Here is a 72,089-nt window from a genome sequence, read left to right as displayed (position 1 = left end):
TAGGAAATCAGCCATTTTGCTTGGCCTTCACTTCAAGGCTGGGGAATGGCCTCAGTGTCTCTCAAATTTTCCACTGGAGGTCTCTTCCAGGCCTCTTAAAAGAAAAGACTTTATTTCTAATGAAGATCTAAAATGCCTGCAGTTTTAACTTAAATCTATTACTGTACTTCTGTCTTCTGAGAAAATAAAGAAAAATGACCCAATTCATCCCCATGAAAATCCTATTATATTTCAAGATAGTAACGATCCCTTTGGCTCCTCTTGGCCTCCTCTACCTTCCTTAATTAGTTTTTTTGGCATTCTTTGATCCTGATCATAATCATATCTGTCCTCATCTTTAGACATTCCTTCTTTATAAGGACCAGACTGACAATCATTATTCCACTTCGTAAGAGATGAGTCTTTGAACTTTATCATGTGAAGCAATAAAAAGCAAGAGCTTGAGAGTTAAATATTCTAGGTTCAAGCTTAGAAATTATTAGCTACAGGGATGCCTGGGTGGCTCAGCGGTTGAATGGCTGCCTTTGGCTCAGGGCGTGATCCCGGAGTCCCGGGATCGAGTCCCACATCGGGCTCCCTGCGTGGAGCCTGCTTCACCCTCTGTCTCTGCCTCTCTCTGTCTCTCATGAATAAATAAAATCTTAAAAAAATTATTAGCCACAAATTATTAGCTTATCTACCTCTGAGCTACAATTTCCTCCTCCATCTTGCATTTTATTTGTATTTTCTTTTGGGGGAGGATATACTTTGAAACTTAGGAAGTTTTATGTTTTTATTGGAACCTAAGTATTGTGATAGGCAGAATAAGGGCCCCCCAAAGGTGCTCATGTCCTAATTCCTAGAACCTATGAATACACTTTATTATAGAGCAAAGGAGAATTAAGGTTGCAGATGGAATTAGGATTGTTAATCAGCTGATCCTAAGATAAGGAGATCAGGCTGGATTATCTGCATGGGCCTGATATCATCACAAGGATCCTTAAAAGTGGAGGGAGAGGGAAGACAGAAAAGAAGGAGACAGAAAAGTCAGAGTGAGAAGGATATTTGATAAAGGAACCAAGGTCCGAGTGATATGATGTGAAAGGCACTTGACTCCCTTTGTTGGCTTTAAAAATGCAGGAAGGGAGCCATGAGGCAAAGAATGCTGCGTTCTCTAGAATCTGGAAAGGCAAGAAAAATGAATTCTCCTCCAGCACCTCCAAAAATAATGCAGTCCTACCAACACCTAAATTTTACCCTGGTGAGACCCATTTCATACTTTGGACCTCCAGAAGTATAAGATAATAAATCTGTATTGTTTAAGCCATGATATTTGTGATAATTTCTTACAGAAGCAATAGGAAACTCATTTAGTTACCTATATACTAATGCCTCTGAACATACCTTAGTCCCTTTGTTTATACTGTCTACCATGAGCAATGTTGAAATTAGCTTGTAAACACTTGCTATTCCCCATCTCTTCCCTACTGCATAATTTTTAAGTAATATCCTTTTGATCCCAACATACGTAAGGCAGTGAGCAAATTTATCCTGCTTGGTATGTACCCCATCCTTTTTCATCCAATTTTTTGAATACTACATTTACATTGTCGGATATAACCATTACAAACTACTTTCTCCCTTCTTTTCTTTTAAAGATTTATTTATTAATTTGAGAGAAAGAAGGAGCATGTATGAGCAGTGGTGGGGTCAGAGGGAGAAGGAGAAAATCTCAAGCAGACTCTCCACTAAGCGTAGAGGAGCTCACAACCCTGAGATCATGACCTGAGCAGAATCAAGAGTCTGACGCATAACCAACTGAGCCACTCAGGCACCCCTTCTTTCTCCCTTCTTACCACAATTTTAGTCTTAGATAATTTCTTCAATTGGTTTTCTGAAGCTTGTTGTCTAATAGATTTTTCAGAAAGGGCTCATGAGAATAATATTCCCTGAATTCTTGTGGATTCACAACAGTTTGCCTGTAGCTTCTATATTGAAAGGTCACCAAAAAGATTCCCATTAACACCACCAAACTTCCCAATCCTCACACAATCCTTGGGTTGAGGATGCACCACTTCCCATCCCCCGATCCTCTCCGATCTCTGCTTCCTTGGTTCCTTATTCCTTGGTCCCTCCCCAGCATCTCAGGCTGAAACCACTCAGATGTCTCCTTCCATTTCCTCTTTTCTACCTGTTCCTCATAGATGGATGTTCCCAGGGTCTCCTTTGAAGTTTGCTCATTCTTGTGGCTTCCACTTATCATTTCTGGGAAGAAGACTGCAATACAGGTGTCTATGTCTGGCCTTTATCTTGCCCAGCCCAGCCCCGCACAGCACTTATAAGGCCTAGCACCCCATGCCCCATGGAATGTGCAAGGCAACTCACAAACTGGCCACTCTAGCACGGCCCTCCACATTTAACCACCTCACTGCATCTGCAAGTCACATGTCCCTTATCTCTCTACTCTTCTTCCTACAGTGTCCTCATCTAACCTGAACTATAGCCTTGATCTTCAGATATGATCATGTGACTCCATTAGTAAGCATGAGGCCTTTGCTCAAATGCCTCCTTCTCATGAGGCTCCCCTGTCCGCCCTATTTCAAACTTCTCTCACATCCCCACCAGCATCCCCAATGTTCCTTGCCTTACTCTACTTTTTCTTTTTCCCATAATACTTACCACCTTCTGACATACTATCCGATTAACTCATTCATCATGTGCATTGTTTGTTGTCTGTCTCCTTGTTCAAATTAAAGCTCTGCAAGGGCAGGAACCTCTGTCTGGTTTGTTGTGTGGTGTGTCCTCAGCACTTAGAACAGTGTCAGGCACACGGTGAGCCCTCAACAATTAGCCACTGCGTGAAGAATCGAATAAAACAACAGCAGAAGAACAACTCATAAGGCATGTGGGACTTAGAAAGAGAAAAAAGATGGATGACATGATGAGGCCAGAGGACAGGGTTCAATAGTCTACCCACATATAATGTCATAGGTTCCAATGTAGGGTATTGCTGGTGGTTATGCAAAAGGGAAATATAATCAGAGGATCCAAATAGGGCCCTGTCTGATATGATAGACGAATTATTTCAGACCAGAAATTCTATGCGATATTTATTACTAGAATCTGAAATTGGTGGCTTGGTATGACAGGTGATATGGCAGGCAAAAGCAGATACAAAATGGAGGCCCTCCCAACAACTGTCTGCTTCAGCCTTGGGTGGAAGTTTCAGGATATATTAATCAAGGTTTTTCATTTTATTTTTTTTATTTTTTTTACAATAAATTTATTTTTTATTGGTGTTCAATTTACCAACATACAGAATAACACCCAGTGCTCATCCCGTCAAGTGCCCCCCTCAGTGCCCATCACCCATTCACCCCCACCCCCCGCCCTCCTCCCCTTCCACCACCCCTAGTTCATTTCCCAGAGTTAGGAGTCTTTATGTTCTGTCTCCCTTTCTGATATTTCCCACACATTTCTTCTCCCTTCCCTTATATTCCCTTTCACTATTATTTATATTCCCCAAATGAATGAGAACATATAATGTTTGTCCTTCTCCGATTGACTTACTTCACTCAGCATAATACCCTCCAGTTCCATCCACATTGAAGCAAATGGTGGGTATTTGTCATTTCTAATGGCTGAGTAATATTCCATTGTATACATAGACCACATCTTCTTTATCCATTCATCTTTCGATGGACACTGAGGCTCCTTCCACTGTTTGGCTATTGTGGCCATTGCTGCTATAAACATTGGGGTGCAGGTGTCCCGGCATTTCACTGCATCTGTATCTTTGGGGTAAATCCCCAACAGTGCAATTGCTGGGTCGTAGGGCAGGTCTATTTTTAACTCTTTGAAGAACCTCCACACAGTTTTCCAAAGACAAACTCAAAATGGATGAAAGATCTAAATGTGAGACAAGATTCCATCAAAATCCTAGAGGAGAACACAGGCAACACCCTTTTTGAACTCGGCCACAGTAACTTCTTGCAAGATACATCCACGAAGGCAAAAGAAACAAAAGCAAAAATGAACTATTGGGACTTCACCAAGATAAGAAGCTTTTGCACAGCAAAGGATATAGTCAACAAAACTAAAAGACAACCTACAGGATGGGAGAAGATATTTGCAAATGACATATCAGATAAAGGGCTAGTTTCCAAGATCTATAAAGAACTTCTTAAACTCAACACCAAAGAAACAAACAATCCAATCATGAAATGGGCAAAAGACATGAAGAGAAATCTCACAGAGGAAGACATAGACATGGCCAACATGCACATGAGAAAATGCTCCGCATCACTTGCCATCAGGGAAATACAAAGCAAAACCACAGTGAGATCCCACCTCACACCAGTGAGAATGGGGAACATTAACAAGGCAGGAAACCACAAATGTTGGAGAGGATGCGGAGAAAAGGGAACCCTCTTACACTGTTGGTGGGAATGTGAACTGGTACAGCCACTCATTTTATTTTTTTAAGGAAAAAAATGTTCATCTAAAAATATGGCATCCTTCATGAATCTGTGCGTCATCCCTGTGCAGGGATCACACTAATCTTCTCTATATTCTTCCAATTTTAGTACCTGTGCTGCCCAAACAAGTACTGTGTTTTTTATTTTCTCTACCTTATGGTGGTTTGACATCTTGGGACATTGACGACTTGGGGAGGGCCTGCCTTTTCTAGAGTTAGCTAATTCCTAGAGATAGCAAACACTTTGCTGCAAACCAACCAGTCCTGAGTCTGTATCCACCATCCCCTTCCTTTTAACGGGCTCCTGCAGTCCAGAACACTGTCCCTTTGCCCTAAATCACCCCAGAGTCAGGTACCAGCCAACTAGGGTTTGCCCTTCTAGCCCAGGGCCCGCCCCAATTATTCAAACTATTCAATCCTAGGTCTGCCCTGTTTGCCTACCCTGCTTCGCCCATTCCTTCCTGTGAAAACCAAAATAAAAGCTCAGCCCACGTTTCTGCCTCAGTTCTTCTGCCTCCTGACTGACCCTGGTGATTCTGCATGTGGCCTTACATGGCTTGGAATGCCTCCTGATTCTAGAGAACTGTGGGTAAGAACTTAATCCTTCCTGGCAGTCATGTCCATGTCTGTGTATCTTACCATACCTTGAATGAAACAAATCCCGGGTACCTTTTATTGATTTTTTAAAGAATATTTTATTTATTTATTTAAGATAGAAAGTTTGAGAGAGCATGAGCAGGGCTGGGGGAGGGGCTGGGGGAGAGGGAGGAGCAGAGAACCAGACTTGGAGCTCCATTCCAGGACCCTCAGCACCCTGAGATCATGACCTGAGCCAAAGGCAGATGCTCAACTGACTGAGCCCCCCAGGTGCTCCCCAGGGTACCTTTTAAAACAAAATAGAAACAAAGAAACAAACGAAAAAATAGAACACTTGCCCTGTGAAACTTCTGGTCAGATTTTTACAGCCCAGAATTTCAGGTTTTTTAAAAGATTTTATTTATTTATTTTAGAGAGAAAGAGAGAGAGTGAGCAAGAGTGGGAGGGGCAGAGGGAGAGAGAATCACAAGCAGACTCTGCATTGAGTGCAGAACGGAACTCGATGTGGGACTTGATCCCACGACGCTGAGATCACAAATTGAGTCAAAACCAAGAGCTGGATGCTTGGTTGGGCTCCCTGCTCAGCGAGGAGCCTGCTCCTCCTTCTCCCTCTCTTCCTCTCCCCTGACCCAGGCACCCCTGACCCAGAATTTCTGACGGAAATCTCAGCTAAACTGATCTGGTAAATGCCTTCCCCTTGCTTGACTAAGTAAAACAAGGAGAGTATTAAAAACAAGAACAAAGCACAAGGGCAGCCCCGGTGGCTCAGCAGTTTAGCGCCGCCTTCAGCCCAGGGCCTGATCCTGGAGACCCGGGATCGAGTCCCACGTCAGGCTCCCTGCATGGAGCCTGCTTCTCCCTCTGCCTGTGGCTCTGCCTCTCTCTCACTCTCTCTGTGTCTCTCACGAATAAATAAATAAAATCTTTAAAAAAAAAAAAAAGAACAATGCACGAACTGTGTTGGGTCAAGTATACTGACAAGTGTTGAAAACTTGCACTGATCCAAGTAAACGTCTCTTTTCTTTTTCCCAAAGATACTTGAAAAGCTTAAAAGAATTTCATTACTGAGTTTAGGCATATTTCTCACGTAAGATTTGTGAGTCTGCCTCTGTGAATGTGAGAGAATCAAATATATTACATTTGTAAACGTCGTTTAAAAAATCTAACGTGATTCGATTGATTAAAGATGGTCCTGGTGTTAAATATTCGGGAGAATATGATCTGTCAGATTTATGAAATAAGTGCACAGTAATTAAATAACCAATTAAGTTGAAAATTATTTTTCTCATGCAGAACATCGCCAGGCTTATAAATGTAACTTAAAAGTTGAGCTTAAAATCTTAAAAGTATAGGTTTTTATTTCTATAACATGGATAAATTAAATAGTAAGACACAAGTGACCGTAAGAATGTTTTTGTGCATGAAAGCTCTTTGGGCAGAAAAGTCACTAACACCAATTTTCAGAGGCTTCACAGTGAACCTAAAATCCAGTCTAAGATTCCTAGCACAGCACAGTCCCTAGAGAGGCAAATCAGTGCCTGCCTGGCTGCTCATGCCATTTTCAGGCTCCTCCCTCGGCCATCTCACTTCCCACACCTGGTCTCCATGGCTGCCTAGCACTGGTTGCCAGATCCTCCACCCCAGCATGCACGGGGGCCATCTTGCCCCTCCTCTCCACCTGTTTTCTCCTGCTTATCCTTTGAGTCTCAGTTCGAATGTCTTTTTTTTTTTAAGATTTATTTATTTATTTATTTATTTATTTATTTATTTATTAGAGAGAGAGCACAAGCAGGGGAAAGGAAGAGAGAGAGAGGGGGAGGAGCAGCAGGCTCCTCGCTGAGCAGGGAGCCCAATGAGGGGCTCGATCCCAGGACCCTGGAATCATGACCTGAGCTGAAGGCAGACACTTAATCGACTGAGCCACCCAGGCACCCCTTGAATGTCTCTTCTGACTAAGTTGGCCTGCACTCTGAAATGAACTCACATAGTATTCTATCTTTTTTGGGTTAAATCCACGTTGGAATCCAGCATAACTTCCCCTGAGTGGTAACTTATTTGGCCAGCCCACTGATGAGTGTTTTCTGAGGCAGCAAGCAAATCCTTTGTTATCTTCTGAAATTCAGCACAAAGTTCACAAGTGACACATCAGATCTCCAGGACTAATCCTCAACCACTGACGTTTAAGGCAAGGGAATGCCATCCCTCAGCCCCTCCAATGACCACGTCCTTCTAATGCAATGCCCTCTCTGCTCGGCTCTACATCTGGGTGCAACCCTTTGGCCCAATCTCTTCATCTATGAAATTATATCTGACGATAAGCAGAGGCCTAATGTTCTAAAGAAATGGAACTATAATAATATAGGGGGAAAAATGTTAAAGAAACTCGACCCCTATTTCACTGCATTCACTAAAAATTTATTTCGGGTGTAATTTTTTAAGATTTTATTTTTAAGTGATCTCTCCACCCAACACAGCTCTTGAGCTCACAACCCTGAGATCAAGAGTCGCATGCTCTACTAACTGAGCCAGGCAGGTGCCCCTATTTGGAACGTATTATAAACCTAAACGCAAAACTTAGAATTGTAAAGCTTCCAGAAGACATAAGAGGAGATTTTCATGACTTTAGGACAGGCAAACTTCACCCACAGGACACAAAAAGCCTTAACTGGTTTTCGGTGATTAAGGTTATTTATTTAAATAGGTTATTTATCCCACCACATGCCCTGAGTTGGTAAGCAATATATTGATACACTTGCCAAGCTGATATTTGGAGTTTGACATATGGTACATCCCCTTTCATTTCTGAAAATCCTAAATCTTTTTTAAAGTTTTTATTTAAATTCCAGTTAGTTAACATACAATATAATACTATTTCAGGTGTATAATATAGTGATTCAACACTTCATACAACACCTGGTGCTCATCTCAGCAAGTGCCCTCCTTAATCCCCATGCCCTATTTAACACATCCCCCTCACCCACCTCCCCTCTGGTGACCATCAGTTTGTTCTCTATAATTGAGTCCATTTATTGGCTTGTCTCCATCTCTCTTTTTCCCCTCTCCCTTTGCTCATTTGTTTTGTTTCTTATATTCCACATATGAAGGAAATCATATGGTATTTGTCTTTCTCTGACTGACTTATCTCGCTTGGCATTATACTCTCCAGCTCCATCCATGTCACTGCAAATGGCAAGATTTCATTCTTCTTTATGGCTGAGCAATATTCCATTGTCCATTCTTCTTTATCCATTCATCAATCCATGGTCACTTGGGCTTTTTCCAAAATTGGCTATTGTAGATAATGCTGCAATAAACATCAGGGTGCATGTATCCCTTTGATTTAGTGTTTTTGGATCCTTTAGGTAATTACCTGGTAGTGTGATTGCTGGTAGTTCTATTTTTAACTTCTTGAGAATCCTCCATGTTTTCCAGAGTGACCCCACCAGTGTGCATTCCCACCAACAGTGCAAGAGGGTTCCCCTTCCTCCATATCCTCACCAACACCTGTTGTTTCTTGTGTTGTTGATTTTAGCCATTCGGACAGGCGTGATGTGATACCTCATTGTGGTTTTGATTTGCATTTCCCTGCAGATCAGTGATATTGAGCATCTTTTCATGTATCTATCTGTTGGCCATCTGGATGTCTTCTTTGGAAAAATGTCCACTCATGTCTTCTGCCCATTTTTTTAATTGGGCTATTCATTTTGGGGGGTGTTGAGTTTTATAACTTCTTTACATATTTTGGATACCAACCCTTTATCAGATATGTCTTTTGCAAATATCTTCTCCCATTACACAGTTTGCCTTTTAGTTTTGTTGATTATTTCCTTCGCTGTGCAGAAGCTTTTTATTTTGATGTAGTTTATTTTACTTTTATATTCCTTGCCTCAGGGAACATATCTAGAAAGACGTTGCTACAGCTGATGTCATAGAGGTTACTGCCTGTGCTCTCTTCTAGAATTTTTGTGGTTTCAGGTCTCACATTTAGGTCTTTAATCCATTTTGAATTTATTTTTGTTTAAGGTATAAGAAAGTGGTCCCATTTCATTCTTTTGCATGTTGCTGTCCAGTTTTCCCCACACCACTTGTTGAAGAGACGTTCTTTTTTCCCATTGGATATTCTTTCCTGTTTTGCCAAAGATTCATTGACCATAGAACTGTGGGTTTGTTTCTGGGTTTTCTATTCTGTTCCATTGATCTATGTGTCTATTTTTGTGCCATTATCATACTGTTTTTGATCACTATAGCTTTGTAATATAGCTTAAAGTCTGTAACTGTGATGCCTCCAGCTTTGCTTTTCTTTGAAAATCCTAAATCTTAAAATGTTCATACTTAATAACATCACCAGTAATATATCTTAATGGACCCTGGATCAGAGGAAAAAATATTGTTATGAAGAACACCCTTGGAAGATTTGCTGAAATTTGAATATGGAGTGTATAATTTTATTCCAATTACAATATCCTTACTTTTTGGCATGATAAAATATTTAGGGATATATGGATATTATAATGCCATTTACTCACAAAATTTCCTGATATTCAGGAAAATATCAATACATATATGAGCAAAAGATACATGAATGAAATGTGGAAAATATTAACAACTGAAGAATCTAGGCAAACAGGATGTGAGCATTCTTTGCACTTCTCTTGCAATGCTTCTGTAAGTTAGAATCTTTGTTTTAATTTTAAAAACTAAAAAACGTTCTTGCTGCAACCTAATTGAAATCTATCTTCCAACAATTTCTATCTCTCTAGTTCTAATTCTGCTCCTTACATGATCTTTCTGGATAAATTGATTTTTCCCCACTATAATAGAATTTCAGACATTAGAATAATGATATCATGGCTCTCCCAAATTTGTTTCCACCAGATGATCTGGATGGGATCTTTACCCCTCAACTTTCACATCTTCCTGATCTCCAATCCTCCTGTACTCAAGATGGGCAAACACACACACACACGCACACAGATGCACGCACACACGCATCCATCAGCCCCACATGTGTATATATATATATACTAAGTGTGGAGTCTTATTTTGAAAACTTCTATCAGCTCCCACATGTGCAGAGCCATCCATGTGAATGGACAAGGAGTTACTTTCTTTCTGCATAGAAAACCTCAACAATGTCCAGAGCTTCTCAATGTGACTGTGACACAGCCTGTCACCCGCTGCTTTGACATAAGAAAACTAGATAGCAAAGCATCGTCTCTTTTGGTGATACTATGAGACACACAGAGCCTTCGGGACTCGCAGCATGTGAAAAAGAGAAGAAGTAAGACATGAAAGCCTGCTGTAGAAAGGTTGCTCTGGTGTGATGTGTTTTTCCCCCACCCTTCTTTTCAGAGCCAGGGGGGGAAAAATGATGGCTTCACCAGCCCTTTCTTAAGTGAATGAATGAGGGTTTCCTGATGAAAACCATCTCACAAAATGAATGGCTCCATCACCCAATCTAGTGGCACAATCAGACCTTATGAATCAAGATCGCCACAAGTTCTCATCAATGCACAAAAACACAGGACGAATCTGAATTCAGAGGATGTGTATTCACATTTGAAGTGCTGACTGATGGCAGGGACTGCATGAGACCTGCCTGAAGCAGTCTGGTACATTCAGCATTGCCAAGACCTTGCCATGGCAGTGAAAGCCTCAGAAATGTATTTGCATCAAGATACCTCCCAAAGTGTTTGTAAGTGTGTTTTCAGGGCCTGGCACAGGACGGGTGAAATACAGCTAGCCTCTTGAGCTCTCTTCCACTTCCTTGATTTCTGAGCATCCTGTGCTTGCAGACTGTGTTACAGTAGAACATTAGCGCCATCTAAAGGCTGCTTACCAAATGTCTTGCTGGCGCGAATGTTCCTCAGAAAGCTGTTTGCTGTGATGACATAGTTCTATGGAGGACTGATGCTGTGAAAAACTTTGCCTACCTAGAATGAGGCACTGGGCCACGTCGCAAGCTATGTGGTGGTGATCTTGGCATGCTTGGAGAGGTGCATATAGTCTGCAGCACTTGCCTAGTTTGAAAGAGCAGGCCCCGTTTCTCAGAAGCTGTGTTGGCTTGCTTTCTTATATAGGTTATCTGTCATTCTTTAGCTCTGGAAATGCACCCTGCCCCTAGGCCTAGTCTGACGTTGGTGTTGAGCAGGAGCGTGGCATGGCTGGGGAGGATGGGGTTAGGGAGAGAAGGATGGGGTAGTCATCCAGTAGCCATTAGCCTTGGTTGGAGACATGGGAGCTCCGGTCCCATGTTGCTGTTTGCTAAGTTTGTGACCTAAGTTTCTCTGAGCCTCTCATGCGTAAAACAAGGCCCTTCAACTAGATTCTCTCTAGGGTTCTCTCCTGTTCTACCATCAGTGTGGTTCTGGGGAGGTGATGTAAGATGGCCTCGTCCCATACTTCTACTTCATGTCATTGCAGTGAGCAAAATAAAATGATCTAGGCAGATTTCTGTTATGGAATTCTTTCTTTAAAAAAAAAGATTTTTTAAAATTTATTCATGAGAGACAGAGAGAGTGAGGCAAAGACACAGGCAGAGGGAGAAGCAGGCTCCCAGGGGCGAGCCGCATGCGGGACTCGATCCCCCAGGGTCACGACCTGAGCCAAAGGCAGACACTCAACCACTGAGCCACTCAGGCGGCCCTCTGTTACAGAATTCTGAAGCTCAGCTGAGTTTCACCCAAATCCTTCGGATTCAAGGCCAAGGAAATTCTGATCTGAAGTTTCCTTGGCCTGTTTACAGGGCCCCCAGGGGTTAGCCGGAGTCCCTGGATTCCCTAGAAGCTCCCAAGGACCTTTTAGGAATAGGGGCTGGTCTTAAAAGGACTTGAGTGGTAGGCGGTTTTGAGAATAGACTGATCTTTGATCCTGAACCTCTGATGAGTCATCCAGTGGGAATGTGTCTGGTCTGAAGGTCAAACTTAGGTGGGTGTGGGGGCAGAGGGTGGATGGAGCAAAAATAAAAAGACACTGAAGCTTAATAGGCAGACATCTGTGGTCAGTTGGCCTCGGCTCCTTGCTGCTCAGGAGACTCGGGGCAAGTCATCCGAACTCTCTGAGTTTTGATTTCCCCATCTGTAAAATGTCACCAACAGCAAAGTCAGGGAGAGGATTAAATTAGAGACTGCACTCAGCGAGTCTAGCACAACGCTCGATGCGGAGTCAATATTCCATGAGTGACGTCACTGGCTTGTAATTCTGAAATCACTCTCCTGTTTGAGACAGCACAGTGCACAAAGCCAGGCGTAAGCTTCCTGCACATCAGCCCAGGCCCCAATGGTAGACACCCCATCTTCGACCTCACAAATGCTGGCCAGGTTCCTCTGACACATAACTCAGGTTCTTGCTTTTGTATTTTAAAACGTCCTCTCTGCTCAGTGCTTCCTGAGTCTCTGCTGTTGGCCCTGCCTTTTCCCTGCATGATCCTGTTTCTGCTTTTAGCACAGGTAGCTTTGCCGTCAGGGTATTTGAAGTTTTCCTTTGACGGGCCTGCAACTAAGCAACTTAATTATGAATGAGCACTCTGCCTAAAAGCCTGCATTGCTCTCTTGTTTCCTCAAATACCCTTGGCGTCTATCCAGGGCCTCGACACACAAAAGCAAAAGGATGGCTGACCCATCCACCCACTACCGAACGACCCCCGATCTCTTCCCATCCATCTGCTGCTTGCTGCCTTTGTCAGAAAGGAAGAGAAAGTGAGCTAGGAGGAAAAGAAAAGGAGATGTGTAATACATTTTTCATGAAATAGACCAGATTAAAAAAAACTTAATTCTCAAAATGAAAGATTCACTATGTTCTGAGACTACTCAAAGCAATATTTTAATGAGCTCGCTCTCATTTTTAATCCTTTATATAAAACAGCACCCGGCACAAGTCTTGAAAAGAAGAAAAGGCAAAATGGAGAAACTTGATAAGCAAAAATATAAGTTTTTTTAGTGGCGAAAATACAACAGAAACAGATTTATTTTATTTTATATTTTTTAAAAAGTTATGTTTTATTTAAGAGAGAGAGAGACAGTGCAGAGAGGGACAAGCAGACTTCCAGCTGAGGAGGGAGCCTGAGGTGGGGCTCGATCTCAAAACCCTGAGATCATGACCTGAGCCAAAACCAAGAGTTGAATGTCCAACTGAGTGATTCCCCCAGGCATCCCCAGGAACAGATTTTTTTTAAAGGCTCCTTTAGATTGACAGTAGCTACATTTGTGGCGAGCATAGCACAACATATAGACTTGTCAAATGACTCTGTTGTACACCTGAAATTAATGCATTATGTATCAACTATAGTTCAATTTTTTTAAAGAAAATCTTCTTTACCTTCAGAATAAGTAAGTGTTAGAGCAGGGGTGTGTGTGAGTGTGTGCATGTGTGTGTGTGTGTGTGTGTGTGTGTGTGTAGCTAGAGTATTCATAATGTGGGAAGAGATTTTCATAATCTGGTATGAGAATATACGTGCTGCCGAAGTGAGCACACGATAATCTGGTATGAGAAAACCCAGTAGTGCCAAGCATAAGTGATACACTCTGGATCACATAGCTGGTTAGTGGTAGAGCCAGGAGCACATTCAGGTTTCTTGACTCCTAGAGCACTGTTGGGTGAAGCCACACTGACAATAAAGTCTCTGAAATGTCCAAGCAACTGCTTTTTTAAAAAAGATGTTTTTAATTTATTCATTTTTTAATTTTTTTATCTTTTTTATTGGAGTTCAATTTGCCAACATATAGCATAACACCCAGTGCTCATCCTGTCAAGTGCCCCCCTCAGTGCCCGTCACCCAGTCACCCCCACCCCCCGGCCACCTCCCTTTCCACCACCCCTTGTTCGTTTCCCAGAGTTAGGAGTCTCTCATGTTCTCTCACCCTCTCTGATATTTCCCACTCATTTTCTCTCCTTTCCCCTTTATTCCCTTTCACCATTTTTTTATATTCCCCAAATGAATGAGACTATATAATGTTTGTCCTTCTCTGATTGACTTATTTCACTCAGCATAATACCCTCCAGTTCCATCCACGTCGAAGCAAATGGTGGGTATTTCATGAGAGACACAGAGAGAGACAGGCAGAGACATAGGCAGAGGGAGAAGTAGGCTCCCTGAGGGGAGCCTGATGCGGGACTCGATTCCAGGACCCCGGGATCATGACCTGAGCTACCCAGGTGTCCCTAAGTAATAATTTCTTGCCAGGTTCCAAGATGGCTCATTCATAATTTGAAGGCTCATCCTCGCTGCTTATGTTCTTAGACTCGCCCAGCATATCTGCCATTTTCCTCAGGGATTTCAGTACATCCATGAAATCTCAAAAATAATATATAGTTTGAATTGTTATGCACTGTGAGTGTAAAATAAACACCCAATTTTAAAGACTTGGTATAAAAAATAATGTAAAATATCTCATTAATAGGTCTTCCTATTGATTATATGACAAGATTATAATATTCAGGATATATTGGATTAAGTAAAATATGTTGTCAAAATCAATTTTATATATATATAGCTACTACAAAATTTAAAATAATTTATGTGGCTCACATTAAATTTCTATTAGGCAGTATGGATTTAGGTAATATAGACTTGTAATGTCCCAATTTTATTTTACTTTAAAGATTTTATTTATTTATTTGAGAGAGAGGGAGCCTGAATGGGGAGTGGGGCATGGGGAGAAGCAGGCTCCCCGCTGAGGAAGGAGCCGAACACCCGGCTCGATCCCAGGACCTGGGAGCATGACCTGAGCTGAAGGCAGCTGTTTAACCGACTGAGCCACCCAGGCGCCCCTACAATTTTCCAATTTTAATATGATATTCTACTCTTTGTTCAAATCCAAGACTTGCTACAAAGGTGTCTGGCTCTGGGTGAAAGACTGCTATTTTAGAAAAATAGAAATTAACGTAAGGAATAGATGCCCGAATTTGTACTATTTACTACAGTCCTTCCTGACTTGGAATGGAACATGTAGACCGTGACTCTCTGGTGTTCCCAAATTTAAATTTAATGAAAAACGTGTCTTTCTGCGGCTCTTTCAGCAAGTCAGTACTCAGAGCACACTTTAGACAAGGCTTGTTAGCTGGAGCTGTAAGGGGAATTGTCAAGGGGGGTGGGGAGTAGAGGGAAGAAGGGAGAGAGGACAGTGTTTCTGAGAATAATTGGATAATTGGAGGATAAGAAGGCCATACACTTCTTTCAGAGCAAATTAATTTCCCAGAAGAAGTCTTGAGAAACTTGCACATTTCACTGCTTTGGTTGTTTCCATATAAGCCTGACTCAGGCTCATAGGAGGGCAAATAAAATGATCTAATAGTTTAAGCTAAAACTTCAGCGATAAAATTACAACCAGCTCTGATTTCTTTCTATCAATGTAGTACCATAACTTTACAGAAAATAAAACCTTTTTATTGTACAGTCATATAACAAGGAATCTTAAGAATGCGTACTTGTTGCTGGGGAAAGATATGGTCAAGAATAATGTCGAGCTTGGGATGCCTGGGTGGCTCAGTGGTTGAGCGTCTGCCTTCGGCTCAGGTCGTGATCCCAGGGTCCTGAGATTGAGTCCCGCATCAGGCTCCACACAGGGAGCCTGCTTCTCCCTCTGCCTGTGTCTCTGCCTATGTCTCTGCCTCTCTCATGAATAAATAAATAAAATCTAAAAAAAAAAAAAAAAGAGGGGATCCCTGGGTGGCTCAGCGGTTTAGTGCCTGCCTTTGGGCCAGGGCGCGATCCTGGAGTCCCGGGATCAAGTCCCAAGTCAGGCTCCCAGCATGGAGCCTGCTTCTCCCTCCTCCTGTGTCTCTGCCTCTCTCTCTCTCTCTCTCTCTCTCTCTCTCTTTCTTTCTTTCTCTATGTCTATCAAGAATAAATAAATAAATCTTTTTTAAAAAGTAAATAAATAAAAATAAAAATAAAAATAATAATGTTGAGCTTAAGCAAAGCCATGTTTGAGAAGTTATGACTTGCTTGAACTATGAATGGTTCTAGGTTTCTCCACATCATCCACTAACTCATTTACTCCTCATAATGATATCATGGAATTTATACATACTTACAGAGGCCAAGGAATCCAAGGCACAAAAAGGCCAAATAACTTGCTTGAAAGTCACAAACAGCAGATCAGGGATGTGAACTCGGGCAGTCTGGCCCCAGAGTTCATGCTCTTAACATGCAACAGTGTGTGTGCCAAGCACTATGAATTAGTCAGTGAAAGTGGGCAAACAGTCAAACAAAATCTTAGGATGTGAGTTTCAACGCAACATTGGCGAGTGCTTTTGCGTTGTTCACGAGAAACTGTCTTTCCAGAAGAATCGGGAACATAGTATTAGCCAATGGCATGAGCCCTGGTTGAGAAGTCAGAAGACACGGAATCAAAAACCTCTATAAAGCGAGAGTTGAACTTCATGCCTTCCGTGTTCCTTCTCAGACTGGTGTTGATGTTAGCACTCTTGTTTCTCATGGCCTCTTCCAACAACAGGTACCTAAAAAGTCATGAATCACAAATGGAACTGTGGAATCAAATAAGGACAAGGGAATGAGATTGTCCCAATGCGAAAAAGGAAATAATTGGATGTTAGGATTATGGGAAAACACATTGCTGGTGTAGACCAAAATAGAAGAGAACGCATTGTGAAGAATTTGGTTATTTAAAACCATAAGCAGGGTTTTAGAATGCCAGCTCTTACAAGGAGAGAACTTACCTCTTGAAATGTATTTCCACAGCACATATGCATGTACAGATACTGGATATATGCTTTGCGATGATGACGACAATGTTACTTTTGGTGATGATTTTGAAGATAATAAAGAACTCTGGGATGCCAGAAAAAAGTGTGAGTGATTCAAAACCACAGCACTTATTCCTACCAACGGTAAAGTAAGGGTAATATTAACCTCAAGGTCAGGTGGGAGGATTAAATGAGATAAAGTAGAGAAAATGCTAATCACGATGTCTGCTTCATTATACGCTGTTATTCAAGGTTGACAACAATGGTGACAAAAAGATGATGATGGTGATGACACAAGTCAAACTGCTCCTAGGGAGCCCTGTCCAACTCTCAACAATTTTAAAATAGAACATTCAAGCTAACATGTTCGTCTAACACTGGAACATTGAAGCTACTCAAAAGATTATAGCCAGGGACGCCTGGGTGGCTCAGCGTTTGAGTGTCTGCCTTTGGCCCAGGGTGTGATCCCAGGGTCTGGGGATCGAGTCAGGCTCCCGGTGAGAAGCCTGCTTCTCCCTCTGCCTGTGTCTCTGCCTCTCTCTGTGCATCTCTCATGAATAAATAAATACAATCTTAAAAAAAAAATTACAGCCAAATGTGATAGGATTTTAAAGTCATAAGCACAGCTTTGGCCTCATGTAATTTAATTTGGAACGTACTTATTTTCCCCAGATGTTTATATTAGAATAGTATATTCTCTGAAGTTCTACTGGGTCAAGGTCCTGTGCGCTCTGTGTACGTTCTGGAATCACAGTTTGCTAATGAGAACTGACGTGTTCTGACACAAAGTGGTTTGGAGCATCTTTCCTTCTGCCCACATGCTTTCGAAAAAAGAAAAAGGAGGCGTTTAGAAATGGCAAAGAAAGCACAAGACTTTAAGGTCAAAAGTCAACTTCCGGTTTCTTATCTGTACGATTTTTGTAATAATTAACTTATTCCATAAGGATATTCTGAAAGCCAGATGACATCCTATCTGTGCAAATGCTGTACAAATGCCGATGTTGTATCTAAAGTCACGTTTCTCCTTACTTCCAAGATGGCTGCCTTAAAGCCAAGCACACAAGACTATCTGCTCGGTTGATTATCACTTATAGTTAGCTCTCCGTCTCTCTGGCCTGGGTACCTATTAAAAGCAAGGCTATGGCTCTTTTTTTTTTTTAACCTCAGTTTCTCCAGCTCTTGGCATTCTAGCTGACGCACGGTGGGTGCTGGCATATATGTTTAAACTATGCTTTCAGAGGAAGCACAAACATTGATGTGAACCCCACGTATTATGGACCACGCATGTAATGAGATTAGATGGCTTAAACACACTTGTCTCCTTTTTTATAGGCCACTAAAAGAAGTAAGAATTACTGCCGTAGGCTTGGTTCCCAAGAGTCAGATGCTAAGGTGGAGCTTGTGGCGCAGGTATTGGCGCAGGTCAGCACCTGTGGGAGCAAGGGGTCCGGGGTGGGGGCAAGCTTGGGCCCAAAGACACATGGAGGTGGCATGCCTCAGTCAACCCAGCCTCTGGAGCTAGAACTGCCTGCTAACGTTGTCTTTCATCGAGCCAGGATGGCCAGGGTCTTAGACCCCCCAACTTCCATCAGTTTCTGGATCCGAGCCACCTCTAGAAGAACATGCCCTTGGGCAAGGTGACCCTGTAGCTGAAGCAGCTCCTGAAGGGATTGACGGCTAGAGCAACAAATCCTTCCTTGGCTCATGTCCACATTCACCGTAGTCACCAAATTTAAAAAGTTCTGTCTGCCAAGTGAGAAGATGGTATTTTTTTTTAAAGATTTTATTTATTTATTCATGAGAGACACACAGAGACAGAGAGAGGCAGAGACACAGGCAGAGGGAGAAGCAGGCTCCACGCAGGGAGCCCGATGTGGGACTTGATCCCAGGACCCCGGGATCACGCCCTGAGCTGAAGGCAGACGCTCAACCACTGAGCCACCCAGGTGCCCCCGAGAATATGGTGTTAATATCAGAGGGTACACAACGGCTCTAATCAATGAGAAATTTGAAGTGACGCTCATAATTGAATTAAAGAAAAGGCCAATGCTCTTACACATTTATGGCAGATTATACCCAAACGTTTCATTAATATAGTGAAGACTGGAGGAAAACCCTGATTTGTTGGCACGTGTTGTTCTCTCAAGAAATATCCTCCTTCTGCAAGCAGTTGCTGGACACCAGTTTGCACACTGAAACAGGCATGACTAAGCGAATGCTCCTCCCAATGTGTAATGCTACAGCCATGCACAGAACCTCTCTTTCCAGAACCAAGCCTCTCCACTGTTCTAGGTCCCGAAGGGAATGGCCATGTCTGTCCTCCACAATGTAACAGTGCCCTGGCGTCATGAAGGGAGCAGCATCAGCAGGATATGACTTGCCTCTCTGATTGATATAAGCCTCCCCAATGGCCTGACCCCCATGCATTTGGTGTTCCATATTGGGCAGCCGTCTTGCTCATGTGTGTATGTTGCAGCAGGACCTGAAGAAGTGGCCCAAAGCATGTCTGTACCATAATTCCTCCCATGTCACAAAGAAGAAATGACATACTCGAGATCCCCAGATTGGTCTGGGAAACTCAAGAAAATCAATTCAGTCCGTAATCCCCTCTATCTTCCAGTGCAGTGTTAACCCATCATTATTAAATGCTTATAAATGATGAGGGTAAAATCAGTTAACAAGAGGCTTGCCCTCCACCATCATGGATTATCCTACAGAATTTGAAGATGTAAGCTACTAAGATTATAACGCATTTTCGTCTCCCTTTATTCATGCATAGCAAATGGGGAAGATGGGTGAACATTCCTCAGGCATTCCAGGAGTAGTGCTTTTAACTGATCAATGTTTTCATTTTGGTTCTCTCTCAATCCTTCGGGGTAGACATTAAAATAAGGCTAAATATGTTTAATTTTTCAAAGACATAATACAAATTCCATAGTAACTCAATATCCAATAATGTCTAAATTCTCTCCGTTCCCAGGGCTATTTTGAGGTCTTTAGGGAAAATATAATTCTTTTTCCTCTTTCTCAGCCTTGATATGCCCCCATTAAACTTTATTCTGTCTCTCTCACTCTTTTCCAGCCCATTCACTGTATTCAGGATCCAAGAGCCTGAAAAGACTGAGAATCTGTTCGCTGGTGGGGGAAGGGGAGCACCCATAGCTGTGGAGCAGGAGGCCTGGGTTCTAGTTCCAAATCCAAGACTAGGTGTGTGACTGTGGGCAAGCTCCTGGGTTTCTGCAGGTCTCCATTTGCTCATCTGCTTAGGGAGAGAAGAGGACGGGTGCTTTCTAATGACTCTCCCAATGCCACTGTTCTATGATTCTCTAGTTTTCCAAGCATATTCTCCTCATTTCTATGGGAGAAGCTTTGACAATAGATTGTAATGTATGTAATGGGATTTGAAGGAAATATTTTCTATGGTTTCCAGGGAATTTGGAAAATATGAGTCATATTAAGTGCCCCCCTCTAGTCCCAAATTGGTAATAAGGAAATAAAGACTGGAGTTTGGGGCATATGACTCTCAAAGCAAATTGGATTTTCAATGCCAGGAAGAGATATTTTAAGGCTAGAAGTATTATTTTCACTCTTTGATTAGTGACATGAAAGAATAGCTATAAATGTGACCAGCAGTTAATGCTTTCATTATCAGTTAAGGATTATAACCATTTAACTTTAGGTATTAAATTTAATTCTTTTTTATGACAAAATTTCTCTTTATGTCATGACCAAATTACCGCTTCACATTTGCCTTCAAAATGGGGAGACCTCTAATCAGTGAACTGGCTGGCTCTGTCACCATGAAGGTTAAGATCAAGGTCAAGGTTTAATAGCACTAGTTGTATTCTGTTCCAAAGTCACAAATACAAATTTAACCCTGCTGACTTTCTTTTTAAAAAACGTGTGAAAGCTATATGCTGGAGAGTGTACAAAACCATCATCTCTACAGGAAAAGTAATTCACAGGTCAACTATACGAACAGTGGGGTGCACTGTCATCTCTGGTAAACCAAGACAGCATGGTGTCAAGGTTGCCCTAGAAACTGAGTCGCCAATCTGGGGTAGTGTTGCGGTGCCTAAAGTGGGCATGGCACTATGCCAACACCATGATTATTTTTGTAATGCTCAGGAGTGTCCTATCATTGGACCTGGAGCACTAGACAGTCAATCGTACAGAAACCATGGTTGGTGAATTCTTTGTCCTCCTGGTCCTTCAGACTTCACTTACGGATACTTATTCTTTTCTAAGAAAAGTGAAGAGATGACATCTATTTCATTCCATAGTGCCTAAGGAAGCCAGAATGCATCAGATCTTATGCTCATTTGATAAACTAATTTCTGAAACTAAAGATAAAATTTCCGGGGCGCCTGGGTGGCTCAGTTGGTTGAGTATTTGCCTTCAGCTCAGGTCCTGATCCCAGGGTCCTGGGATGGAGCCCCATGTCTGGCTCCCTGCTCAGTGGGGAGTCTACTTCTCCCTCTCCCTGCTCATGCTCTCTCTCACTATCTCTCTCAGTGTCTCAAATAAATACATAAAATATTTTTAAAAATAAAATAAAACAAAAAATAAGAACCAAATGTCCTAAGGCCCCTTCACCCTAGTCTACTGATTTCAAACAATGTCTTTCCCATGCATTCTAGAACCTCATCTCCCTCTTTTCCTGGAACACACACACACACACACACACACCATAGGGGATGCATTATCATAAAATATTTAGTAGGAGAAAGCAATACTTACACAGTCAAAATTTTGAAGATACTGTCTTTTTATTTCACAACATGGGAATAAGTCAAATTTTGAGTCTCAAGGACCAAAATATAGATGAGCCAAATGTTCAGAAGATGAGCCAGGCTACCATTTTGGCAGCAAGCTTCATATGGACAAGTGGATGGTAGAGAATGATGCCCGCGACATGGCTAAAGCTATAGTACACCCACAAATAGATTCATACTCGGTTGTCTAATTTGCATGCATGAGTATAGTGCGTTTTCCATGCCACTAGTACATATATGCCTTTTTCAAAGTCAGTGTAGGATCCGTATTTGTGCGGGTCTTTAAAAGTCTGCTCCCTTACAAAAATTTACCATAATTTACCTGCAAGAGCAGATGACAAATTCTTTATGCCACTTTAACTTCCCAAAAGTCATTTCTCAATAATAATTACCACTATCAGGAGTTCCAGCATCATGTAAGAGAATCCATTTGTTAGTTATTAATGTCAGTTAGCTGGCTGTGAGTGAGCCTCGCTATACATATCCACATGCTTGGTGCCTGGAATTTTGAAATTGGTAACCTTTAGCAGTGATGGCAACCTTTGGCCAAATGACAAGATCAAAACCAAACCAACCCAACCCAGAAAGTACCGCAGAAAGAGTTGGGCTTTCCTGCTTTCCAAAGTGACTGTTTCCCTAGTCTGCACCGAACAGTGACAGCCTGCCTCACTCTTGCATGGGGGCCCATTTTCCCCACTAATGCTGAATTGTTGGAAATGCAAAGAGCATTCAGCGCCAAGAGGGGACATGCCTGAATCTGAAAAGGAACCAAAAGAAATTGTACCAGGGAAAGGGGACAGGGATGGAAAACAAGTTCCCAGAGCATCTCTCAGTGTCAACAAGCATGGAGAGTCTTTATTACTAGAATATGCAAAATCCCGTGGGAATTGCTGCTTCGTTGTTGATGGTTTTTTTTTTTTTCCTTGATTTTTCTTGCCAGTCCTTCCCTGACTGGTTGAACTGCCTCGGTGAGAAAAGAGGTTGTCCCATTCAGAAGCCACTCAGCCAGGGGCCTCAGGAGCTGCACTCCTCACAGTGACAGGAGAGGATGTACCGGTAGGTGGCGGTGAGCCTCATGCCCCCCGAACAGCGCAGCCGAAGTGCCTTCAGCTTGGAGGTCTGGGGCCGGCAGCAGTGACAGGAAGAGCGGAAAGGCTGCTTGAGGACAGTGCTGAAGGACACCAAGGGCTCAGAGCGTGATGCCTGGCTGCAGTGCCCCTCGCACCTGGCCAGAAGCACCATCTGGGGAGAGAAGAGATGAGGTTACCCTTGGGGATGCCAGAACCACAGCCAGGTCCCACAGCGTCCTAACACTCTTTGGCAATTGCCACTGGATTAGACCAGGGGCTCTCAACCCTGGTTGCACATTAGAATCTCCTGGAGAACTTGTTTTAAAATGTCAGCCCCCAGGGGTGCTCAGTCAGTTGAGCAACGGACTCTTGGTTTTGGCTCAGGTCACGATCGCAGAGTAGTGAGATCGAGCCCCTCATTGGGCTCTGTGCTGAGCGTGGAGAATGTTTGAGAGTCTCTGTGTCTCTTTCCCTTTGCCCATCCTCCTGCTGACACTGTCTGTCTGTCTGTCTGTCTCTGTCTCTGTCTCTCCCTCTCTCTCAAATAAAAAATTAAAATTAAAAAGAATAAGATGTCAGCATCCAGGTGCCATCTCAAACCAATGGAATTAAAATCCTTGGGGATAGAGCCCGAGCTTTCGTGGCTCTTCAGGTGATTCCAAAGAGCGCTCAGGGTGTAGAACCACTACATGAGGCCCCCCCACCATGATGTGCAAATAAAAACCAAAGAACAGGGGATACCTGGGTGGCTCAGTGGTTTAGCACCTGCCTTCGGCCCAGGGCATAATCCTGAAGTCCTGGGATCAAGTCCTGCCTCAAGCTCTTTGCATGGAGCCTGCTTCTCCCTCTGCCTGTGTCTCTGCCTCTCTGTGTGTCTCTCATGAATAAATAAATAAAATCTTTAAAAAAACCAAAGAACAAAAGCAATTTCTCGGGACAGGTGATATCCACCACCATTGGACCAATGTCAATTCGACCAGTCTCGAGATGCAGAAAGTCATTCTGAATTGAAATCAGAAGTAAATGAGGAAGGACTACAGAAAAAAGGAATTTGTTATGTGTAAGGAATTGCTCAAGAAAATGAATACAGTTCCTGAAGAAGAAAAAGAGGGTAACCTGAGTGATCAGGAAGAAATACTCTGGACACTACAACTTGAAATGAGAGGATGAAATACATCAGGGTTATACACTGAAAGAGCCTGAGATTTGTGCAGTTGAATCTTAGAGTCATTCATTCTGACCATCTCCATTTCTTTTTTTTTTTTTTTTCAATCTCCATTTCCAAAGGTAGGTTAGGATGATACTAAAGCTTGGGTTGGGAGCTCTTGGGTGGCTCAGTCGGTTAAGCATCTGACTCTTGATTTTGGCTCAGGTCCTGATCTCAGGGTTGTGAGATCCAGCCCCGAGTTGGGCTCTGCGCTCAGTGGCAAACCTGCTTGAGATTCTCTCTCCCTCTCCCTTTGCCCTTCCCCTTTGCTCGTGTTCTCTCTCTCTCTCTCTCTCTCAAATAAACAAATATTTTTTTAAAAAGTAAAGTTTGGGCTGCACTAACAGAGGCTATGTGCTTTATAGTGGCTCTTAATTTGGCTTTAGTAAACACTCTTCTTTAAGAATCCAATGCAAACTACCCAGGTTATCCCCAGAACAATGGACATAGGCACACGCTCAGTATTTTGAGTCCAGCTTAAGGGGACAGAGCAGAGGCTCATTTATGTCTCCCATACATTCATCCCAGTGTTCTTATGTACACTCAGGGACAGATAGTGGTAGGGTAGGGTAGGGTGGGCAGCTTGATTCATTAAGAATTAAAAGAAGGAAATGGCCTGTTCATCTTTCTAAAGGAAAGACAAGTTGACTTCTGGTCATTATAGGTTATTAACATCATTATCGAAGAAGATGCTGGGATGAATCCAACAATAGGATCTGAGATACTGGGGAGCAACTGGTAGGGCTTTGTGAAGTTGGAGTAGGACCTACTGATTTATTTTCTCTGAAAGATCATGGAGGCAGAGAGAAAATGGCAGCCTTAAGCCATCTTGAATTTATGAAAGCTTCAGTGCCATCCCACCTGTTCTTCGTGTTGTTAGGCAAAGGAAACATGATCTGAAATAGGTTTTGAAGATTATACCATAGATCAGCAGTCCACGGGCCAGTCCTTGGCACCCACCTCATCCCTCTGAGGAGGAGCCCAACATCTTCCCCAGTGCCTTCTCCCCACACCTGCGGGTTTGGGGGAAGAGATCCCTGGCAGCTCACTTTAGAGTAGTGTTAAATGTGCTCGTCTCTAAGGTGGGTCATCTCTTATGCAGATCAAGCAATATTCAGAGATCATCTCCCCAAATGGAGTCTTTTGAGCTCTAATTGCAGTCCAGATGAATACAGTGAACCTGTGTCAACAGAGCTAATTCAAAGGGGCATAGACATAGCAGTGCCTCTCGCCTGATGCACATGCAGGTGAGCCAGATGTAGATCTGGAATGATCCAGCAGTTAGCTGTCCATCAAACGACCAAATCAGCAGCGTTGGGCCATTTGTAGAAGCACTGACCCGATCCTGACTTCACTAAACGTTTTCAAGGTCTCAAGTACCTCCTTCAGCTCTTTCTGAAGGACAAGAACTCCAGCACTGAGGACCCTGGGTCCCTCTATCTCACGACCTGGACTTTCTGGACAAGGAGAATACATGGGCATGTACAGTCAATAAACACGTTCAGCGTCAGCATGCTGCCTTTGGCATAATGTCCAAAATCCTGAACTGGTATTAAGATCCTCCATGACCTGGATTTCACATCTTTCCCGTCTTACTTATAACTGTTCTCATTTTTGTCACTCACTCCCTTACAACTGTTCTATTTCTCGTTGCTCACTCCCTATTCCAATCGAGCTTAATCACTTAGAAGTTCATGGAATAACCCGGAATTTCCCTGCCTCTTGCCTTTGCTCATGTCTTTCCCCTTCCAGGAATGCCCTTGCCTCCTAGCTCTGCTTAATGAAATCCCAACTGTCCTCCATGGCCAACTTCAAATGCCCTCTCCTCTAAGAAGACCCTATGAAATAATTATTGGGCCCTTGACGTTCTCAACACACATATGCAAATCTCCTGTCTGGGAGATTTCTGGTATATAGACCCCATCTCGAAACTGGAAGTGGTATAAAAATCTAGCTCCAGTTTGTGAATGTGTGTTGGAGGGCTATAGCAGGGAGTTTGGAAGATAAAATCTAGAAATGAGTGTCATTAAGGAATGGAAAGGATAAATATCTGCTTTACAGGTTCACTCCTGATGTTTTATCTCTGCCATGCCTCACCTGTCTTATAGATTTAATGAACATCTTCTCACCTCTTCTAGACCAGAGCTTCTCAAACTATAACATGCATGTAAATAAGCTGGAGATCTTGTTAAAATGCAGATTGTGAGGCCAGAGATTCTGCATTTGACTCAATACTCTGGTTGATGTCAGTACCGCTAACATCCACACTTTGAGTAGCAAGGCTCTTGAACCTGTTAAAGTCTGAAGGGTTCCATTCTAGGCTGATCACTAGATAGCGATCATTAGCTAATAATAATAATGGCAGTTAACATTTATTGAGGGCTTACAACATTTAATCTCATTTAATCCTCATAACAATCTGATGGTAAAGGCACTCTTATTATCTGTACCATTATTACAGATGAGGAAGCTGAGGCTTTAGAGAGTTGAAGTAACTTGCCCAAACTCACATATCTGATAAAAGGTAGAGCTGGAATCAAACCCAGGTCGGTTCAAAACAAAGCCTCTGATCTAAATCACTATTATATCCTGTCTTCTGATATTAAAGTGTTTTCCTGAAGCATGAACTCACATCCTTCTCCAATCTACTTTGACTGGCTTCTGGGAGCCCCAACCAAATCATAACCATGCAAGCGTGTCCTTCTACTTATGAAATTCTTGGGATACATCATCACCACCTCCAAGCTTATGCAGAGCTGAATCTTGAAAGAGCACTCCTAAATGAAATCTCCACTGTCAAGACCCTCCCCCAGTGATCTGGGGACTCCCAGAGACGCCCAGAATTTCCTTGGATGGTACCACACGGGGTCTAACTCCTTAATGAATTCACCAAACACCACTTCACCTTCAAAGTTAAATTCACCTGCCAAAACCCAGTTTGTGGTCAATGCACATTCTTCGTGCCTGGGTGACTTGGCCATGCTTTACTAACGGGATGACTCCTCTACATTTTACACTGCACTTAACTGCTCTTATTTTTTAAAAAAATATTTTATTTATTTATTCATGAGAGATGCACAGAGAGAAAGAGAGAGAGGCAGAGAGAGAAGCAGGCTCCATGCAGGGAGCCCAACGTGGGACTCGATCCCGGGTTTCCAGGATCACACCCTGGGCTGAAGGCGGCGCTAAACCGCTGAGCCACCCGGGCTGCCCTTAACTGCTCTTAATAGGGAGCATCTGCACTGCTTCATTATGAAATCATACAATGAATATCTTTTGACAAAGAACCCACATGGGGCTCCATCGTCAAAGGAGCAGGTTCAACAGTTGGTTGTTACTCATTGACCTATTGACTTCTCACAGCTTAGGTGGGTGACAGATGCATGCATGTTATCTGCTTTTGATCCAGTTTAATTTTTGCTCTCTGATGTTCCCCCAAGCAATTGGCCTGATGCTAGGAAGCTAGGCAACTTCTCCAGCGGTTCCTTTGTATCCCCCCAACCTTAGAGTCACTTGGCTCCAGCTGGCTGTGAAAGTCAGCTTCTTCTAATATGAACAGAGCTGCAAGGTTCACAGAGTTTGCTCAGGGATGGGCTCCTTCATGTTCTAATCTGATTTCCACGTGCTGAGGCTAAGAATAATGAAAGGTCCTTAGGTAATAATAAAAGAATAGTAATGATGATATATAACATGTATTGAACATTTACTAGGCTACAGGCTCTGTGCCAAGCCCTTCATATGCAACCTGATTCTTAACTGCCATTTCAAAAGGTAAACTTGCCCCATTTTACAAATGAAGAAACGAAAAGGCGGAGGATGAGTCACTAGCCTGATATCACATCACTGTACAATGGAAGGCCAGAATTCTGGACTGAGGCAGCTTGACTCCTGAGCCTTCTGCCCTAACCATGACAAGTCAGCCTATCAAACCCTGGAATTTCCTAAGTTGCTCAAGCTGGTCACAGGCAAGTTCAGGCTACATTGTGAGGGTTATAGCCAGCTGTGATTCCTGGGTCCTGACCAAGGATTACACCCGGAGACCCCAGGCCCCTGCTCTCTCTGGTGACCTACCATACTTCTTAGGCAGTTATGTCTTCTGCTGCAATATACAACTATCTTCTGAGTGAGAGAAAACCCAAACACAGATGGTTTTCATCACGCCTTGTTGAAAGATTCTTACCATTGCCAGAGCCACTTTTCCTCCTCTGTCATGGGGGACCTCTGTGAATTCCTGGCTCAGGCCATGACTGACTAGATGTCTTCATCAGTATCAGAATAAAGACTCTGGCTCAGAACATCCTATCCTAGAACAGGAGTTTGGCTAATTTGCCTCATTTAAATGAGAAACTTTTTTGTTAAGCCTTTTTTCTTGGCAGTGAACACTACATACCCCTTATCCCATGGCACCTCTTGGGGCACCCATTTCTTCCCTCCCCAGCACCCTCAACAAATGACTAGTTCATCTCATCTCCAGGCACCCAGGTCAACAAAGGGTCTGTGCCGGGCCAAAAGCATCAGCAAAATTGCAACCTGAGGAATGAAGCAGCATGGGGTATGATGGAATCTGGTCCCTTCTGTCTGGTCACAACTCAAACTGACACAAAGCCTTTGTACACAGAACATTTCCTTTCCCTCTATCTCCCATTTACTTATAAGCACTATGAGGGTAAAAACATTCTCGTTTCCCTCCTATTTTTGTGCTTCCATTGCCTGCCACCATGCCTACACACAGTAGGCATTCAGTATAAATTCATTCCTTTTTTTTTTTTTAAAAAAAAGGTCATATCTCCCAGTAGTTGTGTTATAAATTCATTATTCCTGAATCTCCCTATTTCTTCTCCAAATACTGTGGGCTGCGTCAGCAGCACTAGGAGAGGCTTGGGGACCTTAACAGCTTCCCGTCTCATTTCCTCTGGGAATTTCTCCAGGCTTTGTCCTCTGAACTGTCCTTAGTTGCTGCCCCTGTGGGCCTTCAGAGTTCAGACAACCCTATGCACTGGTTCCTTGTCTTTGCAAGGTACACCTATTCCTCACCCAACTCAGGCTTCACAGCCTGCCCTACTGGCTCACCTTCCCAGCCTCAGCTCCTAAAAACCCATCCCTGGCTCAAATCTAGAACTTGTCCCCTCCGCTCCCTGCTTCTTCTGCTTACCTGGGAAGGGACGTCAGACAGCAGGATCTGTTTCTCTTCTACTTTTATTCCCACTCTTAACACCCAGCACGATGGCTTACATCTACTTTGCTTTTCTGCATGCTCCCTCCACCCCTGCCAGGTTTCTGTGTTTAACAAGAATCACGATGAGGTTCACTCTCCTAATCCCTTCAGGCTATCTGAGATCCCAATGGTTATTGAGGTCTCAATAGTGACTGAAATAGAAAGTGAGTCTCAACACCTGTCCAATTTATAACTTCATCATCAAGATCATAGTATCATTTATTAATGTCTGCTATGTGCCAGACACCAGGCTGAATGCCTTACAAATATCATCACCAAGACCTATACCCCCACCTTTAGATAGATAGCATTAGCCCCATTTTACACGGGAATAAATTGAGGCACTAAGGAATTGTTTCTCTTCTCCCAAAATCACCCACTTTGCACACTGTGGAGCTGGAATGTGAAACCAGATTTCCTGTTATGTCAAAGTCTGAGATGCCTCAGTTCCCTTAAAGATTCTCCAGACAGCTCATGTTCACTAGCCACTGACCTTTTGGCTGTTTGCTCTATAGCCTTTACTCACTCAGAATTTCAGGGAAGATTGTCAATGAACCTGCCACTCCCAAGATCCTTTGTAACCAGTCCTAGGAGGTGTCACCACTGAAAGCTACCAGGCACATCATAATCTGTGCTCACACGGATCTCCTTGGTAGACCACCATGGCCAGTCTTTTCTGCCTGACTCTGTCTCAGCCCTTTCCTGGATTAGTAGGCAATGGGTGACAAGGCTCAGGGCTAGGGGCAACAAACAGCGTCACGGAAGGCTCCACAGAACTTTCACTACTATCCCTATTTTCTGGAAACATTGTGGAGTATCCATCATTATTTCGGATAATGAAATAGTCTGAAATAGTGGCCAATAGTCTAAATAGTGGCTTCTATGATCTACCGGCATTTCTTCAATATAAAGATCCAAGTCATTGAAAGAAAAATCATCTGAGGCAGACATTGCTCCTCCTGGACTAAATGAGCAATCTACTGAATACCTTTTTAGGGTTTCAGTTTTCCCTCCTGGTAAATTGGGATTAGTGGTGTCTTCCAACACAGGTTTGTTGGCAGTGATTACATCATATATTATGAGATGCCTGAAACACATCAGGTATTCAAGCAGATGCTCTCCGTCCCCTGACCCTGGGTCACAGCTCCTGGTCATCTGTCTTCCCAGGGCCAGACACTGGAGAAATGTAAGTCGGGAAGCATTAGCAATTGACAGGCAAATGATAGGCACGTGTCTAGTAAATAACGGCCTTTGAACATCATGTGGAGGGAAACTTTGCAGAGAGGAAAGATTTACCCGAGTCTCCTCATTGTAAAAACCCACATTGGCTGTTTTCTAGACACAGGCTAAATGTTTTATCTCAAGTGTGTAAAGAACAATTTCGTTAATGAGACTCATTAGAGAGAAGACCAGCCTGAGTCTGGGAGAGTCAAGAATTAGAGATTATTTAAAAATGAAAACAAGTTTTTGTTCTTGGATACCTAGGGAAAATCTAATCCAGAAAAGGTCTGAGTAGTTGAGATCCTGCCAGACATATTTTAAGGCCAAGAAAGAAAGGTTTATAATTACAAGCACCATTTACATACAGCTATTACTATATTTGAGATGGTTTGAGATGTTTGAAAACAGATCGTTCCCATGAAATTACAAACATTTCTGCTCCTATCACAATTTTGCGCTATTTGCCATGGCATTCTGGAAGAAACTGATGTGAACGGAGGTAGACTAAGGTCTGTTTCCAGGAGTCATGCTCAAGCACCATGAGTTTGTTGGACTCAAGTTAACGACATCTCTTTTTTGACCTTCTCTTAACTAATTTGATCATTGCCAAGGTGCTTTTCTATCATTTCACCAGATCTTTCCAGATTGTTTTTAGAGACGCTCCTATTTCTCCGTTCCTTCCTATCATCACATTGACCTTTCCTTCTAAATAATTTTAATTACCCCCACTTTCTTTAAAGAATCATGATTATGGAGAACAGCTCAATAGAGGGAGAACCCATCCATGGAATAAGAACCACCAAATACTAGTGCTGTTGGGGGAGGGGAGGAGGAGCTAATAATTGCTCAGGCCCACGATTTCTGAGCAATCACAGTTGTAAAAACATGTCCTGTCTTTTTTTTTTCTTCTCCCTTTGCTTTAGCTTTTTTTGCCTAAGAAGGGATTGCAGTCTTGCAAAAATTTAAGTTTATCTATTTACTCCTTTTTTTAGTTCTACAAGTACAAATAAGAGCCAGAAAGTTTTTAAGTGGAAAGTCTCTATTTTTTCCCACAGTCCTAGATCTTATTAATATAATGGTTAAAATGATTTAACTCAAATTCTGATTCCCCCAAACTAAAACAAGCCATTAACACTGAGTTGTAATCAGAGAAGTGATGGAAATTTTAAAGGCAGACAGAAGTCATGATGTTTTGAAATGGAGGGTAGAGACATTAACTTATATGGTCTTCATTCTAGTGGTTGATATTACAAAAACGTCCTAATTACACTGGTAATTTAAAAAATACTTGCCATATGAGAATGCTTAAGTGGTTTTGGTCTCAGGGCTACAGTGAAAATCTCTGAGGCTGGGCTAAACAAATTCTTATTTACCAAATGTGGGCAAATTTCATTCATGTGACTGGGGGCAGTGATGGTCGTGAGATTCTCATTCTGAGTCTGTCCTTTGCCTACCATGCACCTCCCTTCTGGGTGGTCCAGGTGGCCGGCCACTCTCAGTGGCCTTTGGAGTGTGGTATTCCTTCGCACGCCCTGTCCCAACCTGACACATCACTCGCCTAGGTTGCCTGCGCAAAAAACACACAACCTAGTCCAAACAAGAATGATTTGGATAATCCGTGTAAAAATGATAAATGATCCAATTGCCATTTCTCTTTTGAAATCATTTTAGCATAAGCATGTCAGGTGGACGAAGGCTTGGACCACGAAGCCAGTGAGCACCTATTCCCTCAGGAATCTCTTTGAAGAGCCCCACCACCACCCCCAGAAGTACGTTTTACTGCTCAATCATATTTCTTGAGTCCGCGTCCTCTTTATTGCTGGTGGAGGTAGGAGGAGTGACGATAATCTAGAGACTCTACTCTTCTTTCTTGATAAAGAGCACTACCGTTCATACATTTCACAGCTGGGGACGAAACACACCTCTCTCACCTTGTGTCGAGCAATGATTTTATTGTGAGAACCTTCCAGCCTTTCCTATTGACTTCGAGCAGCCTGGAAAGAGAGAAGCTGTCTGGGTGTGTACGTGGTCCCTCAGGCAGCTTTACCGACAAGGGTTCAAAGCTTGCTGGGAAACCCTAAGAGCTTGACTCTCCCCCAAGCCCCGTGGGCCAGCCAAGGAGCTCAGGTGTGGGCTATAGTCAGCGTTCTCCGTACCCTGGACAAAGGAATACGGCTCCTCTCCTGTCTCTGGGAAGTAACGCTACCTTCACAGAGATCTGGATCTTACCTTTGAGCTACACTTGTACAATGGGTGACTGATAGAATCGACATAGTGATGCCTCATGCAGCGCAGAGGGTCCGAGTCCATCATGAAGGAGCTGTCCGTTTTGCTGTCCGTATCTCCCATTAGCGCCAGCAGGGAGAGCATAGAGAAGGATGCAGCTAGTACATGATTTCTCATTGTTGTAAGGAAAACTTCTGAGAAGGAACAGCAGAGGGAGGCAGAGGACTAAAAATTGGAAATGCCTTCGCCTCCCCCTAGGCTCCAGTTCCTTTCAAGCAAAGGGCAGGATCTGGCTGAAGCTTTCTGGTTGTCATTGTCCTTTGTATACTCGAGTTTTGTCTTACTCTTTCCACTTGCAATCCATCATCACAGTATCCGCTGCACAGCTGGAATGAAAACAGAAATTATTTTCCCCAGAAACATTTACCCAGAAAAACGAATGGAACCCAGGAGGTACTGGGTAGAATTTTTCCGCGTCATGTTGAGTGAGGAATATTGGTTTCTAGAGTGCCATTAGCATAGGCTGTCATCCAGTCTACCGGCTCCCTCCCCGTAGCTCATGCTACATATTTATAACCATTTGGAGGTGGACACAATGGTCTAATGGAAGCACATGTTGACTTTAATTGCCGGATCCCATGTCTCTAGGAGCAAGAATAGTTTGAACTCATGGTAAAGATTAAACATGTGGTTCTGGCCACAGCATAACTGAATTGGGTGGTCTCATCCTCATCCCTGGCTGGTGGGGGCGGGAGGGTCTATTCAGTTTCTCCGTAAGCTTTGGTGTCAACGTCAGCTCCCAGGGCTAGAAAGGAGGCAGGTCAGCACTAATGAACACAGGCCACGTCCCACGGGAAAGAAGTACATTTTCCATTTCCAAGTCCATACCCACCCACCCACCTAGTTTTCCATTTAGGGCTCATCCTGCTCCGGGCTCATCCTGTTTTTGCTTTAAGCCCCGTGCCACCCAGCATCAATGACAAACTGCATCTGAAATACACATTATGCTAACTGGCCTCAACGCATGCGTACTTGCCAAAGGGTCACACATTTCTGCAGAGCCTCTGTTGTCTGAGCATATGCTACAGTTTGAAAAAGTGTCGTCAGAGCAGAGACTTGCCATTAAAATGGGATCAGGGTATATCGGTTTTCTTGAAATTTGCTTTGTTCTTTTAACCATATTATTCTTGGACAAAGCAGAGAGCTCCCCTTATCACCTGACTAACCCTCCTCGGCATGGCCAACATGGGGGCTTTTTATCACACCAGAAAACGGAGTATCAAAAATATTTTTCAAACATTTAGGACAATTGGGGAGGCCTGTCATTACATCCCAAACAAAAGGAACATGATAATTAAAGCTTCAGAAAAACTTTCAAAGGTATTTCAGGTAAGACTGTGATTATTTTGTTCATTGTACAACATTTTTTTACTTTCTACTCGTGGAGAGTCCAAATAAACAGGGCAAAGTATTAATAAGATCAAGATTAGAAGTTCCAGTCCAGGGGCGCCTGGGTGGCTCAGTCAGTTAAGCGTCTGCCTTCGGCTCAGGTCATGATCTCAGGGTCCTGGAATCAAGTCCTGTGTCAGCTCCCTGCTCAGCAGGGAGTCTGCTTGTCCCTCTCCCTCTGCCCCCCCCCCACCCCTCGCTCATGCTCTCTCTAGCTCACTCTCTCTCAAATAAATAAAATCTTAAAAAATATAGAAGTTCAAGTCCATATAAGTCAATTAGTTTTGCTTGGATAGAACAGCCCCAGTCCCACTTAACCTCAGTTGTGAGTGTGGGGTGGGGGATCCCAGGCTGAAAAGGGTGTGTGCCAAAGGGCCATTTCAGAGACGAGCTTCCCTGGCAATGGCAAAATCTCAGCGTGTCTGTGTCAGAGAAATCCTATAAATCGCAGGAACGGCTGGGGCCAGTAATGAGGAGACCCACCTGGGCTCGAGCCCTGCCACTGAGTAGCTGGGAGACCTTGCACAGGGCATCTAAACTGGTCTGGCCCCAGTTTTCTGATCTGTAGACTACGAGAATTGGAAAAGATGGCATCTGTAGTTCCCTCTTGCTCTAAAATGGCACCACCTGATATTTAGGGATTCAGACACCACCGTCTCCATATGGGAGATGGAAGATAATCCTGAAGTTAAGACCATATTTTCATACAGCTTTGCACCACTTTCTCTCTTGAGCATGCTAATGGCAACATCTCATTAAAATTGATCAAACCTGAGCATAAGTCTCCAAATTGGCAAGGGATGCCAAAGAGCATTTTTTGTTTTCTTTTCAGCGGCACATCACAATGAACCTCATCAGGTTTTCAACTCAAAGGGCCAGAGCTTTCTTGGGTTCAATGTTCAGAGTCTGCAACATTACTGACCATTTCCTGAGTTTCAAAATGACTGTATTATCCCAAGTGGTTATCCATCTCTTTGAAGCCTTAATTAGTCTCAGAAAAAGGAATTTATTAGATTTCTTCTTTCACCACTCCAGTCTATAGATATTTCCCCCAGGAGCCAATGGTAAAGGACGAAGGGAAAAGTAGACATTCCAGTCCTGGCTCTCCCCCTCCCCACTGCCGGCAACTTCTTTTCAGAGCCATGGCCAGGAGGTATGGTTAAATGAAAGAAGCAAATAGAAGAAAAACATATAGCCCAATGGCAAAAACAAGCAATAAGGGTCAATAACAAGACCCTATATATGTGAATGTTTACACCCAGCTAGTCCATTTCCAAGAATTATCCTACATGTGTGCTCACACAAGCATATGGTTATTCACTTCAGCATTGGTTGTCATGGCATAAAATTGGAAACTGCACAAGATATCCATCACTAGAGGACTGGTTAAATACATTATGCCACATTCATGCAGTGGAATACTATGCAACTATATAAAGAAGGATGCAGAAACTCTACTGATTTGTGTTAACCATGGAAGGATAAGAATACATATTTGTGTTCATTTGTATTTACACAGAGAAGCTCTGGAAGGGTGTTCAAGAAGCTATTCAATTAGTTATGGACAGATAGGGGAGAAAGACTTTTCACTATATATATATATATATATATATATATATATATATATATATATACACTTTTATTCATATACTTCTGAACTTGTAAATGTATTACTTATCCAAAACTTCATTTTAAAAAATTATACTTTCTCTTTTCAAAATTTGGCTTAAAAATAGTGATTAAGCTAATGGATGTTTAATGTTTGTGCCAGTTTCACTATTTTAGTAGTATTACATTTTTACTTCTTACAAATATCAGAAGACATGCTAGTCTCTTGGTCAAATAGTCTTCCTGGTGGGTCATTTAGTTCTTAAGCACTACTGCCACCTAGTAGTGACATCCTGAATTGCAAGCACAGTCGAAAAAAATTTTTTTCCTGAAAGGGGAGTAATATACTTTTGCAAGCAAATATTGTGACGCATCTAATGATAAAGAGATAGTTAATGTCACACAAAATGTAACTTTATTATCTGATTTTCTCTTTAAAGATGATAAGCAGAATCCAGAAGTAGTAATAAAGAATTTAAAAATGACAGAGAAAATGTTGCTTTACTGCTAATAAGAAATGTATTTTTCAGTTTCACAAACTCACAAAGCATGGTGTTTTCTGCTCAGTTTTTATATTAAACTCTGAAATAAGAATTCAAGCAACAATTTAAATATGCCAGAGAACTCACAGAACTCTCAAAACACAAAAAGTAAGAGTTTTGCTACTTAACACTGGGATTTTTGCCTTAAGTATTCAAATCGAATGAACCAACACTATTGTGTTGAAGCAGAAATAAGCATCATGCTCAAAAAACGAGTGACATGAAGTCAAGTTGTCTTAACGTGGTGTTGGTCAGAGTGTGCACGGAGGAGAAGTGCCAAGGAAAGCAGTCATAAAGAGGAAAATCAAAATGAAGAAAATTCACATCACTCACCATCCCTGATTTATGGCAGCCAAGGGGTATCAATGTAGGAGCTACTGTCATTTTGCTCAAAATTAAATTAATTCCAATTTGCTTCTTTCTTTCTTTTCTTTCTTTCTTTCTTTCTTTCTTTCTTTCTTTCTTTTTCTTTCTTTTTCTTTCTTTCTTTCTCTTTCTTTCTTTCTTTCTTTCTTTCTTTTTTTCTTTCTTTCTTTCTTTCTTTCTTTCTTTCTTTCTTTCTTTTTCTTTCTTTCTTTCCTTCCTTTCTTCTTTCTTTCTTTTTTAAAGCCATGGAGCATAAAATCAAGTGCTGCCCATCAAGACTTAGAAACTCAGCCCAGCCCATGATGGATTGAGTGAGAAAGTGACTCTTTTGCTGAACTGGGTAGCTCCGGGGTGGCTCCGTGCTCTGGGTCCAGTCTCTGAGACTTGGACTTGGCGGAGGTACAGAGCCCACATTCTCATAGCTCCAACGTGGAGCCTCTGCCGGCAGGAGAGGCACGTAGGCCCAGCGTGCCCGACTTTGGAGCTACCCTCCAAACGATACCAGTGGAAAAGAACAACTGGTGCCCAGATTTCCCCACCTGTCATCCTCAGGGAAATAATATAGCAGAGCTTACAGCGGGCCCAGCCTCCTGGGTGAGAGATGGTGTTGTGTCCACAGATCAGCTCACTCTTGGGCTGACCTTCTGCCTGGCAGAGGGTAGAGTGCTGGTTTCACGCACATTATTCCAACAACAGGCTAAGATAAGTGGCATGTGCCAAGAATGGCCTTTTGCTTGCCGCGCTTGCCAGGCAAGGGAAGGTGGTGCTTTGGCATCCATATTCCCACCCTGGGCTGTTTTCAGGACTAATATATGCACGTAATGCCTCCTGTGGCTTCTTTCTGCAAATATTTATTTATTTATTTATTTATTTATTTATTTATTTATTTATTTAGATGTTATTTATTTATTCATGAGAGACACACAGAGACAGAGAGAGGCAGAGACACAGGCAGAGGGAGAAGCAGGCTCCCTGCGGGGAGCCCAATGTGGGACTCGATCCCAGGACCCCGGGATCACGCCCTGAGCCGAAGGCAGACGCTCAACCACTGAGCCACCCAGGCGCCCCTCTGCAAATATTTATTTAACACATATTTATTAGGCACCTACTCTGTGTCTCCTTTTGCTTTAGCAGATGACCGTGAAGGATTAGGGGGAAAAAATAGGTCGTATTCTAGTGCCTTTTTCCAGCTCACTGCATCCACAAGCAAAGAGTCTTGGCTTGTTGTTTCCCGGGTAACTTTCTAGACACAAGGACAAACTCCCTTAACATCTAATTCACATCCAACATGCATTGCATCATTTCTAGAAAGATCAAGTAAAGCAGATAAAATACCATGACTTTGGAATGGTGTCAGCATAACAGACAGAAGGATTTGATATTTACCATCATTTAGGACAATCATATCAGGCATGAGTAAGGTAAAGACAGCAGAACATAGAGCCTCTCTCAATGGAATCGCCAAAAATTTAAAAAAAAAAATCAAAGATGTAAGTGTGGAAGGGAGCTTGCGACTAGATAACGCTTCATACGAGGCTTAGGAAAGAAAAATTCTAGGTCTAATCAGAGAGTGTGAAGTGCTAAGTAGCCCCTTCTCAGGAACTCAAAGAATTCCAATTGGATTCAGTCAACTAGATGCCTTGGAGAATAAGTCAGATGCCTCTTCCCAGGGCACTTAATTTATAAACTGTAAACAGCATGTTGGATTTTATAAAGCATCCCATGCGCCCAACGAATGGTTTTTGATATTCTTCTTATCTGGAGGCACATCAGGAGCAGCCAAGTAGCCAGGCCTGGGCTGACCCAGAAGCAGCAGGGTACCAAGGCTGGGCAACCACAAGGTCACTGGGGAGGATATGGCTTCTGCCTCTGTCATCTCACAGTGTGTCCAGTCTCCAATGAGGTGGAAGCGTGTGTGGGGCCATGCCTGTCCCCCTAGTGCCACCGTAGAAGGGAGGGTGACATCTTTGCAATTCAACAGTGGTCCTCCAGTCTGGGACAGGACTCTGCACTTCCCCAACCTGCACTACTAGCCAAGCATGGCCAAACTCAACAGTGGCAGTGATGGAGGAAGAGAAGCCATAGGGGAAGCAGGAGGGCGGGAGAAATACAGCCTGCGAGAGAAACAATAAATCACGGCTCTGGAGTAAATAAGAGTGAGGAAAAGAAGAACTGGGAATAGAAGGAACTTCTGAGAATGAGCCAACTGTCAAGTGGCCCCTCCCGTGTGTGTGTCCTTGGATTAAATAGTTTTACTGTCTGGGGAGGGACTGGTGTGGGAGGACTTGACCTTGAGACTTGACTGAAACTTAAAAGTCATGATTTTTGGGACATCCAGAGGAACTTCTTGTTGTTATTCAACGCCACCCCTCCCATCTCCAGCTTTTACCTCTTCATCTCCAAACCCATATCCCACCACTGTTAAGTGTCGTGTGTCCTCGTGTTTTGCACTCATTTGCCAGAAATATTAGATAATTATTCTACTGCATCCTGAAACCCGAAGGCATTTTATTGTCGCCTGCTCTACTAGAAGGATGGTTGATCTGAGGGGCCTCAAGCTCTGATCCTACCCGTCTCATCATTGGCTGTGCCATCTTGAGCAAGTCCTTTGCCTTCTCTGGGACTCTGTTTCCCCGTCTACGAGATTGAATGGACTGGTCCAGGTGCTTGTGTGGTTCTCCCCATTTCTAACATTCTCTAACCTGAGCCTGCCTTCTCAGAGCACGGCACCTGCTTTGAGGCTTCATTTTCCCCAAAGCAATACTCCAGAAAGGGTTCCTTTCTTACGCAAGAGGACAAGTCATAAGGTGGTGCCTGAAGCAAAACTGAAGGTCAAACCATAAGAATTTGCCCTTTTCATGAGGCCATATTGGTGCCCTGAAATAAAAAGAGCCCTTAATAACCAATTGACTCAGTGCCTGAATATATCAAATATAGTTATAAATTAATATGTTGTTGATAATAAGAAGTGGCGAGTGAGGCTATTTACCCATTCCCTAGGTCCCTTTTAGTGCTGTCTTAAAATTCGTAGTGTTTCTTTCCAATCTTCACTAAATGGGGAAAAGACAGAGGCTAATAGTAAGCAGTCATGGTAGGAGTAGACTGCTTTCTTTTGATGATGGTGATAAAAGCTGAGTTCAACCCTCCTGCATCTTTCTTATGAGTGAACTTATTCCTAAACCAAGCTTGAGCCACAGGTCCTCATCCCCTCGCAGGGCCATTTCTGACACCCTGGTTCAGGATAGAAGAGGAAGATTGGTTAGAAGAGCTGTTCACTCTGCAGATATAGAACAAATAGGGTCTTAGCAGTCAAGAGCAAGGCATTCTGCTTGGTAAAGCATCTACAGAACCTTTGTGCTAAGGGAGGCACATGCCTGGAGCTCCAGGTGGGGACTTGGGCCCAAAAGAGTTGCCTGTTGGTTACGGCTTTTGGATCTAGTGCTGGGCTTCTGTGGCCTTCTATAGTTTTTTTCTATGGAAAGACTCCTTGTGAGTTCTTAATGGTTAACGTAGCTAACTGAATTTTAGAGTACAAAACCTTCCATATTGGAAGTGATGAAGTCTGATGACCTGTGTGCTGAAAAGCATGATATGGTTGAAGTCTTTTCCTTTGGGAGTTTGGATTATTTCTGTAAATCTACCACTCCCCTAAAAGCTGTCACTGCTTTGCTGATGAGCTGTCAGAAAATGCTTAGGGGTGGCCTTTCTGCGGTGCCATGAATTAACCATAGCCCTAAACAGGGAGTCCCTTTCCATCCTTCCATCAACAGAGAATGAAAATATGAAGAGAGGAGGCCATAAAAAAATAGCGGAGGAGAAAGAAGAAGGATTTGTTTATGTTCAAAATCTGCCACTGCCTTTTCAATGATTTCAAATAGCCCAATTTCAGAAAGGGAAGGCTCCCTTCATTTCCCCCACTCCTCCCCAGGAAGGGGATTTCACATCAGGGGTGAGACACACTCCTACCACTTACCTTTGGAAAGGAAACAGAAGGATTTGGAGATACCCACCCAGCCCAGGGACTCAGTCCCGCCGAAGCATGAATGTATGCTCTCCCTATGGAAAAGAAAAGGCGGCCATGTATTCTGGGGACCTGGTTGCTGAAGCAATTTGACACTTGCTCTGCTACTGGACTGCTGGCCCTGATATGGCCTTAGGAGAAGGGAGGTAATCAGTGTCAGCTCAGGGTATAGGCCTCCTTTTACCCTGGAGCCAAATGAGTATGTTGGCTTTTCTTCAAAGTGTCCAGCAAAGTGTTTCCAAAGCTGCATTCGAATATCCTCAGCTGCAACAGCTTTTTGGAATGGTGGGTAGTGATCTCGCCTGATAGCTGTAGAGCCCTTAGTTAGAAATGGGGCGTAAACAATGAAACCAACTCAGCCTCCGTTCAATTTGTCTATTCTGCCCAACAGAGGGATTTGAATACTGAACTCAATCCCACTGCAATCCAGAACACCCGTGAATGCAGACTTAATGTCAATGGGGCAAGGTTAAAATAAAAGCATGTACACATACGTTTTTCTATATTGCTCATAATTCTGAATGTACTGGGGCTGTTGGTTCCCTGCTGGTCTTTTTGCTTCGCTTAAACTCCGCACACTACAGCTGCATCGTTGGACTGTTGGTTCTCCTTTGACAATTCTGTTCTGCTGCCTTTGGATTTCAAACCTCAAAAGAAATATTTAAATCCTGACAAGGAGCAATTTCCCATAGTTTGAAGGAAAAATCGCAGAAACGCATCAAGTCCTAAAATATCGCCTGGTGTTTAAAAAAGAAATTGGACTTTAATTCTTCACGTCCATTTTAGGCATGTATATGCCTTCATTTTACTTAGAGCTGAGGATGGGGGATGTTTTTTCCCTGGAGGAGTTGACCTCCTTTTCTGCCGCCAAGTAAAGAAGGCAACTTTAGAGGTCAAACCCTTCTCCCCCAGAGGGAGTAGGTAAAATTAAGGGAAGCTTCCCTTTCCCAAAGTGTGCTATTTGAAAATCTGTGGCAGCAGATTTGGAACATCAAAAATAGTCCTCCCTCCTTCTCTTTTGTTACTTCTCCCCTGACCTGCTTTCTCCCTATCTGTCTTCCCTATTGGTGGCAGGATGGAAGGGGACTCCATGTTTAGGGCAATTGTTGGTTTGTGGCGCCGCAGAAACGTCACCCCTGAGCATTTTCTGACAGCTCATCAACTGTCTAGAATGTGTTAACCTGTTGCCCTTTCATTTTTAAAGGATACTGCAACTGGTTGGATCATAGCTTCAAAGGAGACGTTGGGATTGAGCCAGGCCTTGGAAGAGAGAAAATTGTCCGAAAAATTCTGAGCTTTTGCAGAAAAAAAAAAATAGAAAAGAAAAAGAAAAATACATTGACTGCAAATCTTACAGAACCAAGTTTAAAGCTACGAGTCAACGTTCACGTGCAGATTTTGACATGAGGGTGAAAAGGACCCCAACTGGATGAATTCCTGATTGTAAGCACTGGGGATATATTGTCGACTGAAGTTACCCATTCTTTGAATGTTCTGAGTCAGCACTCTTTCGAACAAGAAAGTAGTTGTCCCAGACTGTGAACCCCATCCAGGGTGTTGTTACGTTCTGACTGTTGAGAATGGGTCTAGGGGGTGGGACTCTCAGCCTTGTAGGCTTACCCATCAGCCCCTGAGACCCTCTGATGAAGGGGACAGTGAGCACGAACGGCAGCAAGCAAACTGTCGCCAGACACACAAGAAGAAAGCTTTGCAGATGTGAGGGCAGCTGGCGTCAGAAATAATGCCCTCGGCACAATCTTCCTCAAAAACTCGAATGTGTGGGTGTGTGAATTTGCGGCACGCAACCTGCACAGCCAAGCCAGTGCTCAGTTCTATACCAGCCTCTCCCACCCCGCTGCACACACATGGGGGCTTTGGGAGGAGTCCCCACCCTTTGCATTCTGCTGGAATCAAACACAAAAATTCGTGGTTGCTGATCTGACGGGTGAGGAGTGGGTACCTACCAGCTGGAACTCTGCCACTGGCAGGGGCAGACAGGAAAATAGGAATGCTCTTAATGTCCTCCCAAAGAAAACCTTTGATGGACAAAAGAGTGGTTGTATTTTTACCCTCTCCCTTCATGCTGCCAGGCGTCTTTAAATAGATCCTCTAGCCTAGGGACTTGTATGGAATAATTCATATTAAAACCCAAGAAGTGGCAGAGGAGGGGAGTTGGTTCTTTCTTCTCTTTCTTTCCTTTCGATCCACCCCCCCCCTTGTCAAGTGAACAGGAAAAGACTCATTTTAATTCAGCTGTGTTAAATTTCTCCTTCTGGGTCTTTTAATGAACTTTAGCTAATTCGGAAAAGACGACGAAAACCCCCAGGAAAAGAAAAGGAATAGGAAGCTGCATTGTAGATTGCTCTTTGATACCTTTTGGTCCCAAGGACATTAGCAGCATCTTTTAAGGATGCTGCGCAGAGGGGGTTACATGAGGCTCTTAAATGGGAATGTCTAATTGAGAAGTCCAGTGCCTTCCATTTGCAACTCATAAACCAATCGGTTGTTCTGCTGTTGAGAGCAAGGAGAAAAAAAAAGGAAGAAAAAGTCCTCCCCAGCTCCCCAGCCCCATGCATTTTTAGCTCGGCTCCAGCTAGGATCCACTCCTCCCCTCTCGCTTTCACCAAATGGGCTTCCCAAAGACATTCAGGCCCGTGCTAGCCAAATTAAAAACCCTGTCTGTCCTTCTTTTTCCTTGGGAAGGAAAGGATGTGGGAAGAACGGAGGGGGGGGGAGGAGCAGGGGCCCGAGGATCCGGGGAGCTTTGTTTCGAGCCACTTGTCTCTCCCCCTGAAACAGAGAATAACCACATTTCTCTTAATGTAGGCCGAAGTGCATCCAGGCGTTCCCAGAGCTCTGCTACCCCCAGCCCTACGCCGGAGATGCGCGGGTCACTGTGATGGTATGCTCGTCGCTGCCAACCCGGGTCACCCCAGCCCTGCTCTCCACCGCCTGAAGGGCAGCCGAGCCATGGGGCTCCTCCTCTCTGCCAGTGGGTTCAGGCGCAGGGCTCCAGAAAGCCCCCCAATCCCCGCAGCCCGGCAGAGCCGCTGCCAAGAATGACATCCTGAGAATACTATGAAGATGGGGAGACCTCACGGGCCCGCTCTCCCCGGATGGAGCAGGACCCAGGCTGTCTGGAAAACAGACAGAGCAAAGAGCAAGCTCACAATGGAAGGAGCTCAGGCGCAGGGAAAAGGGGGCGGGGTGGGAGTGGTGGAGAGCAAAAGAAAATAAAAGCCACATGCCACCCAGGAAGATTCCAGGGCGGGCGGGAAGGAGGTGGCGGAGGAAGGACTTGCAGGGGACAAGTACCCAGACATGGCACTGCCAGTCTAGCTGGATTCTTTTCTGAATTAGATTATGCGAAAGAAAGCGGGGAAATATATAGCCTGCCAGCTGTTCAAAGGCTTACAACCTTGCTTTTATTGTCCGGGTAAGTTGGTGAGGTGGGGCATCAGAGGAATTCCAAACATACCATCCCAGAGAAATTTTAATATGTTCCCCAGTGTCATACACGAAGAGGAAATGACAGCTGATCACAGCCAGGGCAGGCCACAGCAATCTGGGCCCGGGAGCTCACCCACCCTCACTTGGCCCTGCTACCCGCCTTTGCTTTAGCAGTTCTGTCCTTCCACCTGCCTCCCCATCCCTTCTGCCCCTACTGGCCCAGCCGGAGGTTGGGCGGTGGGGAGGCGGTTACTGGATAAAGTAGCAGGAGCTGACGTTCATGGGAAGAGGTGAGGTCGGCCTTCAAGGCCGCTGGCCAAGAAGCTGAGGCTGGCTAGGGTGAGTCAGGCACCCCAGGGAGTCAGAGGCATTTTAATCCAACCATGGGGGGATTATCTGCTGATAAGGACCAAATCAAGGACTGTAGTGATGCTGTCTTCAAGGGTGGTTGTTGGTTTTGTTCCCCCACCCCCCCCACCCCTGTAACCTACCCAAGCCAGCAAACACAAGATTGTATTATCCGAAAGCCATTCTGTATGTGGCTCCGATGGGGACCCGGGTTTGGGGAACTACTTCCGGCAACTTCTTCCCAGGGGCCCCTTGAACTTAGGCCAGACCCAGAGGTCATTGGTTTGGATCCTGGGGGCGGGACATGTAAGGGGTGGGAGCCAGTGATAGCATCTTGCTCCGTGCATGTTTCTCATTCAGTGATTCATCAAGTGGCCCTGATGTCAGCTGCTGAGTAGGTGACTCACAGCCATCCCTGATAGAGACAGCACGTGGTCCTTTCCAGAGTGTGCTCAAGGGAGCAGAGAAAGGATAAACTGCCCTTTTTCCAGGCTTCCTCTACCCAGGCGGGAAAGATCCGGGCCACATTAGCTGTGAGTGACGCGTACCCAAGATCCGGTGATAAAGGCCTCAGGGGAACCCCTTCATCATTGATGGAAAGAAAACCCATTGATAAGCGACAATCACTTCAAGCAAATCTGGGGATCAGCAGATATTTGAAATGGTCCTTTGTAACAAGGAAGTCATTGACCCGTTTAGCCATTGGCGAAGTCCATTTCAGTCCCCAAACCTAACTGGAGACAGCACACAGACTGAGAATTAGGGCATGGGACAATGTCTCGTTCACCTTTGCATCCAGCAGGGCTAGCATAATTTCTTAAGAGAAGGAAGGAATGAATAATTAACCAATAAGAATAACAGCGCTTGAATGAATCGCAAGTCCTTAAAATACAGTAGAAATTGCCGGCCACCATCCGTGCCTACGATTCCGAGAAACTCCCATTTTTCAAGGGCCCGGGAAAATAAATGAGTTGGAAATTGTTAAATGTATTGAAAAATGATTTATTTTCCCCTTGACAGTGTCATTGGAACTCAAATTAAGATTGAAACCTCCACAGGCATGTTTCCATCTGTGGGTGTCAGCTGCTTGGTACACAGTCGGTCAAGAAAGCCTCCATCAGCTCTCCCTTTACCTGAACCAAATGTATCTCAAAGTAAATGATGCAAAACTTTGCATTTTGTGTTCAGGCATTCTCCTGTAAGGGTCTGAGTAACAGTACAAGAATATTGTTTCCACTCAGCTCGCTGCTTTGTTAACAGCAGGAGGGTTTTTTTTGTGTGTGTGTTTTCTTGTGTTCTGCTTTTTGTTTTTTGGGTTTTATTTTTAAATCACTGAAAAATTGCCAAGCAATAGAACCCATAGTATCTTTTCAGGCTTTCTCAAATCGAGAATATCCCCAGGTTGTAAATTACCTCATTCAAAAGCTGGATTTTCACTCAACAATGCTCAGTAGGCTAGTTACTGGAGGAGATCAGGAAAGTTCCCCCATAAACCCCGTTCCCACCCCACAGTGAAATCTGGTCCAGGAGACCCTCAAGTTTAATTTCGGAAGCCAGGCTGGTGCGGAGAAAATGGGCACATACTCGCATTTGGTCTAAAGGCACCCTGGAGAAGCATTCTGCGCCCCCCCCCGGCCCCCCCGTATTCGGCTGACACCCACAGCCCACACTGCCTTTGGGGCGGCTCTAGGTTTTCAGACGCACCGGGGATTTAGTGTTTCTGTGTTGGAGCAGTTTGCCGATGCCGGCTCCTTGTAATTAAAACACGCTCCTGCTAGAAATGAAGAGGCGTTTCGCAGCATCCATATCCGTTACTAACGCCAGTTGCAAAGAACAGAAAGTGGGACTCCGGTCTGGCCACGGAGTTTCCTGGTCCGCACCTGAATCTCGGTGGGGCCGGGAGCCTGCACCTCCACCACCTCCACGCAGGTTTATCTGGGCTCGTGAATTACAATGAGCCTCAGTTACAGGGCGTTCTGAGTCATTAACATTCTGTACACAAACTTCCCGTCCCCCAAGAAAGAGTTATGCCCGGGCCTCCTACAGCCCAATTGTTCATTTAAAGTGAGAACTTGCATTCAGGAGCGTGAAAGAACCCCCCTCGAATATTCCTCAGGTGTTTACAGGAGCCATTCCTACAGGTCCTCGTCCCTGCGCTGGTGGGAGCATCCTTTCTCGGTCACCGCTTGGACAGCGTAGCATCGGTGGAGCTGCAGGGACAAGCTGACTACTAAAAATAACCCTCTGCAGTAAGGCCAAGGCAAACAGCATGCATTTCCTCGGACTTTTTGCCCAATCAAAATCCTATAGTAAACCCATCCTCCTCTCTCCCCAGTGCTCCTGACTGCGTCTATGGAAGCGAAGTCCTTGCACGTTGGGAGGAGAGTGCAAAGGAACAGGATTCCTGCAAAGCGTGACACAGAAAGCTAGAAATAAATGTTGCCTATTGTTTGAAGTCATTCTAAGCACTCCGGCGGAGCCCTGGCAGGAGATCAACAGCATACAGAAGTAGTAATAAAAGTAAACAGTGCGCTTTAAACTCGCAGGCTCGCCCGCCTTCATAGTGCCCCCATTGTAACAGGGATGAGGGCGGTGGGGAAGATACTGGGGCTTCAGGAATCCACGTCGTCCAATGCTGCTTCCCAGTCTCCTTTCACCGGGTCAAATATAAGAACCATCACAAAGTTACATCGAACTACTACGCAGAGAGTTTGAAAATAAAATCCCTTTCGGTCAAACCCGGAGGGATTTTTCCATCCAGCCTCTCGGAGAGGCTCCCCTCCTCTGTCACAGACTTCAAAGACCCGTTCATTTAAAAAAAAAAAAAAAAAACACACAATGCTAGCATGCTACCGATTAATGCAAATTCAATTAATGCAAATTTAAGTGGTATTTAAAGGTTGTCTCTTTGTCTGAGAGGAGGATGAAATGCTCGGTTTGGAGAGAAGTAATTTCCTAGGCAAGCCGTCAGCGCTTGTTTTCCTGCTTACCTTGGGGGAAACGCAGGGCTCCTTCTCAGACTTTTCTGAGAGCTAGAAAGAGGTCCTGTTACTTCCAAATGCTTTTGTTCTTCTGTCCCTCTGTCACATGGCTTGCCTTTTATATTTGCAACACACAAAAGTTAGGACTGTTGTTTAAGCGACACAGGGAGAGAGAGAGAGAGAGGGAGAGGGAGAGGGAGAGAGAGAGAGAGAATGTCAAATGGAAAAGTGCCATTGCAGTCATATATCAATCAGGCGTGCGGCCGCAGCAGCGCTCTAGCAAATGGGAATGCCACGGAAATGTGAGGCGCTCCTTATCGGGGACTCAGCCACTGCCCACCGCTCGGCTCCCTTCCACGGAGCATCTTAAGGCTGCGGACAGCATAGAGGAACAGGGCAAGGGCGAGCAAGTCCCCTCTCTTCCTTCCTTCCTTTCCTTTTCTTTTTTTTTTTTTTTCCTTTTCTTTCTTTTTTTGAGGGGGGATAATAACAGGCTAAATGAGTAATCTGGGATTAATGCTTTGGCAAGCATGCCATCGAGATGGGCAGTCCGCAGCGCGGATCCAGAGTTTGGGAAATGCAGAGCCGGTGGCATTCTGTTTAACGATTCAGCAGCTGCCTGAGATGAAGTTGAAATTCTAAGTAAAGTGGGGGGGGGGGGGCGGGGGGAGAAAGATGGGAATCAGAACCACTTCTCAGGCGATAGGGTTGAAGCAAGTGCAAAACGCTGCTGCCCTGCTCTCTCACAACGCGTGTGCGTGGCGAGAGCTCTTTTTGGGGTTGTTCATCCATTACGCGAGTTTTAGCGGCGGATCCACGGTGAAATCCACAATGGCACTTTAATAAGCGCCCTCATCTGCATCATTTAGAATAAAACTCTCGGGAGGGCTTAGGAACAATGGGAAAGTGTAGTTGCTGACTCCTTGGGATATCCGAGTGTGAAACTAACAGGTAAGGCCAACCGGCCGCAAAACAGCTCCTTTTGTGGAAAAGTGGCAAAGGTCACTATGGGGGGGGGGGGAGCGGGGGCTAAGTGCTCGCTAGCTGGATAATGCCGTTATGAGCTGTGAAAATACAAAGGGAAATATTTCCTGCAAGAGCTGAAAATTGAGACCGAAAACCATCGAGCAATTTTGGTGGACGACACAAAGAACCATTGGGTCATTTGTAAATTAGTTTATGGCAGGCGGACCCAGCCCCAGCACAATTTTTTTTTTTAAATTAACACTGGTGAAGAATTAAGCTGAGAATATTAAAAAAAAAAAAAAAAGGCACTTCGCGGAAGAGTAAATCTATCCTAAAACCGAAGAAGAAATTTCTCTTGGGAGCTCCATAGAATTGTTGATGCCGGAACTGTCATGTTCAGCTGTAGGAAATCATTTATTATTCATTAATAAATTGATAATCACATCATTGCTTTGCCACAGAACTTTTAGTCCAAACAGTCCCTGATGTTTACAAGAGGGATCCCCGGATTTCCAGTTTTACCTCCACCTTTTCAGAAGAAGCCTTTTCTTTTCCTCTGCCAGCAAAAACCCTGCCTACCTGGGACCAGCCAGTTACAAACAGAATCCACCTACAAGGATAAAGGATAAATGACAAGTTCAAAGCCTTGCAAGAAAACCTGGCACGAGGCCGATGATGATATTGGCTGATGTCTTAAAAGCAGAAGATCAAACAGCAAATGGAAATTGGGCCTTAAAATGGAAATAATCTGAAAGGGGAAATGACTTGTAGCTGACTAAGAGCCAGGGAAACAGTCATGAACACATTTTCTGGCTCAATTCTGTGGGTCAGATTGGGAGGGAGGATTGACTCTTCGGCCACCAACATTTTCAAAGAGCAGAGCCTGATGCCCATCTACCTTTCCATTTCTCTTAATAAACAATGTGTGGCTTTCCCTGCAGATGTTCACTGCTCCACCCTACCCTCTTCTGCCTTGGGGTTCTTGGAGCTGCTCTGTCTCTTCCGTACGAATGTGAAGAGGTACGGTTCTTCCTGGTTGCATTTTTCCAGCTTTCTGCCATCTGCCCTTCTGCAAGAGCACCACGGAAAGTGTAAAGATTGCAAACACATTGACTGCTTGGCCACAGAAGACAGGCTCCCTCCCAGATGGAGAGCCCCGCTGCTTCCTCCAGCCGTTATCTTGTTAGGGGTGGCGAAGAATACCATCTGCTGCCCCTTCTGAGAGAAAGGCTTTGCCTCCGCCCATTGGGCTCCAGAAGACCTGTTTCTAAGCCTACCAATAGGTATCTGGCAACAGCCACTCTTTTGATCCCATCATTGTGCTTTTCCGAACGGTCACTGTGTAGAGAGGGAGATGTCCATCAACTGGATGGGAAATCTTTCAAGGGATCACTTCTGAGCCTTTCATTTCTGGTACTGCTTTCAGGTTGTCTCTTTCTTGGTAGCACTAGTGGCTATTTATGGGAGTCACCCAGCATCCAAACACCCGTGAAGGGATGGGTAATCCCAAGACGGCTCTGGCTTCCTCCCCATAGAACCGGAAGGGAGCAGGTATGTCCTCTCTCCTCTTTGAGCAGCTGGGGAGCCAGGTGCAACCAAGCCTGGCTCACCAGATGTGCCATTCAGGAGGAGTGGCCAAGGCATGCAGACATCCAAAGCTTATTCTCTCTGGTTGCACGGGAATGGAGAGCCCAGGGGACACGACAGGCAATGTCGGGGGGCAACAGAACCCAGCCACATGATGATGGCTGTCTTTGGGACACAGGGTCCAAGGAGGCACCCTCAGCAGCCTGCTCTTTTGGGCAAGCCTGGATCTCCAGCTTTCCTGGTGATTCTGTGAACTGCTCCTCATCATCATACCCACAAAGATCCCAACAATAAATTCCTTTCTGCTTTAATTAGCCAGAGACAGTTTTTGAGGTTGGTAACCTAGAGTCCTGACCTGAACATAACATTTTCCAAATTTAGGTGAACCAACATCATTAGCATACAAATGGAAATATAGCCTTTACTTCTTCCCAGCTACTTTCCCAAATAAACAAATGTTTCCAGAGTCATTGTCAGTCTGCTATAGTCGCTGTTATAAAATTTCAGAGGTAGAAAATTCCTATGTGGACATCTCACAAGACCCATAGCTCTTATATATAAATACTTATCAAGGTACCCACTGAAAACCAAGAACATTTGATATCATATCAACATGGATAAAGATAAGTGTGTGTGTGTGTGTGTGTGTGTGTGTGTGTGTGTAAAATCCCAACATACCAGCATAATCTGCTAGGTGTGGTTTACAATTATCTACTTGAATACTAATCGTTACCATCCTCATGAATTTCATAGTATTAGTTCAAAAATACCTATCAATAATAATAATAACTCTTTAATGGATGTTTCTCTGCTGGGCTGTGAGCCAAATATTCTATATGTATCATCTCTTTTAGAGAGATACACAACAATCCTATAAGGTAAATACTATTATTCTCTTTTATAAATGAAGTGACCAAAGCTCTGTGAGGTTAGGTGACTTCCCTATGGTTGACACAGCAAGCAAATGGCAGATAAGGGCTCTAGCTTTCTTGTCCTCAAAAGGCCATGGTTTAGCCACTATGCCATGCTTCCCCTTGCCATTCAACAAAAATTCACTGAGCAAAGCTTTTATAGCTATGAGTTGCTATTTGTAAGGGGTACAAATAAAAACAGGAAATGGATCCAGTTCTTTGGGTATTCGTGATACTACAGGGAAAAGAGAAATGCTTGTTTATGAAAACACTGCAAGGTAGAAAGTGACCAGGGCTACAAGAAAAACAAAAGGTGCAATAAGATTGGAGGTGGTATGTCCAGGAGAAGTCCATTGGGTCTGGGCTTTGAAGGCACCAGGTGGGAACGAGAGGACAAAAGTGAGCTTGTAGAACAAACAGACAAAGTTTCTATGGTAATGGCAGAGAAATATGTCAGTAAAGACACTTTCAAGGCAAATAACAAAAAAAACTTGAGTACAGTGGCTTAAAACATAAGGACATTTATGGTCCTTAATCAAGAAGCAAGTAGTTCTAGGGTTGGCACAGTGGCCATGGTATCATCAGACACTCAAGCTCTCTCCACTCTTATGCTCAGCATTGTTGGCTTCTGTTCTCTGTCAGGTTAATTCATGAACACAAGATAGCCAGTGGAACTATAGAAATCCCATCTAAATTCAGGAATCAAGAGGAAAGGAGAAAAGAGCCTGCTCTTTTCCTGCTTCTTCAATCAGAAGGAAAAATCTTTCCAGAAACCCCAGGGGCTTCCCCTTGCATCTCATTGACCAGACCGTGGCCACATTCCCACCCCAATAGTAATGTCTGCAAAGGGAAGCACAGTTGCTATGACTGGCCTGGCTTATCCTGATCCGTGACCTGAGCTGGGTGCATGGCCCACTAAACATAGTCAGATTCTTAGTGATAAAAGAGGATAAACACTGGTTGGGTAGATAACCAGTAGTATCTGCCACAGCGAGAGAGACCGTATGTACACCAGGTGACTTCAGAGTGTGACATATGCTATGAGTGATGAAATAGAGAGTAACTGAAGTAGCACAAAAAGAGGGCTGAGTTAATAGGGTGACGAGAGTTGGTCTCTCTGGGGGATGGAGCGGTGATATTTGAATTTAAATGTTAAGAGTAAACTTCGTAAGCAGAAATGCCGAAGTGTGCAAGTGGTAGATGTGTCAGAGATGAAAGCAGGAGCTGTATATATCACAAAGTTTTATTGGCCAGTGTAGAGAGTTTGGGTTTTGTTATTGGTTGAATTGTGTCCCCTTCATAAAAGATATATTGAAATCCTAACCTCCAGTACCTCAGAATGCAACCTTATTTAGAAATAGGGTCTTTACAGAGACAATCAGATTAAGCTTGTACTAAGGTTGACGTAGAGCACGTGGAGTGAAGTGGGGTAAATTTTGAGGGTAAATCATACAGGACATGCTTCTGAATTAAATGTGGAAGGTGACAAAGAGAAAAATCCAGAACCATTCCTGTCCCATGGTGGCCTGAGGGAAGCACAGGCTTGGTGAGGGGCAGGGCTGGAATCATTAAATTCAGTTTGAAACAGATTCAGTTTGACATTCTCAAAACATCCAAGCTAAAACGTAGAGAAGATGATGCCACATACAAGCCTGAATTCCAGGGGGCAATTTCAGAGCTGGTGCTATACACAATTGCTATACACAATTACCAACCTGTGGAAGGTATTTAACGCAATGTGTCTGATTGAGATCACCAGCTAAAGATTAGGAACCTGGGGGCGCCTGAGCGGTTCAGTCAGTTAAGCGTCTGCTTTTGGCTCAAGTCCTGTTCCTGGGGTCCTGGGATCGAGTCCCTCATCAGGCTCCCTCCAGGGAGTCTGCTTCTCCCTCTGCCTATGCCTTTGGTTCTCTTTGTGTCTCTTATGAATAAACAAAATCTTTAAAAAAAGATTAGGACCTAGGATGGAGCTATAAGCTCAGCTACATTAAGTGTGATTGAAAAGAAGTCAGAGAGGTAAGAGAGACACCAGGAGAGTAGGTTGTCACCAGAAATAATTAATAATAGTTTTATTTTTGCTTCTGAAACACAGAAAGCTATTGCTTAAGACTAAAGAAAGGAAACTATGGCATTAGACCTGTGCTTCTCAACTTCAGAATAGACAAGAGCTTTAAAAATGCTAACGCCCAGGCCTCAGTTGGGCTAATTAAAACAGACTTTTTAGGAGTGGAGACTGGGTATTTGGGATTTTAAAAAGCTCTCCTTGGTTTCTCAAAATGTATAAATAGAATTACTGTCTGATCCAACAATTCCACTCCTGGGTACATATCTAAAGGAAATGAAAACAGGATATTAAGAGGCATCTGCACCCCCCATGTTCATTGTAGCATTATTCACCATAGCCAAGATACGGAAACAACCTAAGTGTCTGTCAACAAATGAATAGATAAAGAAGATGTCACACACACACACACACACACACACACACACACACACAGGAACATTATTCGGCCATGAAAAAGGAGGAAATCCTGCTGTTTGCAACAACTTGGATGGACCATGAACGCATTACGCTAAGTGGAATGAGTCAAACAGAGAAAGACAAATACCATATGCTCTCCCTCACATGTGGAATCTAAAAAAGCTGAGCCCTTATAAACAGAAAGTAGAGGTGGTTACCAGGAGCTGGGGATGAGGAAAATGGGGAGATGTTGGTCAAAAGGTACAAAATTTCAGTTAGGAGATGAATAATTATGTGACCTGATGGAAATGTTAGCTAAGACTATGGTGGTGATCCTTTTGCAATATATCTGCAGCAAATCAACACATTGAACACCTTAAATGTATACAACATTATATGTCAATTATATCTCAATAAAGCTAGAGAAGAAAGAAAAAGAAGACAAGGAATAAAAATAAATTAATTAAAATAAAGTTTCTCTTATAACACCAAAGGCACAATCCATTACATAATTAACTGGTCAGCTGGACTTCATTAAAATGAAAACCTCTGCTCTGCAAAAGACAACAGTAAGAGAATGAAAAGAAAAGCCGCAGAATGGGAGAAAACATTTGCAAAAGACTCATCAGATAAAGGGCTGGTATCCAAAATACACAAAGAAGCCTTAAACTCAAAAATAAGAAAACAAACAATCTGATTAAAAAATGGGCAAAAGACCTGAACAGACACCTCACCCAAGAAGGTATGCAGATGGCAGATAAGCATACGAAGAGATGCTCTACATCATATGTCATTGGGGAATTGCAAATTAAAACAACGGTGATCTACCACTACATGCCTATTAGAATGTCCAAAATCCAGAACACTGACAACCCCAAATACCAGCGAGGATGTGGAGTGACGGGATCTCTCATTTATTGTGAGTAGAAGTGCAAAATAGTATATAGCCACTTTGGAAGACAATTTGGTGATTTCTTGCAAAACTGAACATACTCAAACCATATGATCCAGCAATTGCATTCCTTGGTATTTACTCAAAAGAGTTGAAAACTACATCCACATGAAAACCTGCACGTGGGTATTTATAGCAGCTTTATTCATAATTGCCAAAACTTGAAGACGGACAAGATGTTTTCAGTAGGTGAACAGATAAATAAACCATCATCCAGACACTGAACTCAGTGCTCACAGGAAACGAGCTATCAAGCTATATTGCATATTACTTTACAATGTTATATGTAATTTATATGTAAATTTTATATGTACATAAATTATTTATTTACAAATACATATAAATTTTAATTTTATATGTAAATTTATATGGCTGATGTTAAGCATATCAATGCATAATACTTTACAATTTTATATGTCAATATAGGCCTTAATAAGGCTTATACTTTAAAAAAACGCATATTACTAAATAAAGGAGTGAATCTGAACAACTACATACTATATGATTAAAACTCTATGGCATTCTTGAAAAGGCAAAACTATGGAAACAGTAAAATGATCAGTGTTTGCCAGGGGTTGATGTGGGTAAGAAAATAGGTCAAGCATAGAGACTTTTTGGGAGAGTGGATAGATGTCATTATACATCTGTCCAAACCCATAGAATGCCCAGCACCAAGAGTGAACCTTATTGTAAACTATGGACTTTGGGTAACAATGATGTCAATGTAGGTTTATCAGCTGTAACAAATGTACCTCTCTGGTGTACAACGGTGATATGGAGGGAGGCTGGGCCCGTATGGGGGGGAGGGAAATATGGGAGTTCTCTGTACTTTACACTCAATTCTTCTGTGAACATAAATCTACTCTAAAAAATAAAGTCTACTCAAAAAAATAACAACATGGCACATCCCCCACCCCCTCAAATATTACCGAAGTAAGCAGAGGAAAAAATAAACCTCCCTAGGCGATTCTAAAGCACAATTAGAGTTAGGAACTAGTTCTTAGCCATTTAAAAAGTATCCAATCAATTCAATAAACAATTTCACAATGTAAATTCAAGCTCACAAACCACTGGATATGTACTCATTTTAGTGAATAATCTCTTTTGGCATCTTTTTCACCATTTTATGAGCATCTTCAAAGCACTGAGAGGATATCTTTTTCTTACAACATACTGTACATCTCATCAAAGGCATAAATCAGGACAATGTTCGGTGTATAAAAAGACGGCGAAAGAAAAAAGACTCTCAGCCCTAAATTTAAGCACCTTTTGAACTTTATAAAAAGCACTTTAAGAGCAACATTGCTAATGCACTAAGAAAACTAAGATTTTTATCTAGTCCTTTTTAAATACATTCTATCTGTGAGTTGTTCCATAAAGATAATGAAAAATTATTTTATACACAAAATTAGAAATGCAAAGATTCAACGCAGTCCGGAGAACATTCGGAAAAAAAGAAAAAAGGACATATTTAGTGAGGAAACAAATCCTCTAACAAAATGTGTCATCTTGCTTCATTATGGTTCTAAAATTAGTTCTTCCTTATTGAGGTGAGAAAGAGAGCTAAAACCATCACTTAGTACTCTGCCACTCGGCTGGGCGTCAGAGGCTCCACGCTAGAGGTAAAGACCCTGCTATCCATTTTGTTTCAAAGGTCTTATTCTTCACCCCACAGGAGCCCTCAATAGTGTCTGATGAAAATGAGCAACTCTTAACATTTTTCTTCCCTTGGTCTTCATCGTGTTACACGATCCACTCCTACCCTGGCACACTTTTCCTGCATGGCTGCAATGCTTTTCACGAACACCCACCTGAATGATTTTAGTTCCTGCTTCCAATGTTACCTTGAGGTCAGTTTTTGTTCTTAGTCTCATTTCTGAACTTCAAAACAAGAATTTCCACTCATTCCTGAGAAATTGCCATTGAAATGTACCATTGGCACCCTTCACCGTGGTATCCAATGCAACTGATTATCCTCTAAGACCGCACCATTATTTGCACCCTTTTAAAAAAGATTTTATTTATTTATTCATAAGAGACACACAGAGAAAGGCAGAGACATAGGCAGAGGGAGAAGCAAGGTCCCCTGCGGGGAACCCAATGTGGGACTCAATCCCAGGACCCCAGGACTACGACCTGAGCCAAATGAAGATGCTCAACCACTGAGCCACCCAGGTGTCCCCATTATTTGCACCCTTAACTCAACTGCACCACAGATACCCCAGCCTGGAAAATCTCATTAGCTCAGTAGTTTGGGGAGTCATTAACAACCTCAGTTACTTCATCTGTTTTATGGGTAAAGAAAACCAATTTAAGAGGCTTGGTGTCAAGGTTACATGACACATTGAACTGACATGCTTTTGAAGATTATCACGGGGTGTTGTGTTGTTGCCCTGCTGGAGAACCCCAAAGGAAGTGGTGAACTCAGCCCCAGCTAGAAACAGGCCCAAGGTCTTTGACTCCCATATTACAATTCCTATGAAACTACTGGCAGGCTAGGAAGTAATAACTTTCTCAACAGAATGAAATCAAACTGCTCCGATCCTATTTGAACTTCAACTTCTTTTGTTCTTACTATATAATAATAGATTCTGCTGTCAAATCTGATTTTCTCAAATTCTCAAATTTCACAGTATTAAGAATGATTCACTTTCTTTAATATCAACATTCATTTGGAAATGTATTTTTAATTAATTTTGCACATCTTGGTGATCAAATACCAACTACATTCAGTAGTAGCCCAACAAATTCATGTCAGGTAAGTTTTAATCTTACTTAAGGTCAATTTCACACAGAAAGAGTTATTGTCAGAGTTTTTACTGACAGCTTCTAATTAATGTATACTTTTAGAAGGATGAATAATCATCAATGGGATGTTCAAAGAAAGATTGTGTTTCTTGATCATCCCCCCCACACACAAAATGATACCACTTATCATATTTGACATTTCTTCTTTATTTTTCCCCAAAGAATTTTTTCACATATTGAACAAGTTCCCCACATTTAAGGCTTTTTCAATTAAGACTTAATTTCGAAAAACATACTTGGTGGTTTGAGTCAAGAAAAAAATAACAGGCAGAGAGGTTTTCCCTAGCTGTTCCGTGTGATGAATAAAGGCAGCTTCATTTTGTCCATTTATTTATTCAATCTGTATTTATCAAGCACCTCTTAAGTGCAGAAGACCTTGCCTTTCTTTACTGAATCAATGAATAGCTCTATTTTTAGAAATTTCTTCTGATTTTCCTAGATCTCGGTGAAATTATTTTGAGACCTCTTTTTCAGACCCACTCATTCATTTATTCAACAGATCATTCTTGAGCAGTGCCATGCCCTCTTTTAGGCCTTGGAGACAGAGAAGCAAACAAGACAGACAAGGTTCCAGGTCCCATGGAGCTGAAGTCCCATTAGGTAGACCGACAACAAGCTCATAAACAAATATACAATATACTTTCAGGTGACAGTAAGTACAATGATGAAAATCAACCAAAACAATAATAAGGAGATCCAGAGTGAAGAGGACAACTATTTTAGACTGGGCAACCAGGAAATGCACTCAGGAGGAAGTGGTATCTCTGAACAGAGATAAGGGTGAAGTTAGGAGAGAATAATGTTGGGAGAGGATCATTCCAGGCAGAGGGAACAGGGCAAGAGTAGAAGAACATGAGGCAAGAGCTAAATCGTGTAGAGCCTTGTAGTCGTGATAAGGCATTTGAGTGTATTCTAAATGTGATGGGAAGTCACTGGGGGGTTTTGAGCTTGAAGGTGACATGGCCCAATTGGGTTTATAAAAAATGACCCTGGGTCTTTTGTGGAAATAGACAGTCTGATCAGGAGGCCAATGCAAGGAAACATGGTTAAATGCTGACAGTATTTCGAAAGTAGAGCTCTTGCAGAACTTGCTGAAGGACTGAATTTATGGTTTAGATGAAGAAGAGGAATTGACAATGATGCTTAGGTTTTTGCTATGAACAACTGGTAATTAGTTAGTGTTCTCATTTAATTGAAACAGGGGAGATTAGAGAATAGGTACAGTGGATGAGGGAGGCAGAACCAGGAACTGGGATTTGGATATAATAGAACATCTGTTGTGCAACAAAGAAAAATGTTCTGCTGGACACAGAGACTACAACTGTAAGAACATCAGTCATTGGAAGAAAACTCAAGAAGACGGGATCAAGACAGATGTGTGAGTTTATCATTGTCCTTCCCACTCTGGGGTAACTTCACCCCAGATACCAGGTGTGGGAGAGGGGCATGACTTTTGGGATATGGGGCTTTTAAGCTGAATGGTTAGGGAAGAACCAGGCTCTCTTCCAACATGATGAGGGACGAGGATGTAATAGCAATATGATCCAGTAGAATCATGCTCCTTCCCTATCTTGCCAGTCCATCCTCTGACGTGAATCAGGGACCAATACATAATAATAATAATAAGATATAGCAGAACCTTGTTCCATCCCTATCCTGCCCGCTCCTCTTTGAGTGTTCGGGAAGTGAATGAGGGATCCAAACTATGTGTTGCAGCTGTAGGACAAAGAAAGCTAGCAGCAGGATTTGCCACACTAATACTCATGATTAAAGAAGCACCAGCTCCCATCTGGGCATGTTTGGAGGGCTGTGGTCCAAGTCTCATGGTTGACCAGGATTGATGGCCGTAAGCACTAGCCTTGGCCAGTTTCTATGGAGACTTGCAAGAGGCCAATTTCCTCTCTACAGGGGATAATTCATGGACAAATTAATACTTATCTCTTAGTAAAAAACTTGGATTAAGTTGGTAGTGGTGGAGTGATGAAATGTGCTTGGATTCTGGGAACAATCTGAATGTAGATTTCCTTATAAAAAACAAAAAAAATAAAAAATAAAACCAAAACAAAACAAAACAAAAAGCCCAAACAAACAAATAAACAAACAAACAAAACCCTTACTAACGGTTGATCTTATGAGCTGAGCGGGAAAAGAGGTATCAAGGAGTATGTAGAGTTTTCTGTCCTGAACAACTGATTTAATCACGTCACTGACTGAAATAAGGAAAGTTAGGGAAGTGTGTAGTGAGGGTGGAGGTGGAGTCAAGGAGGTTCTGATCTGGAAATGGCTGATAGACACCCACATAGAGAGGTGGACAGCTCCTGGAGTTTAACGGAGAGATCTGGGCAGGGGCTACAATTTTTGGAGTCATCAGCATGAAAATGCCTCCTAAAGCCATGGGACTGGGTCATCTTAGGAACAAATATAAAAGTGAAAAGGGCCAACAAATTGAACCCTGCTTGGGTTATGTTAATATTTAGATGTCTAGAGTAGACCTAATGTCCACTTCTCCTAATGCCCACTAGACTCTTGATTGCCTTCACCAAGAAAAGAGGGAACATTCGAGCACAGTGTAATCTCACAACAATATCTGCAATTTACAGCATAAGGCAGGCCTGAGATAGATCAGGAGCATCATGTTCCAAGGCAATGAGGGAATATTTACAAACACAGATACAAAACATGATGAGTGTACAGATATTAAACGACAGCTTTCTCTCTGCTCCTCCAAGGAGAATTACCTGCCAGCTCAACAGAAAATTGACAAAATACATACTCTGCCTACTCTTTCAGGGATTTCAATGAGAATGATATAATTACGTCAGTTTTTTGAGGAAAATCTGTTTTGCTTTGAATGCAGCATTTTATCCTATTTTTAACGGGGGCCGTATTTTACTCTCCTCCTGTAAAACTACAGAACTATTTAATTATTAGACATTCCCTTCACTTGATATGTCTCTTCTCTGTTTCGAGACTAGGTCTTTCAGGCCAATGTTTCAGTTACAGAGCGTTGATATTTCATACATGGTTATTCTGCTACAGATCATGCCTCTATTCTTTAATACTCTAAGGAGAAATCATCAAGGAAATTTGAAAATGCCATCATCCTTCCCTCCACTTCCGGATTTACAGCCAGGAATGGGTTGTGGCCTAAGCCAAATGAAGTAGACATTAAATCATGATTCGTAATACTTAATCAGGAACCGAAAGAGTCTTGGTTGGTAGGAATGGAGCAACACATAAAACATCCAACAGTATAAAATAGGGAACTATTCCATTCTCTTTTTATTTTAGCTTATTTCCTCCCTCTCAAACAAAAAGATCTGGGTTTTTTTAACAGTTACAGTGCAACATTTGGGATTCTAAAATTTGTCAGGTACAATCTATGTGTGAGAATAACCAAGACATTTCTGGGGAAAATAAACAGTAAGTTATGAAGGGTGTGGCAAAAACATCTACTGCTCACCCAAAATCTGTTTTTTTGTTTTGTTTTGTTTTGTTCTACATTTCTCAGCTTCCTAGTTGTTAATGGGATGATGCGATCTGGTTCTGGCCAATGTGTCAGAAAAGGTGTTATTACTTCTGGGTCAAGCCATTTAATATTCTGGGCCACATTTCTTTCTTCCCATACTTTGGTGAGCTGAAGGCCATGTATTAAGATTATAGCATCATACATGGAAGTAGCTTGTGTCATTGAATCTCTGCATGGAAGACAACTGGCCTGGAGCATTACCTGATCCATGGTGGAGTTTGGGTGAATGTGAAATAAGTGTTTGTTGTATTAAACTACAGAGATTTGGGGGTTCATGTTTTCCCATAGTATATATGTATATATTGACACAAAAAGAGATGCTCCTCAACAGATACTACCAAACAGATCAAGGAAATATAAAATCATTCATAAATAGACCCATGTCTACTTGAAAGTTTAGTATATGACAATGAGGTTTTAGACCAGGGAGGAAATGTGGATTACTGGTGCATGCCTAAGTTAACAAATTAACCCCAAATTCGGTGTTACAAAATAACAATAATCATTTATTGGCTCTCATAGATTAGTGGTTCAGGAATTCAGACAGAACATCATGGAAACAGCTTATCTCCACACCCTGTACACTATCTAGAGCCTCAGCGAGGGCAGCTCAAAGGCTGAGGGCTGGATTTTTCTGAAGCCTCATTTACTCACATGTCTAAGGCTGGTGCTGGTCATTGGCTTGTGGCCTAGTTGGGACTGTCAGCTGGGGCAACAACATGTGGCCTCTCTGCGTTGCCTGGACAGCCTCACAGCATGGTGGCTGGGTTTTAAGGGTGAATATAGCAAGAAAAAGATATATATATATATCTTTTTCAGAAATATACTGTCATAAAAATACAATCTGCCAGAGTGATAATGGGTAATATGTTTGTTAAGGATCCAGTACCACTTATGTCTTCCTACTGCATGCCCTCCTACTATAGAGATGAGAATAACAAACATTTTCTTATATACAGATTTGGTTTGAACAGGTTACTGAAATTGTAGCTATAATTGTATGAAAGAAGAGATGCAGCAGATAAGATTTTCTAGAATTAAAGATGCTTTGGTAGATCTTCCTCAAATTACAAACTAGTACATAGGTTAAATTTCCATCTACATTATTTCATTTAGTTATCTCATATTTTTGGAAACAATTTGGGTTATTTGCTGAGATATTTTTAACATTCAAAGCCTTGAAAAATTCCAGGCCAGAGATATTTTTGTTATATTATGTGAAGTAGAGTTACAGGCTTTTGTTTCCTATGTGTCTATGTACTATAGTAAATGAAAAAACAATTTTCAAGGAGAATCTTAGCCTTGCCCACGGTTTTCCCATGTCTTACCTTAAAGCAGAGGTAATATGGCTCCTGATTCAGTCATATACCCTTATTAAGTAGTTCCTAGCTTTCCACAAAAGGATGTCAATCCTACTCCCAGGTGATCGATTGTCTGCAAAAGTATTCCAACGTAGAAAAGGCTGACTGTTGGAACTCATAAGAGTGCAATCTCAAACCCTCTGTTGCTCTATTTTTTATTTAGCGTTTGTCTGATATAAAAAAATATCTAGGGAAGGGACGCCTGGGTGGCTCAACGGTTGGGCGTCCGCCTTTGGCTCAGGGTGTGATCCCGGAGTCCCAGGATCGAGTCCTGCATCAGGCTCCCTGCGTGGAGCCTGCTTCTCCTTCTGCCTATGTCTCTGCCTCTGTCTGTATGTCTCTCATGAATAAATAAATAAAGTCTTTAAAAAAATATATCTAGGGAAGAATATCTGAGGGATATAGAATCATTTCTGTAGCCAACACTGTCATTGCTCTGCCCCGATCCCCTAGGATCCCTTTTTATCAGTGTGTGTTCCTCCCACAGCTTCTGCAACTCTTTTGGGGAAGACTGACCTCAAGGCACTGGAGCCACTTTGCCCACAGGCACTAGAGCAGGAAGTACCAGGGACTTTACATCACCCCAACCCACACCCCTAGATTCCCTTTTATGGATGACTGATGGGTGCAGGAGAACAAAGCCCAGTTCCTTCGCCCCAAGCCAGAACAGACCCTGAGTTGTAATTTCTCCTCCAGAGCTCCGTGCAGAATCAGGTTGAGGCTGGCACATCACTGGAACTCACACCCTTGCTCAGCTTCTCACCCTCTTCCATCTTGTCCCCCTAACTCCCTTGCCAGTTTCCCCTGGGAAAACTTTTTAAATAAATCACATTTTGGGTGCACAAATTTGGGTCTTCAAGTTAGGGTCTGCTTCTGAAGAATAAGACCTAAGTGCTATTCATCTCCTTAGCTATTCTACTATCTTTGTGAATAGGGTTGATCACTAGAGAGTGGGCTACATGGTATAGTTCTAAAGAATCAGAATCTACATGCCGATGAGATCCCTCGGAGACCTGTGTGTACATTAATGTTCCAGAAGCACTTTTCTGAGAAAGAGTTTTATGAACTGGTTCAAGAAGAAGTAAGACATTGGAGTAGACCAGAAATAGAAATGGAATAGACCAGAGTAGACCAGAAATAGACCGTGGAAGAAATCACAAACCTTGTCAAAAATGAATTATTGAGTTATTTTCATTTTTCTAATATTCCAATGCTATTTAAATAATTCCAAAGTAGAGAAAGTGATGGAAAGCTTCCAACTCATTTTATGAAGCCAGCAAAACCACGATATTAAAACCTGATAAAGATTAAACACTCCAAGAGAAAGCTTATTTAAATAGTCCAGTGAATACATAGAAACAAAAATCCTAAATCCAGCATGAAAAGAAAAGAATAGTACACCATAATGAAAAAGAGTTTGTACTAGGAATGCAAGGGTTACTTAATATTTAAAAATCCACCCACATAATTTATCACATCAAGGGAGAAAAGTCAAAATTTCAATACATATCCCAAATTAATTAATCGATGATAAAATTAAATATTCCCTAATTACAAATATGGGTACTAAACTGGGACTAGAAGAACACTTTGCCAACATGGTAAATAAATATTTTGCAAACCAACAATTTACATTATTCTGACAGGCTTTTCAACTGAAGAGAAGAATAACACAAGGCTTCTTAACATCATCACTATTCTTTTTCCATTCGTTATAAGTTCCAAAAAACATAACAAAACAAGAAAAGAAATAGAAGGTATAAATATTGGATAGAGAACAAAACTAATGGTATTTTCAAATTTTTTCTTGAAACCTCAAGAAAATCATCCATGAAAATGTTATAACTACTAGGCAGTGATGGATAACAATGTAAATACACAAGTAAGATAACTTTTCACATATTAAAAATATTATTTCATTCACAAAATGACCAAAAATATGATGTATTTACAAATGGTCTTAACAAGAAATGTGTAATGCTGTGTAAGGAAAACAAACAAACAAACAAAAAAACACTGAAAAGAAGAGTTTATGATGCACAAAGGACACTGTATTTCTGGCTAAGAAAATCCATTATTATTAAAGTGTTAATTCTTCCCAGTTTGCTTTATAAATGTGATACATTTCTGATCTAATCCAACACCAACTTAACATTCTTGCAACTTGACAAAAATGCTTTTCGAGTTTATCCAGAAGAATAAACACACAGGAATAACCAAGAAAATTTTAAAAAGAAAAATGAGAAGGGACTTGAAACCAAATGTTGAAATATATTATAAAGCCACAATAATTTGAACAATCTGGTACGGATGCAGGACTAGCCAAACAATTCAAGGTAACAAAAATAGACGGTCCAGAACAGACACAGGAATGTTTGAGAATTTAGCATACTATGATTGCAGTCTCATTTAAGAACCATATTTATTATATAACTTGACTAAATATTTGTGGAAAAATTCATTTAACTTCATCATATTCCAGAAGAGATTACAGTTGGGCTAAACATGTAAACTTTTAAGAAAAAAAAAAAAAACGTGAATGTCCCAGAAGACAAAACAGATATACATTTATGTAACTTTTGGGGTGCAGTAAGTTTTTCTAATCACAACACTGAAAGCAACATCAGAAAAAAATACTATTTGACAATATAAAAACATTAATACATAAAAGAAACAACAATATATGTTAAAAACTCAGGCCTATTGTGCTCCTGTGTTGGAATACACAAACGGAATTGGGAAAACATCATTACTACATATGAACTAAAAACATAAATATACACAGTAAAGTGCTTTCACAAATAAAAAAAAAAGTGAAGTTAAAACTGGCAAAGACCATGGAAAGGATAATTCACCAAACTGCAGAGCCCAAGGCTTTATTTTTAGGAAAAGTTTAGCTTCTTTAAGAACAAAGTGCAAATCAAAATAACAGTGAATGTATCAAACTGACAAGAATTCAATAAAATTATATTCCACAAAGTCTTGGTAAGTGGGCCAGCAACCGGTATTCTCAAATACAGCTGGCCAGAGTGTAAATTTTTGTAACATTCTATATAGAAAAGTGGTCATTTATATACTTAAAAAAAACTCAAATTTTGACCATTGGGCTTCTAGGAATTTGTCCTTAAGGAAATACTTATAAATTTTTGTGATGATTTATCTATAAGTATGTCCACAGCATCATTTCTTATAGTATCTGATCTTGGAAAACAACTCACTATTTTACAATAAAGGATTAGTTCAATAAATAAATGCCTTTATCTAATGAAATACATAGAAGCTATTAAACATATTTTTAAAGACTATTTAATGACTTGGGAAAATGTGCATGATATACAGTTTAATTAAAAACAGATTGCAAAATAATATGCAGTTTGGACCTCTTGTTAAAAATCATATCCATGCATAATATAAGACAGGAAAAATACACGCCAGAATGTTAACAATGCTTTTTTCCTAGATGCTGGGATTTCAGGTTATTTTTAACATCTTTTTTCTGCTTACCTGTTTCAGATTTTCTTCGATGAACATGCCTTCTTCTATAATCAGAAACTATAAATACATTAAAATTAACTTTTAAAAAGGCAAAAAAAAAAGAGAAACAAGCAGTCTTGTGGACCTCTTGGTGTGTCCTGTGGAAAGTATGTTATCAGTATGCATTTGTCATGATATGCAGTGCCTCCTTCGGGGGAATACCCAGGAGAAATGCTTGTCCATTCTTGACATGAACAACCAATGACAGTTGCTCTTATCCTGAGCAGTTGACCTGTTTTTATCTGATGGACCCTATGAACCATGTAAACCAGAAAGCTTGGAGACAACCTATGTTCACCTCTGTAAACAAGGGTATGAATCTATGTGACATATAATTGTTCCACTTAGGAACATTGTCATCTCTATTTTATGTATTCTGAAAAGTTAGCTTAAGTCTTCTCCAGGAAAGACACAGAATTTGTATAAAGTAGTAAGTACACCCATTAAGGGCTCTGAAGCAGTAAGAGAATTTCCCAGCATGCAAGAACCGTAGAGCACAGCAGAGGTGAATCAGTACTAGACCCACTAAAGAACTCATTCCTGGTGTGCCTGGGTGGCTCAGTTGGTTAAGCATCTGCCTTAGGCTCAGATCATGATTCCGGGGTCTTGGGATCCAGCCCTGCATCAGGCTTCCTGCTCAGCGGAGAGTCTGCTTCTCCCTCTCTGTCTCCCCGTCTGCCCTTCCCACCTACTCATGCATTCTCTCCCTCTCTCTCTCTCCCCTCTCTCAAATAAATAAATAAAATCTTTTTTTTAAAAAAAAGAACTCATTTTTTAAGCAACTGAGAAGAGTAAGTCATTCATTCACTCAACTAAAGTTAATTAGCTGAGGGTCTCTGATATGCCAGATACCGTTCTAGGTATAAGATCATTAATGAGGATATTGCATAATTCCTATTATTAGGGACTGAATTGTGCCCCTTCCCCATTCATATGTTGAAGTCTTAGCCCTCAGCCCCTTGACTTTGGACTTCTGGCCTCCATAACCTTGAGACAATAAATTTTTGTGGCTTATGTCATCCAGTCTATGATACTTTGTCATGGCAGCCCTAGGAAATGAAGCCACCTACCATTGAGAGGATAAGGAACAAATAAGTAAACAGACAAACAAATATATGACCAGGAGATGTGAACTGTCTCGATTGAATACGCAGGAAGGATTGTCATGGGAAAGTGCAGTTTAAGCTATGAACTGAAGGATGAGAAGGAAGTGGCCCATGAATGAGGGAAATCATCCCAAGTAGAGGAGCAGCACACATGCAGGTCCAGGGCAGGGAAGAAGTGAGGTGGCTCCAGAATCTAAGAGTCAGTCAAGCTAGACTGGGTCCTAGGGGAGGCACTGGAGACAGACATCGGGACCCACTCGGATTCTTCTGTCACTGTTGTCATCTTTTTTTTTTTTAAGATTTTATTTATTTATTTGAGAGACAGAGTGAGTGAGAGAGAACACACATGAGCAGGTGCAGAGGGAGAGAGAGAAGCAGACTCCCTTGCTGAGCAGGAAGCCTGATGCAGGGCTCAAACCCAGGATCCTGGGATCATGACCTGAGTCAAAGTCAGATGCTTAACTGACTGAGCCACCCAGGCACCTATTTTCTGTCACTTGTGTTGGAGCAGATGTGGTGAAGTGTAATGAGTCCTCAATACCCAGCGTGGGCTCTATCATTCATTACTAACATTACTAACTTGGTTTTGGGATCAAGCTCTTTGTTATAAAAAGTATCTTCGATCACAGATACATGAATCCAGAAAGTCTGGTGAGGGGAACAGGAAAACTTTCTTTCACAATTCATTCTTTTTTTCTTATTCTTCCTTATTTGGGGGGAGGGTTCTTTCTATTTTATTTATTTATTTTTAAAAACTTCCAGTATAATAAACAGTGTTCTATTAGTTTCAGGTATACAATATAGTGATTCAACAATTCCATACATTACTCAGTGCTCATCACAAGTGTACTCTTAATTTTGGTAAAGATGCGGTTCATGATACTCTCTGCACTTCTTAAACTCTTTTCCCTTTCCTAAGACTTCCTTGTGCCTCTAGAATTTCTAGATCACTGCCTGATTCCTGGAAAAATGTATGAAAAGGTGGTGGCCACCAAGGGAGGTCTTAGTAAGTAGAAAAACTGTGACCCCATGGTCACGTGTGGATGAAGGTCCAGCACTGGAAGTTTCTCTAAATAAATTTCATTCTCTTCACACCCTCACAGTCACTCATCAACCACCTAAGTTCACTCATTCGATTACACCCCCACCCCACACCCTGCCGTCACTGAAGGGTAACCTCATTTTACTTTGAGGGCTAACTCCCAATTAGCCTTGGAGCTGTTACCTACTAGTGTCCTCTATTGATTCTGAGCAAGATTTTACTTTTATGACCAAGTCCCCAAAATGCTTATTCCGCTAATAGCAAATGTTCACCATGTAGTTACTCCAAAATTGATGTTATTTAAGGTTCCAACGCATATCAAACTGATCGTTCAGTAAGTACATTAAAATAGATCGGGCCCTTTAAAGCTATAGATTTTTTTTTGACTTGTCATCCTGAGCAGATTTCTGTATTCACTTTATACACAGCACAAAGACAGGATTAAAATGGCTTCAAGACACTCATTCTAGTTAAGCCAAAGCACATTTTTAAAAATAATCGAATAAAAGCCATCTTCTTTTTTTTTTCAAATAAGTTGAACAGAAAGGAATTCTTTAAAACGAAAAAAAAGAGATCCAAGAATATTATGAATATGCTCTACAACTTAAAATTTAATACTGCAGCTTGATTCTCCACTAACTTTTTTGTGCATTTCTAATATAGACATATGGCTTTGGGAGCCCATCTAGAAGAGTAACCAATAAGTAATGGTTGAGCACAGCTGAATGCCCACTTATACGTGTAGATGAGTATAAGGCTGATTTTGAACACATTCCCTTGCCAGTTTGTTATAGGATGCTAATATTATTACCCCTTACTTTTCATTTGCATGCTTATGAAAGACCAAATAGCCCCCACCCCCAGTATGTTGTCATGGGTACGGAGCCCTGGGGACCAGTACCCACAGGAGGTGGAAGTGTTCTGTGGCAGTTTTCTGGGTCAGTGAACAGTTTCCAACATGAATCCAACAGGTCTTGCCTTTCTTTGCCCACTCCTACAGTCTCCATTGTACTATATGTTGTGCTCCGTTGAGAAGTCACTAACTTTGAAATATCAGGGAATGCTGGATGCTTTCCCAACGGCAACACGTGGGAACTTTCCAACTAACACAATAGCCTTTTCTCAATAGGTATTTGCTTTTACTTCCTTATAGCTTTTAATACAGTTGGCCATTTCCTCCTTGAAATCCTCTCCGCCTCCAGCTTCAGTAATGCCACACTATTGCAATAATCCTCCTGCAGCTATGAACGTGCCCTCTGTAGCCATGCCTTGTGTATCCTCATGTCTGTGGTTCAGTGTGGACTCCACTAGATGTTTCTTTTCCACAATTTGCAAATGACAAAAAAAAAAATCAACGCCCCTGTCGTCTTTGAAAACTCCGAAGACCATCCCATAGTGACTTGACCTGTCACTGGTTGCACACTATTTATATCATTTTGGACAATAATCACATACAGCCCTGGGACATCTCCTGTAATGTAACCTGATATTTTCATAAGTTTTTTACCTTCTTCTTAGAAAAAAACACATTCTCCTCAGGGGCAGAGAGAGGGAGTTAGCAATTTGACATGTAACCCATTGGTCCTCCCCATTCCTGTCATAGGGATCGGGGGGGGGGGGAGAATTGTTAGAGCAGAGTAAACGGGGAAAAGGTACTTGGTTTTGGGTTTTGAAATTTTTTAAAAGATTTTATTTGTTTATTCACGAGAGACACAAAGAGAGAGGCAGAGGCAGAGAGAGAAGCAGGCTCCCTATGGAGCCCCGATATGGGACTCGACCCCAGGATCCCAGGATCACAACCTGAGCCAAAGGCAAACACTCAATCACTGAGCCACCCAAGCATCCCTGGGTTTTTGAATTTAGGCTTTTGGAAATGGTGGCAAAACCAGTAGCTTGATAGCAAAGGATTGAGTTCTAAGAGTATATAGTCTTTTATAATTGTAAAAGCCAATGATACTCAGGAGTCATCGACTGCTAAAGAAAGGCATGGAGCTTTTGCAGGGAGTGGGAGATGAGAATGGAAACCTGTGTTCTCAATATCATTTTTTTTTTACATTTTCGGTTTTCCTTCAAAGCATCTAGAAGACCTGAGGGTGACAGACAAATAATCATAGAATGAGTGAAAGATCAATTAATTAATTTGAAACTCTAACTTAGTAGCCATCTTCAGATTGAAACACAAGGGCCTAAAGTTTTACATTTCACCCAAAGATTGAGAGAACTATATTCAAAAACCAGACACTCCCCCTTCTTCCTACAACTCATCCATTATTCTGCTCAAGAAATAGACTTCTCGTTTCAGAGAGGTGGGCAGATGTAAGGTGTCCTTAGCAATGCCTCCTACTTCCACAGAAGCCATAATGCCAATCTTGGAGAGATGAGAGGACTCAAGTCCAAAGGGTTATCTGAAAATATCTTTGCAGTTCGTCATCACAGTCATGCAGAAAAATGTGATGATGCAGATGAGAAAAAAAAGCTCATGGAGACATCATTTAGGGGATAGAGGACAATAGCATTAAAAGCGGAACTATAGAAGAATTCTGTTGAGATATGCCATGTATATCTGCTCATGTAAAATAGCTGAGTTATGAAAGCAAAGTTTTAAAGAACCATTACAAATGTCCAATTAAAAGCCAACATATGATTATAAAAAATGTACCACTCCAGTGCAGGATGCTGATCGTGGGGGAGGCTGTGCACGTGTGGGGGCAAAGGGGTATTGGGAACTCTCTGTAACTTCTTTTTTTTTAAGATTTTATTTATTTGAGAGAGAGAGTGAGAGCGCGAGCAAGTGCATGAGCAGGGAGGAGGTGCAGAGGGAGAGGGAGAAGCAGACTCTCCCCTGAGCAGGGAGCCCGACTCAGGGCTTGATCCGAGGACTCTGAGATCATGACCTGAGTGAAAGGCAGATGCTTAGCCAACTGAGCCACCCAGGCCACCCCTAGAACTCTTTGTAAATTCTGCTCAGTTTTGCTGTTAGCCTAAAACTGCTCTAAAAAATGAAGTCTTTTATAAAAAGAAAAGCCACCATACTAAATCTGTAGAGACAGAAGATTAGGGGTCGCCAGAGGTTTGGGGGAGGCCAGAATAGGGAATGGTTGCTTAATGGGTAGGGAGTTTTCTTTTGGGAGGATGAAAACTATTTGAACTAGATAGACGTGGTATTTACACTGCAACATGAATGTACAAAATGCCACATAAAGGGTTTATTTTATGTTATGTGAATTTCCCCTCAATTTCTTAAGAAGTCACCATAGAATAGAGGAGCTTTTTCAAAAATACTTCACCTGGAATTGTAATCTCCCAACACAGTTCTCTAAAAAGGACTTCTGTGATCCAATTTATTCTGAAGCAGTGCACATGTATCCTCTTCTTGGATATACGTACTCTGCTTTAGTGTATTACAGACACTGAGTGCTCATGCAATCAAGCTCTTTATGCTTTTTTTAATTAATTAATTAATTAATTAATTTTTTATTGGAGTTCAATTTGCCAACATATAGCATAACACCCAGTGCTCATCCCATCAAGTGCCCCCCTCAGTGCCCGTCACCCAGTCACCCCCACCCCCGCCCATCTCTCTTTCCACCTCCCTTTGTTCGTTTCCCAGAGTTAGGAGTCTCTCAAGTTCTCTCACCCTCTCTGATATTTCCCACTCATTTTCTCTCCTTTCCCCTTTATTCCCTTTCACTATTTTTTATATTCCCCAAATGAATGAGACCATATAATATTTGTCCTTTTCCAATTGACTTACTTCACTCAGCATAATACCCTCCAGTTCCATCCACGTCGAAGCAAATGGTGGGTATTTGTCGTTTCTAATGGCTGAGGAATATTCCATTGTATACATAGACCACATCTTCTTTATCCATTCATCTTTCGATGGACACCGAGGCTCCTTCCACAGTTTGGCTATTGTGGACATTGCTGCTAGAAACATCGGGGTGCAGGTGTCCCGGCGTTTCACTGCATCTGAATCTTTGGGGTAAATCCCCAGCAGTGCAACTGCTGGGTCATAGGGCAGGTCTATTTTTAACTCTTTGAGGAACCTCCACACAGTTTTCCAGAGTGGCTGCACCAGTTCACACTCCCACCAACAGGGCAAGAGGGCTACCCTTTCTCCACATCTTCTCCAACATTTGTGGTTTCCTACCTTGTTAATTTTCCCCATTCTCACTGGTGTGAGGTGGTATCTCATTGTGGTTTTGATTTGTATTTCCCTGATGGCAAGTGATGCGGAGCATTTTCTCATGTGCATGTTGGCCATGTCTATGTCTTCCTCTGTGAGATTTCTCTTCATGTCTTTTGCCCATTTCATGATTGGATTGTTTGTTTCTTTGGTGTTGAGTTTCATAAGTTCTTTATAGATCTTGGAAACTAGCCCTTTCTCTGATACGTCATTTGCAAATATCTTCTCCCATTCTGTAGGTTGTCTTTTAGTTTTGTTGACTGTTTCTTTTACTCTTTATGTTTGTTTGCATAAGGGCTCTCATCTCCAACTCTCTGCATTATATCTGATAACATTACACAGAACGCATTTTGGGAAATACTCTGCTGGATCTTTCTAAGACAAGAAACCCCCCACCCATTCTTG

At 42.4% G+C, this 72,089-nt stretch overlaps 1 protein-coding gene and 1 non-coding gene across 2 annotated transcripts; both read right to left on the bottom strand.

Moving 5' to 3' along the window:
• Positions 1 to 4,482: 4,482 nt before the first annotated feature.
• Positions 4,483 to 4,589, bottom strand: LOC140628884 (U6 spliceosomal RNA). Its single transcript, XR_012026814.1, has one exon. It is a non-coding gene; the product is annotated as a U6 spliceosomal RNA (small nuclear RNA).
• A 16,920-nt stretch (positions 4,590 to 21,509) lies between these two features.
• On the bottom strand, positions 21,510 to 47,614 carry NDP (norrin cystine knot growth factor NDP). The gene is made up of 3 exons (XM_072815609.1): positions 47,248 to 47,614; positions 32,477 to 32,859; positions 21,510 to 22,776 (listed from the first exon to the last, which is right to left on the bottom strand). The coding sequence occupies exons 2-3, from the start codon at positions 32,648 to 32,650 to the stop codon at positions 22,549 to 22,551; spliced, it is 402 nt and encodes a 133-aa protein (XP_072671710.1). The 5' UTR covers positions 32,651 to 32,859; positions 47,248 to 47,614; the 3' UTR covers positions 21,510 to 22,548.
• Positions 47,615 to 72,089: the final 24,475 nt, after the last annotated feature.

Source organism: Canis lupus, chromosome X, assembly GCF_048164855.1.
Source record: "Canis lupus baileyi chromosome X, mCanLup2.hap1, whole genome shotgun sequence".
NCBI lineage: Eukaryota > Metazoa > Chordata > Mammalia > Carnivora > Canidae > Canis > Canis lupus.
This window is presented reverse-complemented; position numbering and strand designations above follow the sequence as displayed.

Bases quoted from the DNA above. Each gene is read 5' to 3' on its own strand.
- NDP (XM_072815609.1), bottom strand. From the start codon at position 32,650: ATGAGAAATCATGTACTAGCTGCATCCTTCTCTATGCTCTCCCTGCTG. The intron at 22,777-32,476 runs GTAAGATCCAGA...TTCTCTCCCCAG, and splicing joins TGTACAAGTGTAGCTCAAAG to ATGGTGCTTCTGGCCAGGTG.